The following is a 72,089-nucleotide window of genomic DNA, read 5'->3' as shown; positions in this document are numbered from 1 at the left end:
CACGACGTACCCGCCCGATCAAGGTCTGGGCAATGGGTATTCGACTTACGACATGCCGACTCGGTTACGACTGGTCAAAGGATATCCGGCTTGCCACCGTTTATCATTCACCGTGACGTACCCGCCCGATCAAATTCGGACAACGGGTATTCGACTTACGACAAACCGACTTGGTCACGACCGGTCGAAGGATATTCGACTTGCCACCGTTTATCATACGTCCCGACATGCATGTCCGACCAAGGGCCGGACAACGGATATTCAACTTATCATCGTTATCCTGTCCAACGAGCTACATTCGGTGATCGGCCGACACTCGGCCTGACGTATACGCCCGACCAAGGTCCGGGCGGTGGACACTCGACCTACAATCGGTACGGCTCTCGACCATCGGATCCTACGCTATCTGTATGACGGTCGGGATGCTGGCCTGCGATTGGGGCTTGTGCTGACCTTGGCACGACGCACGCTACTGACTACCTTGATCGGTTACGCTAGACCCTACCGAACGTCCTAGTGAGGTATGTCGGAGCTACGACCTATGCACTCGGAGATGGCTCGGACGATCAAACACATTCAACGCATGCGGGAAAAAGTGTGAAAAGTCTTTGATTTTGCTAAGTTAAAATGACTTACAAAATTGGGCCGAAGTCCGATTACAAAATTGGGTCGAAGTCCGATTACAAAATTGGATCGAAGTTCGATTACAAAATTGGGATGAAGCTCGATTATAGATATCAAAGACTAAATAGAAAATAGAAATACAAAGATAACGGGCAGATACTCCGACTATTCGTCGGAGTCGACTTCTTGCACCGGGTGGAGTTCGGGAGCAACCGGCGTGCCCGCTCGGGTCGGGGAGGGATCGGGGGTTGGAGCCGCCTCATCCTCGGCAACTCGTTCCGTCGGTAGTGGGTCGGCCTCTTCCCTGCGGCTTGGTCCTCCGATCCTGGAGGGACGATGCCGCTCAAGTCAAGCTCCGGGTGCAGACTCTGAATTGCGTCCCGGACGTCCTCGTACCCCACCCGATAGGAGGCGAAGCCGCTCTCGAGGAGCTCCTCCCGGTACTCGTCCGAGCTACGAAAGTCCTCCACCGCCTGACTCGGTGCCTCCTTGGCCGACTCCGCCTTCGCCTTCGCTATGTCGGCATCGGCTTGGGCGGAGGACAAGTTCTCCTTGGCCTTAGCCAGGTTCTCCAGGCTAACGCGAAGCTGTTGGCGCTCGGCCTCGAGCTCCCTGACACAGTCGTCCCGCTCTCGCCGCAGTCGGTGGACGGAGCGGGTCTTGTGCTGGATCTGCTCGCGAGCCGACTGAAGTTCGGCCTCCGAGGCGGCTAGGCCGTTGGTGAGTCGGAAGATCTCCTCCTCGAGCCTAGCCTCACGGTCGACCGACAACTTCAGTTGGTCCACCAACATTGCCTTCTCAGCTTCGACGGTCTCGACCCTGTTCTTCCAGGCCTCCGGACGTCGTCGAACCTCCGGTATCCGACCTCCAGCTCAGACATATTGTAGATCAGCTGCAAATAGAAGGCCGGTCGTCAGAAAGATGAAACGACAAAAATAACAATGAAGAGGAAAGAAAAAGAAAAAGAGCTCACCTGGATCATGGTCAAATAAAAGGAAGAAAGCATGTCGGACACCGGCCGACCCCTCAAGAGCTCCCGGTCGGCCGGAGAGAACGGTTGCCTGACACAACCTCCTGGCCAAGTCGTGGTTGGCCAGGGCCGACGCACCCTCGGGGATCCGAATGTCGGACGATGCGATGCGGCCCGCCGACCTCGAGTCGTCCGCCGGCGCCATCGGAGCCTTCCCCCGACCTGTCGCCAGGCCCGAAGATCGGAGAGGGATGAGAAACTTGAACTCGACTGAGTTCCTCCCGAAGGAGCGACGGGAGCCGCCGCAAGTCGTTCGGGCTCACGTGCTTTGGTCCGAACCTTTTCAGTGGGTGGGGGAGCCGACGCTCCTTCGGCTGCCCCCTCAACCGCCCCTTCTTCGGACGGCACCTCAGGTGGCACGCCGGCGTCGACAGAGCAATGACCGGCTCGTAGCCCGACGCACGTTCGGTGTCGGGCTGCGCTGTCGCCGTCGCAATGTGGGCGACGATGATATATGAGGCCTTTTGGGAGGCCGTGAAGGTCCGGTCCCGGACACCGGTCTCTTCCTCGCCGCATGTTGCCGAATGTCGGCATCTATCTGCCTCACTCTCGGCGGCATGCCTGCAATTTCAACAAAGGATCAGCACAAGTCCAAAAACAAATAAGGACAAAAGAACGACCGACAGACCGAATTGTACCTAAATGGAGAACCGAACTCAGCCGACGTCGTACAGAGCTTGCTCGGTGACGAGCTCCCTCTGCTTCGGCACCGACACATCCTTCAATCGGTGAAAATCCTCTCGGTCTCCAGTCTCCACCTGACTGTTTTCGTTCGGCTGAGTCCGAGGGTCGCCCCAACGGAAGGGAACCCCCAAGGTAGCGAAGAGGAAGCAAAAAAAAATTGGTTCTTCTACTCGTGGATCGACGAGGAAGATCGATGATGAACGAAAGACCCTTCCGGGGATTGAAGAACCACCACCCTCGGCTTTCGAGTGGGGTCGGAGGACGAAAAACGCCTGGAAGAGAGAAATACGAGGAAAGATCGGTAAAAGCCGACACAACAATGCAAAACTGATTATCAACCGGATTGAGTTCGGCGTCAGTTGCGCCGGACAAAGCCTGTAGTAATCCAAGACGTTCCAGACGAACTCCAGAATCGGAAAACGAAGACTGCCCAAAGGTCCTCGACATAAAAGGCCACCTGGTCCGGAGGCGGGTTGTTAACCCGACCCTCAGCTCCAGGGGCGAAGAACTCGAACTGCTCCGGGATACTGTACTGCTTCCTGAGCCATTCGACGTTTGCCCCCGAAAGTGAAGAAACCTCCACCTCCGGGGTCGACCGGGAGTCGTCGGTCGGGTTCCCCGACTAACTTCCTCAAGGAGAGGTTCTAGCCATGATGCTAGCCCCAGAAAGGAGAACAAAAAGAAAATGGCAAAGGAGGAAGGGTGCAAGAAGACAAGAACAGGCAAAACTTCGAGAAGAGCTTTCGAAGGGAGAGCACGAAGACAACTACCTAGAACTAAGGGACAATTCGACAAGGCCTCAGCGTCAGAAATGGATTTGCAGCAAAAAGTGAAGTTTTGGATGTAAGTGGCCGCATATATATAAGGTCCTTCAACGGTCGAGATGAAAGCACACCGAACGAGGGCTTTCCGAATGCCGACACGTGGCAGTGCCTGAGCCCTTCCTCGGTCTGATGGTTTGACGCACCTGCCCCCAGATCGAGCCACGTCGCCTCCATCCGCGTGAACGGTTCCAGCCCAATAGCCCCCTGACACGTGGCGGAAAAACCGCATCTCGGGATTCATTAACCGACGGCGGTTCGTGTTCCCAAGGAGACGGCGGTTCGTGTTTCCAAGGAGACGGCGGTTCGGTTTCCAAGGAGACGGCGGTTCATGTTCCCAAGGAGACAGCAGTTCACGTTCCCAATGGGACGTCTAACAGCGGATCGTTCGTTGGTACGGTCGCCAGAGTCGGAGCATGACGTGATGGATAACCACTCTTTCGTCCGAAGCCGTCGCCCACGTGGAAACGCTGGCCAACACGACATCCGACTCAAGAGTGGGGAGCAACTGTTGGGATATACCGATCGATCCCTCTACGTCGACTTACCCTCGAATCTGTCCGACCGACGTCGACTCTACCGACGGACCGACCGACGGCTCCGACAATGGCTGCCGACAATATGCGGCCGAAGGTATGTCGGCCGAACAGACCCATACTGTTTCCGACCGGCCGAGCGATCGAGCCCAAATCACCGACTCACTGTCGGGGGTGGCAGCCGATGTCCGACTTTCGCAAGGCACCAGACCAGCCGACGGTGTCTCCGGGTCATCACCCGATGTCCCGGCAGCCGAATATCGACATATAGTCGGCCAGCCCACCCAAACGCCGTACGACCGCTATGGACAGTTGTCCTGTCAAGGACATGCGGCACGGCCGCCCTGGGGCATTGTCCTGCCAAGGACATAGATTGATCTCAGTGACTTGACAGCCCACGGCGATTTGACAGTCCCGGCGATTTGACAACTCCCTAGTTGTCTGCACCATTAATGGTGGGACCATACCGCGTTCTACTATAAAACGGGGCAAGGCAACAGTATTGGTAAGTTCTAAGTTTCGAGAAGCGCCTCTAAGCTCTTGAACTCTCTTTCTCTCTCTCCCGCTGAGCTTCTGATTTTCCACTGTTGCCTAGTCTCCTCTTTGACTTGATCGTCGGAGGGTCCCATCGGAGGCATCTCCGGTCTATGAGGATTTTTCTTGTAGGTGCGCGACACCGGCGATCGGCGATGGGGGGATTGGCTGCAACAAGACTGTATTTCGTATCAGTGACGTTTTCCCAACTTATTTTTGACAAACTGGTCAACCAGATCACTCAAATAGGGTGTTCTCTTGGGGACGACGGTATATTCCTTAACTGTGTAGGCTTTTGTCTGCAATTGATGTCTAAAATGCACACTTGAAATAAAATGGCCTGCATTGCATGGGCGAATACTACTCATGTTGGAGTAAGATTTATGCACCCCTATTTCTTTTCCTGATTTTTATGTTGCATGGAACAGAATCAATATAGTCCATAATGGTATGATTCATTAATGAGGAATAACTGCATTTGGGCCATGGAAAATTGGAATTTATGGTCCTTTCAATGTTTTGGAAAAATAGTTTGTCAATTTGCAGAAGCAGTCAAAAATGCTGAAGAAAAAAAACCAGAATAAGGAGATTTCTAGACTTGTTACTTTTGAAGGTATCCTGAAGTGATTGATTAGGATTGAGAGAAAAAGAGATGCACATCAGGGCCTGTTAATGGAGTTCTGTGAGAAATTATGTATATCTGGGAGCAAAGCTGGTACAGGATTGTACTTTGAAAGGAAAAATTTAGAAGACATAGGAATTGAGAAAGGAGAATAAGAAAAGAGGTAAAGAACGTAGAAGTTAAGAGTGAAGAAAGGAGAGAAGTATGATAAATGAACCTTTCAATTACATGGTAGCCTGCTTTCCTCCTCTTTGCCAGATAGAGAATTAGACAACTTATATGGTAGGGCTTCTAAAGTTAAAGAATATAAATATAAAAAGATCTCATCAATGTGTCTTTCAAATCCCTCCAAAATGAAAAGGGGAAAAGATCACAATATATCTTTCAAAATCAGCTAAATCCAAAGGAGCTAGACTTGGAGTGATCATCTAATTATTGTCCTAAAATATGCTAAGATCACTGGTTGTTAGCAGTCTCACGTGAAGCCATAAATATCTCTCTGTAGTGACTCGCATTAAAAATATTGTGAAGTCTTGAATCTCAGGCATGATTTGCATCTCGAGGATGCTATTCTTTAGCACATTTTTAATACTTCTTTGTGGAAAAGAAACATCCTGCATCCATATTTAGATATCGGTCCATTTTCAGGGATGGCACCTCTTGTCCTTGAATGTTTTCTTTTCTCATCTTGTTCCTCATTTTCATTAGAACCTGTGCAATCCGTAAGTAATTTTCCTTAGCGTTCTTGCTGTATACAATTTTTTAATGTAAATATGCCCCCCATTGTTGTTGCTTTTCAGTGAGGTGCAGGTGTGATTTATACTCATTGCTCTGCAGTTTGAAGTACCTGCTCTGCACCAGTAAAGCAGCAATCCATGGATGAATTGGTTAAGGCTGCTTGTTGTTAGCTTTAGATGAACATTGCTAAGGTTGTGGGCAGCCCCTTCATTTTCACCTCATGTAGCAAGTCTGACATGTTCCAAAAACAATATCATGTGAATCACCTAAGGATTCTTCTGAATTATCAAAATAACATAAAAGAATGAAACTTTTATGGAAGGGATGGCTGATTTTGTGGTTTTTCCTGAGTTATGTCACAGATATGCTTTAAGACTTGATAGAAGCATTACTCCAGGATATGCATTTGTTCTGTTTTAAAGAGTTTGGTGGAGAGCACATTGCAAAAAATTGGTCCCATTCAATTTTCAGAAAAGTTTACACTATGAAGAGCATCGTAGAAGCACATGGAAACCCTAGGGAGATAGGTGGAGAATATATACTTAAATGCTTCTACATGAAACATTAGTGGACAGTCTTTTATAGGTACTTTGATGCATTCATTTATGCTACAAAAATTTGCCCACTTTCTAATAATGGCCACTATCAAAGTCAGTCACTTAATCTTCGCATTGATCTTGTTTAGCTTCTTACACCTTCCTAATATGGTAATTATTTTCCAAATGACTATGAGCTGATTATTTGGACAGCTAATGATAGCATGACAATCAAGATGGACTAGTTCATATATTTTTTCCTTTTCTATAGATATAAAAAGATGAACCTATAACTCATGAACTGGATGCTCATTATACAGTTAGGTGCTGGATTTTATCTAATGCCCCAACATACAATTGATTTTATCATATTGTGATGCCTTCTCTAATCTTTGTTATAATATACTGAAGGAACCATATTCTTAGCTAACAAAACTTTTTCCTGACAAAACATTAATGGACTAGCACTGAATCAATTGATTAAGCTGATTTTTGGGAAAAAAAATGCCTTCGTTCTAATGAAAGGCTACCTCCATTAATGGAGCCTAACCATGGTGTTTAATTGCAGCATATCATTAACGTGCAACCTCTACCATCTCTTGCCTTCCTCTGGCTACGATCGGTTTAATTATGGGATCCTGCTTATAAAGACACCTCAGTGGTATTAGCAATCGATAAGCAAAAGCAGGGTTCCTTCCCTTTTTTCTTTCTTTTATTTACACAACTAGCTGTTGATCTTGTGGCAATCCTTCACTTTTCTCATTCGGTCTTGGGAATGACATTGGCTGTCTATTATTTATTGCATGATAGTATGGGGGTTAAACTGTTTTTTTATTTAAACATCAACAGTATCAATGGTCATATTTTCCCCTAACTAATCTGCTTGAACTTTCTCTGTTTAACAGGTCTCAATAGAATATGGATTATGCGAAATGTTAAATACACGAGCCATAGGTGAAGAATTTACTCCTAAAGATGGCATCTGGTTTCCTGAAGTTTCAAAACTCGAAGCTTTGCTGCCAGCCGAACTATAGATCATTCTGTGGAGCGTATTTACCAAGAGGTTTAGACTAATTCATTATTCATCATGAATATCTTGTTTAATTCATATGATCATTTAATTTGTGAAGAAAATGCTCATTTAAGTTTGTCTTATTAGCAAATAATGTACATTGATTGCTGCAGATGCCGCATTGGGACGAGTCTGTTCTTGATGCAAGAAGTAGATATGCGAATATCATTCGGGCTCTTGCTGACAAGTATCCCCATGAAAACTTGCTGCTGGTCACACATGGTCAGTGTGTCTTTGTAAATCAGATTATAGTGTTTCTATATGTAACTTGGTTATAAATTGCTTTCAACATGGGCTTACTCTCTTTTTCCAAAACAATCTAAAAAAAAGCATTCATATCTGTCGAGGCTTTTAATATGTTTCACTTTACATATTTAGTGCTTAAATTAACATTGTTTTTCATAGTTTTGTAGAAGGTGATGCTTTGATTTCTTCTTCTTTTTTCTCCCTTTCGTCGCGGCCCACGTGTGTGCATATGCATGTGTTATTATATGGTGTCCTTGCTGCAAGATTGCCTGAACGTCTTGCTTTTTTTGATAATAATAAAAAAAATCTCCTTACAAAGGAAAAAAGGAGGATTTTTTTAGTAATTGGCATATTCTTGAAAATCAGTCATGTTTATGATCTGCACATGCATTTTCTGAGAGCTGTTTGATTGCAAATATCTCATTCTTCTTCCCTGTATGGCAGGAGAGGGAGTTGGTGTTTCGGTCGCTTCATTCCAAAAGGATGCGGAAGTTTTTGAAGTGGAATATTGTGCATTTTCGCATCTGCAAAGGCACATATCATTTGAGCCTTCACAGGCCCCTGTTGCTGAAAACTTAAAGTTGCTAACTACGAGTGGCCAGACGGGCATCTCTTTTCTCTTACAGCTCAAAATGCCAGATGGTTTCTAACAACGTGAGCCTGACTCGTTCATTGCCCCTTCAGTGGGAGAGCTCATGCTGTGTCAACATAGCCCTTTTTTGTTTTCCATTTTCTTTTAAATCGACATAGCAGTGCCTCCCCAAGTTACCTTTAGTTTTGTTGTGATCGTACATTAGAAATTCTTCATACAAAATTGCAAGACAATCACTCTTTTGGTGATTTTATCGAAGAGTCAACCAGTTCTACGAGGACCTAAAAATTCTGCTGTTTTCCTTTGCTGGATGTGATTTGAATAACTCTCCAGGAGCTTCTGGTTGGTTGATTATTGCACATCAAAATTCCAGATATTTGCATGATACATTGTAGCTCTTGGTTACCTGCACTATGGTGGGGGAAAATGACCTTACTCACCGTCAGCTCCATTTTGCTGAAAAATAGAACAGGTTCATATTTTATCTTCCCAGGAATCTGAATAAAAGATGGATACGGTAAACTATATATGGAAGAAAATTTCTATTCTCTCTGTAAATGACATGAAGAGTTTCCCTTTGTGGAAGCTACGCTAGGTTTTAATATATATATATATATATATATATATGTTTCAGCTGATCTATTTGACACTGAAATTTACTCGAGATCCTGTCTGCGACTGAATATTGTATTCAAAGCCATGTGAGGTAAAAATCATAAGATTCTCCTCCGAACTGCAGACCCGTGCGATGGAAGACCAGAAATTCGTCTGGACCTTCTTGATCTTTTCCATAGTGATATTTCTGTATCACCCATTTATATATATATATTACTGTGTGACAGAAACCGAGAGTGGAGTATGGGAAGCTCCATGTGCTTTACTCAATTAAGACAGTCATACAACAGAGTAGAAATAGAGACAGAGAAGAAAGAAAAGAGGGTCATCCCTTGTAGGATATAAATTCTCCTGCGCAAGGGATGCAAACTGGTTCTTCGAAGTACACCAGAGGGACATCCTAAAATCTAAGATTTGCTCCGTCTTCCACAGTGATCTTAAAGCTGCAGGAGAAGCCATCTGAGCAGTGAAGAACAGCATTCCAAAAGGACGATTCTCTACATATAATTGGAAGGGACCTCAAACTGCAGGAGAATCTACCTGAGCAATCCAGAACAGCATTCTGAGATACTGGTTCTACTTCATTTGGGAGGTCTATGTTCCAAAATGTCTAATGCTATCCTAGCTATTAAGCTTCCTCTCATAAGCAAGTTCCCATACTAATATGTGCGTATAGTTGCATATCTTTCGAAAAACAAATTGTAAATGGTGATCAAAACTCTAACTCAACAAATCATCTGTCTCCATCAAATTCTCTTCTTCTAAGGTACATTTCAATCGTTTGTTCATACTATCTTGTCGCTCTAGACTGACTCACGACTATCCATCCAAAATTTCTCTTAAAAAAGAAAAGGAAAAGAACAAGAAACAACCGCTCACGCCCGTATGCACATCCGCAAAAAAAGAAACTAAAACTCACAGATAATCTCACTTTGAATGGTCGGTTGGGGTTGTCCATCTTAATAATATTTAAGGTTGTATTTGGTAGCTGGCAATCTATCCAGATTGCTGGCAATTTAATGTGATAATCTGGATTACTGCATTTGATATACTTTTTGGATGGTAACCCAGATTGCCTCATAGAAAGCAATTTAGATTGTCTTGGGAAGAGGTGGCTATCCAAATTACCCCCCCTCCCACCCTCCTCCGCATGCGCTCTTGACCTATGGCTCTTCTATCTCGCTTTGCGTGCCCACGACTCCTCCGCCTTTATCCCCCACCACCCCTCCATGGCTCCTTCATGCCCATCCCCACATCTCACTGCTCCACACGCAGCTGCCCCCTCCCCACACCCTAGTGCTCATCGTTCCTCACATCCCTAGGCCTGCCACTTCTTCGCACCACCACCACATCTATATTGCTCCCATTATTTTTCATCAGAAAAAAAGAAAAACGTCAAGATAAAATTATTAATATATTTTAAAATTTAATTTCATATTATCGAAAATCTGATTGTCATACTCAACATATCAATTAAAATTTTCAATAATTTTGCTGCAACGTTACCTGTATACCAAATACAGTAATCAATATTATTGACAATTTAATGATAGCAAACTATCCTGAAGGCAATCCACATTATCTTTCAAGATTGTCTATGTACCAAACACAATCTAATTATTTATGACATGATTGTACTTTCTCCTCCACCTGATTCTAATCATCCATGCAACAATTTGAAATTGTAGGTGGGTGACCACGAGCCTATTTTCCACTTCAACTCAGTCATTCATATACTTTATCCTATCATCAGTTGCATATGCCTTCTCTACTTTTCATCTGACGCCTAGAAAATACAGTATAACTCAAAAGGACTTCCTATTGTATCAGATTACCTAAAAGCAGTACTGTAAGAGCCCACCATATCATATATCAAAACACAAACAAAAGTACATGAATCTGAATCAACTGCATCATGCCTTCTCTAACTCCTAGTTTCCGGAAAACATGTAGAGGAACATGCATTTACCATCTGTATACTTGTTGAACAGAAGCTGGCTGTTCAGAATCATGGATATAATCATTTTAGGGTTGGCTAAACATTATAGCATAAGTTGGTGAACTGGGACTTGCTTAGGATATGAGTTCTCACTCAGCAGTCATTTCTTCCACTTGTAAACAGCAGGTCTTGGGTTCAAGTCCTGAGAAGTGCGTCCTTCAATGTGCAGGCCACCTTCTCAAAAAACTTTATAGCTTCAGCTAGCCAGTTTCAGCATTCTTCCCACATCAACAATTTGAAGCCCCATAAATCTTGTCATGATAATGTCAAGATGATCCAAGAAAACATAACAAATTGGATGAAGCTTGCAATAGAATCATCAATAAAGGACTCAAACATCAAAACTGAAACAGTGTTGACTAGTTATGATAAACTCAGTACCATAACCACAGTCATCAAGCTTTGTCAGAACTATATGGGTCAGCTAAAAAATGTCAATACAGCAGATACATAAAAGAAAAAGGTAATATTGATCAAATGATGAATAAATTTCTTTCAAGCCTAAGAGAGCTGAGCAAGACTTTGCTACCATACAACAAGTTGAAGCTCCTTTTCTTGTCAAATCCTTCAATGATTTTTATCAGATGCCAAACTGTGCGAGTACCTAAAAGTAAAATCCAAAGCTGCAGGGCTTCCTCCTCTTTAGTAGTTCCATAAAATGCAGGTGTGAATAATACCTACTTCAGCTATTCTCTGATGTTTCAAAGACGAAGAGAAAATTGTCGTCAGGAAGTCAACATTTATTGTGTTTCAAATATTCAGATTCTTGTTCCTGAATCAATATTTGACTTCATGTACCATTAGACTTTGGATTTCCTTTGATATATTCTTTGTGGAAACAGAGATGAGCACTTTTCTTAAATGTGGGATATATCCAGCTGCAACAATGAAAGGTACAATTGATCTACAATTTGCAGACATTATTCCTTCTCATCACTTCTATGCTTTCTGCTATCGTTGATCCAGCAGTCCCTACGAATCCCAAGGAAGCACAGCTGCAAACAGCTTCCTCTATGTATAATAGAATTTCTGGTAACGTCACTGGGTCACAAGCATTGTTCTTATCCATTCCATCTAGATTCCTTGGAAGAAAACCAGACCTTAGCCCATGCTCTGCTGCCATAAGTTTCTTAGCAGCCTGCACTACCAATTCATCACTTTCTAGTAGTGTATAGAGTCTGTAAGAGCTTGCATCTTTTGCAAGGTCTGCCAAATAAGTTCCAGTCCAATTCACCATAGGAAGGTCCGTCATGACAAAAATATGGATAGGACCGCTAACCTTGTTTGCCTTAAGTTCCAGATTCAAGGTTTTAAGCTTCTGGTCTACTGCTGAAAATGTAGCCCTCCAGTGATTCTTAAACTGCCCATCTAGCAACCTAAGTTGGGCACAGAGAAAAGGCTCCTTTATCTTGTTTACAGCAAAATCCTTTCCTGCAGCCATAATTTCTGGGACAAAGGGAAGGAATTCAATTTCCTTTAGCAATGACTGTATCCGTGTGTCTCTTGGAGCTTCATGTATATCGATATAAAGCTCAGAACTTTTATATGGCGATGTGAATAGGCTTCCAAAAGCCAAAATTGTGGCTGTTTCAGCTTTTGACTCAGGTCCAAAAGCCTTGTATACATCTCTACGCTTCCTAATGTATGAAGTTTTCTTCTTCTTCTGCAATTCTTTGTCAGGCTGAAACGAGTCCAGAATCCCTTCATTCTCTTGTTGGTATGTCCATACTGTTGTCCTACAGTCATCTTGTATAGCATATATACACTGATCAATGTTACCTTGCAAGCCAGATAGCAAGGACCTGCATTGGTCAAAGTTACCTGATAAAGATCCAACCTTAGACACAGCACAACATAAGCTAGCAAAGCAAGCACGCTCCAAGTTTAAGCCACACCATGTTGAAGCAAAGACTCTAAAATCAATTATCTTGACCATAGATGATGCTAGAAGAGACAAGTCAACTATGTCCGCCATTGAAACATACCTGAAAAGACCGGAAAAACCATGTGTTATTTTTTTTAAGAATAATTGCTGCTACAAGTACTAAGACAATCTGTTGTTTATTATTAAACAGATTAGTGTTTCCCTTTGGACATAACAAGCAATAAATTTAGCAGGCATTGAGACAACAAACTTCAGCTCTAGCTATCAGCCATTTTCATCATACTTAGCAGTCTCAGTGAGATCCACTTATCACTAAACATCTAAAAAAACAAACATCATATGTTTATTTTTTAGAGATCAACCTCAACAGGTACACACCAATCATGAACTTCTGGTGTCCTCATTCCAGCTGGCCTTGAAATCACTAAAAACCCAATGCTCCTAGCGAGAAAACAGATAGCTTTTGTAGCAGTAACAATCAGATGCAGGAACTGGACATCCCTTTGCAGAGGTCTTCAAGCTTTGAAAATGATTTTCCTGAGATTATTGATAACCACCACAAGATTGAGCAGAAGAAATAAATAATCACTTAGATCAAAATTATCTTCCATGAAAGGATTCGTAAAATTTACTCCATGCTATCAAGTCTTTTTAAAGTCAATTTAAAAACTACACCATTCCTTCAAATCAGTGCACTTGAGATCAGTCTCCATCTTCCTCAACCATGTGTCATAATCACTCAACTAATTATGTATATAATAAAATACTTTATATCAGATCTTTGTCAATCCTTCACTTCTTCATAGAAATTAGATGAAGCTAGCACTCATCTAAGTGCGGTTGTTCCTGTTGATATAACAAAAGCATTTCATGTATGTGAAATAAGAATGCAGACAATAGTTTCTCCTCTTACATGACTAACGAAATGGGCCACACATCTACCTCTGTAAACTGTCTCCAAAAGATTCATCCACAATCTTGAGCAAATTGTTAGAAGATTGAATCCTTATTGAAATCATCACCAATGTGACAGTTTCTTTATAATTCAGCATTTGCTCCTTTTGACCAAGCTGTTTTACAACTGCTGGAACCTCTCTATGCAAGGACAAAGGCATCGCCCGTTGGAGTTTACCAGAGACACCAGAGATACAGCATTACTCTTAATTCCAACAACTAAGCTAGAAAGGAAAGAAACATAACACTTAAAAGATAAAAAAAAATACTTTCAAAGGTTAAGCTCAATTTCTACTTCTGCAATTCCAACTTAAGCAGGCACTATGATGACCAATAAATCCCAAGAGCATGCTTATGCAAGAGGCTACTTAGCCATGAGTGAACAGAGCTTGGTGCACTTGACAAAAATTAGAACTAAATTGGCTGAAAGGCACCCAAATATTTCTGTTGCACCAACTAGCAATTTACAGAGGCTAGAGTCACCAAACTACACAGCCATGCTGAGACTGCATGCAAGTATGTGAATCATCAATGCTAGGGTGATCATTGCCCACTAGAGCATTAGACACAAGTATAAGCCATGTAAAACAGGGGCTTCCACTGATTAGCTCCTTGATTAGGAAATATTATAGATATGAGAATCACGAGAAAGTAACATCAATAAATTTAAACCAGAAGGACTAGAAATAAGAAAAACTAAGAGGGAAATATACCTCCACCTCCTACATCTGTCCCTTCCCAGCAGGCATCCTCTTGCCATTCCTTATCTTTTTAATTTGCATTGGCATTGCTTCTCTTTCTTATTTTTCATTACATTCTACATTAACATCCATCTCTTCTATCTCAAGTTGTCCTACTGACTCGCACCCTCTGCTTTCTCTCTCTTACCTTCTACAGCTCTTCGATCCACCATTCTATTGATGCCTAATTAAGTTTTCCAGATTTTTTGTAAAAAAACCTTGTTTTATATAAAATACACAATGCTCTCTCTCTTTCTGCCTGCACAGTGACCGACATCTCTCTCACAATAATAGATTTGTGCTATAAGTCTGATGAAATGACATAAAAACTCCAAAGAAGCATCTATGAGGCAACAAATAAAGCCAATATTTTGGTGGATAAACCAGTGATATTGGGGATAAGCAACTAACTTTCATTAATTCAAGAAAAAAGAGCACATTTTTTTTTTTTACTTGCAACACCCAATGTCTATGCAGTAATTGTGTCCCACTATATACTTAATCTTCACATGTTCCAAGTCAGTCATCAAATTTCAATTAGAAGAAGTACAAAATGTCTTGCATTCATTATCTTAGGTATGCAAAAATCTTTCCAAATCTGTAATCCTTTTTAAATAAAGTAGCGAAGAAGGCATTTTTCAATCATCTGTACATGCCAGATGGAAGAATGGAAACAGGTGGAAGATAAATGTAAGCCTACAAGTGATTTGATATAAAGGTGATAGGCTATTCTAGAGGCACCCAAGAAAAAAACAATGGCGAATCTAAGTCTTTCAGAAGCCATGAGAAGAAAATCTACTGCTTATAAGAAACACAGAGTAGCTGCTTTGAAAAAATATTTTAGCAAACCCATGAGCACTGCTCCAAGGAAGAGATCCCTCCAAAGCATACCGAATTTGCTCAGAACTCCATAAATTTCTCTATGTAGAGATGCAAGCACCTGAAATTATTATATATTCAACTAGTTCACAAAGAAAACCATCAAATTGGGAAGGGTTGAACAAGCCAAATAACAATGTCTCCAATGACCGACCAAAGAAACTATTATCCTAGTTTGTGTGGTACTGTAGGCTAAACCAAGCCTCCTGCTTCCACTATATCTCCACCACTTCCAATAACTTAATCCTGAACAATAATTTCGCTAATTTTATCTTAATTCCAGCCATTAAAACTTGTCACTGATTCTCGACCCAGTGAATTTCCTTATAGTTATCTGGCCCAATTTCTGGTTTGCAGAACAAACAGCTATTCCATAAAATCATAGTTCAAGTGACTCCTAATAGTGATATATATGCTTCTTCCATCGTGGCACCCAATTTGTACCAATTTGAAACCGTGTTAGGACATTATAATGCTTTCCAATTAATCAAAAGCCCATACAATCATCTATCAGTTTAGTCTAAGCCAAGTTTCATGGCCGATGGCTTGAAAAAGAATTTGATAATATTTACGAAAAATCCGAATCAAAGGCACACACCTCCGAGCTCTAACGAGCTCCATGATATGATCCCACACCGCGGTGCGGAGCTCGGTGGGGCTGGCGACCCTGAACTTAGGGCAGCTCCCCAGGGCGACGGCATGGTGGTCGAGCACGGGGGGCACGATGAGGGTGCGGTTGAGGATGGCAGCCATAAGAATGGCGTTCTTGAGCTCGGAGAGCTGGTTGCTGAAGCCGCTGTGGGGGGCGTACCACAGGAATCTCTCGCCGGCGAGGTCCGGGGCTCCGCCGGCCCCGCATTGTGGGGATCGAGCGTCTAGGGTTTTGGTGGGGAAGGGGAGGAGAGATCGAAAGATCTCGGCGTAGGAGGAGAGGAAGACGGCAAGGAAGAAGATGAGGAGCAGCGAGAGAGAGAGGAGGAAGAGGGGTTTGTTTCGTTGGCTTCGCTTCCTCCAACGGCTACGGCTCACCGGCCAATCCATCGCTCCCTCTTCGGTTACCCTCCTGCAAGACTGCTGGAAATTATGGTATGGGGAGGAGGCGTTTCATGAGGGCGGTGGGTGGTGGGCGCGGGGCTGGCCGATCCGCATAGCAACTCCCTCCAGATGCGACCATAAGGATCTCCGTCCATCCAGAAATGTTTGATTCGAATGATTTTTGCTCTATAGTCGGCTCATCTGAGTCGCAAAACTCCACCACAAGACATTCAAAATGACCGATTCTTTCCATCCGAGTCGAGGAGATTCTTTTTTCTACGTAACCACGATGTCAGACGGCCATCAAGTGGATCAGATAATATTTTCGTATGACGATCAAAAAATGGGACATCCACTCCTTCATTTAATCGACACGTGCACATTTCGAATCCGGATCCATTGCATGAAAATAAAGCCCTCTTTTTTTTTTCTTTCTTTCTTTGAGGTCCATTCATGTATAACATTCGTAGGTTGGGCTGTTCATTCATGCATGGCTCTACCAGAAAGACAGCTCCCAGCCTAAATCCTAAGAGATAGGCCAACTGATCCGAGTCTTGTAGGATTTTTAGTCTAATCATGTTGGAATTTTCCAACAAACCTATCAAATAAATATAGATATATATAAATACATTTATAAGAGCACGATATACAATTCTAAAAAAACTAGAAGAGAAAATTAGGATTCCATATAGGATGCAGCGTCTGGTTTGCAACACCGTTTACCTCACTACTTATAAATTGTTTCCTTCATAAAAGTTAGAGATGATTTTATTAAATCAGTAAACTCTTGCGATAATGATAAGGGAGATTTGCATTAGGGTCCAGTCAAAATTAGAGATGGTAATTATGGCGATCCATCTAATATTCATCCCGTGCCAACTCCAATAGGGTTCGTTTTGCACAACTCGTTTAAATCTAATGATGGATATGGATTTTAGATAAAATATTTAAGTTTAGTTCATATTGGATGTGGGCATGGTATACCTTATCGGAACACAATATACTATAATCTTAATCTAAATCCTCTTTCAAAGTTATCACTTTCCAAATGTTCGCATGATTAGTTTCTTATTTGATTCAACTCAATTTTTTTGTCTACTCGTTCGACCCACATCATCTATTTATCTAACTAATATAGATATATTTATATAAATATGAATTTTTAATTATGTGATAGATACAAATATTGATCAATCCAATCCATATTTGGTTAGTTGTCATCCCTAACCAAGGCGTACATGGAGTCCAACGAGAGTGGTAAAACATCTCTATATTATTAACATCACCTCTCTCTCTCTCCTCTCTCTCTCTCTCTCTCTACATATTAAATGAGCAGGGAGGGAAATTTCTATCGTCTACAAATTCACAAAAATATAAATAATTATTAAAGAATTTAACGTGTCATATCATAAATTTCAAATTAACTAGACTCACTCTGATTAAAAAGATTAATTGATCAAAAAAATAAGTTCCAATACGTGGAATCGAAGTCAAACTGAGGGTTTACCTAAAAAAAAGGGGTCAAATTAACCCAGATTTAAGCTGTCACTGTTGTTTTTACGTTGCATCCAGTTGTCACTACTTGGAAGATTGGCCGTGGACTATCTAACGAAGACGGGAGGGATGGATGAGCACCAAGTTTTAAAATCGATGAGCTCAAAGTTTTAAAATTATTTCTAGCAGCATGTGAAACTAGAGCAAGGCAAGCCAACAGTCCTGTTATAAATATCTATTTATGCTTCTGATCAAACACAGTATCATGCAAGAACCTACATTGACTGTGAAACCTTTCTTTTTCCAACCATCTTTTGAACATGTTTGGTAAGTTAGTTATTTTGACATGGCATCTTTGAACCATTATGTGACGAAACTGAAATATGCTTTTTATTCTTTATATCAGATTTAAAAATTGATTTGGTTACTCTGTAATTTCTCACAGTTAGATCATACACATTGTCTTGCCTATTAATGCTTCATTTGATCATACTCCAAAAGCATTGTTGCCAAAAAAAAAACTGCCATTTATTTATTTTTTCCTGCAACAAAGAAAATTTCATAAGCCGCAACTGTCAAGAACTAAGTATAGCTGATGGAAAGCGAAGATGAAGATGAGAAGTTGAGATTGCAATTATCAAATTACATTTATAATAAAAATATTTATTTTGATGAAAATCTCAGCCATCTATACTTCATTCATATGCATCTATGTGTCAACCATAGAATGAGTTTAGATTCGCCATTGGCATCCCCTACTAACTTATACTCTGCCACTTTCCTCTTGGTTAGGTGAAGTGTGTGAGATTAACTTGTCAAAGGCCTCTAGTAATCAAATTAAAGTTTACAAGGCAAATTAGCAAGTCTTTCTTAGGATCCTTAGCTACAAGATTTCTTGGAGGTTATGGAAAGTTTCATGATTGAGATTTTAGAAAAATTAAGATCAATGCATATAGTTTTCTTTTAATCATTTTAAGTTGAGATTGTATTAATTTTAACCTAATACTGCAAACGTTGTGCATGAAGAAGTAACCTTGGGAGCAATATACATGGTCATTTGTCGGATATGTAAAGAAACGGACAAAGTAAAATTGTTGACATAATTGATTGCAAGACACTAAGACATATCTTCATTGAAGTTCAAAACTTGGTTCTAGGCAATTTTGCATTTGCATATATGTTGCAAAAATATGATATTTAGATATTATTTGAAGCTTGGTATGATAAAATTTGGGTTTGAGTTGGTAAAATGGCAAACTTGAACCAACTGGTGGGTGTGCTTGAAGCCAACCACGGCCAATTCAAACATGATTGGGGTTGAAAATATAAATGGTGAGGACGTTTTTGGATTACGCTTTGGACCTAGTCCACGAATCTAACAATCATCAAGGAGTCTGCAATGCAAGGTCCATTCAAGCTGAATCTTGGAAAAAAATTTTCAATTGTGAGCCCGGCTCATAGCATTAAAATTGCTTTCCAATCTGGTTTGGTTCAGTTCCAACTCAAAATATGGTATATATTTGTATAGTGATGTATAAATGTATGTATGCATGTACGTGTATATATGAATTATAATATAACAAGAATATGGCCAAAATATGACCAATTTACTAAAAATAGTAAATAATTACAATTGTGGAAGAAAACCTTTCCTGATAATTATATCGGTTGACCTGAAATTAAACTAATGTGGCTCAGCTTTGTTCCATTGCTTCTTCTCTGATAAAAAATGTACTAAAAAAAGGGGTTTCTGGTGCTAACCTCTGTTGTTAATGATCTACTGGCTCTTTCTTGTTCATTTTATATTATCTTTCTTGCTTCTTTCTTAGCATCAGTTAATGCTAGTAGAGAAAGCCTACTGTTGGTCTGAATTTTCTGCAATTTGAATGGATCTTCATCTGTTGGATTATATTACTCAATTTTTGCTTGAACAACTAAACTTATTACCTCCTCTAAATGCATTTGTTGGGATGGGAGATAATGATGGAAGTGCTCTGCAGCCTGATGATTTCTACAACATCTATTGCTGCGATGGTTTAAATAGTTCTTACTCTTTAAGTCTCTTCTTCTTGAATTTCTTAGTTTTCTTGCTTTCAGATAGAATCAACCAAGTCTCCTTGTCATCTCAAGCTACATTATTGATGAAAGATTTTGCTATCCCATAAGATATGACCATAGTAAACATGGTATATCCTTGTCACTGAGAATCCATTCTATTTAAAATTTATTTTGCCCAGTTCTGTCCTCTTATAATCTGGGAGAGAATGAAATAATCTTAAAACCTAAATGCAGAAAATAGGACTTTTTTCCCCCTTGAGTCTAGATCCTCTTAGATTTGGTATTGAACATGAAATAACCAAATCGATATGAATCATCCTATAGAACTCCATCTTGATTGATCAAATGGTTTGGATCTGAACTTTGCTTTCTGAAGTGGCGAGCGCACCTAGTAAAATGGTAAATGAGTTAACATGGGTCCACTAACAGCCTTTGCTGGCACCTAGTAAACAGAAGTGGCCAAAAGTAGAATTGAGCGGAATGGTGAGAAATCACGGGCCAAACTTTGGAAGAATTTGAACTAGTTCTTTTAGATGCCACGATCCCTCTCCTACCTAATAACAAAATTATGTACGACATAAGAGGAACTGACTTATGCTATATATATATATATATATTATATATATATATATATATATATATATGACTAACTTTATTAATTTATTTAGAGGATGCTCCGGCTTTCATTGGAGATGGAAGGTATCCATTTCTACCGTTGGAGAGTGATACGATCACTATATCTATTGAGGTTCCGTATACTTTATATGGTTTTTTGTTTAGTTTTATAATATTTTATTTTTTTGATTTACAATTTTATATTTTTAATTAATTTAATTTATAATTTTTTTAAAAATAATTTAATTATATGAAAAATCTTAAATTTTTTATAGATTTTTAATTTTATTCTAAATTTTTATTTAATACAATCAAGTCATCGAATTTTTAAATTATTTTAATTTATATCGTGGCCTCCTTTGGTTGATCTGGAAAAATTTTAAAAATTTTTTTCTTCTCTTTTTTTTTTATCTTTTTCCATCTAGGATTTCTATCAATGGAAACCTAAAAAATCCTCTACCTTCGGATCTCTATCCTCTCTCTTTTATGTCTTCTTAGAATAAAATAAAAAAAATTTATTTTTAGATTAGTAGATATTAAAGTTAATGCAACTCTATCTCCTTCAATCCTCTCTCATCCCAACTTCACTATTCTACTTGCCTCTCATTAATAGGAGAAATCCTCTCTTTCATTGGTTTAAGACCCCCTTCCTCCTTTTTTTGATTAGCAATCCCGTCCTTCTTAAAGGTATTTTCTTTCCCATAGCCAAAATAAGAAGGTCACATCCTCTCTAATTGAAAGCCTAGTATTCTAGATTTGTAGGTTTTGCATCTTTTATGCGCTCTTCAAGATTAGTCTTACAAGCTTTCAATCCAATCCATTTATCTCTTCAGATTTTGAATCCTTCATTTTCTTTATTTTTTTTGTGTTTAGTTTAGTCTTTGGCAGTCTTTTGTTGGCCTCTTTTCTATACATTATCCCATAATTTATGTTATTTTGTATTTGTTTGGTAGATAAGAAGAATAATATTGCTGATTTGAGATTTTTCAAGTGGTTTGAAAGTTTGTAAAGAAGATTAGGGTTTGTAAATCCTCATCTTCTTTTTTTCTATTAATCATTTTTCTCATGATTTGTTTGACATGAAATTTTAATTGTTTAAACCGGTTGATTTTATATCAAGTTTTTTTTGTCATATAAGCAATCTAATGCTAAGTAAGCAAGCCACATAATAATTTTGTTGTGGTAGGATGTCAAGAATTGGAGTTAAGATTCAAATTGAAATAATATAAAAATTTGATAATACGATTATACTGAATAAAAATTTAGATTAGAATTAAAAATTTTTATAAAATTTAAAATTGGTTGCATTGAATCCGAGAAAATCAGAGAGGAACCGTGATTTCGAAGCCACCCGTCCCATCGGACCTTAAGCCCTGGGCGCGAATCACGGGTGGGCTTCCACAATCGAATCAACTCCCGTCACCGAAAGAATAAAAAAAAGGGTGGGGGGCAGAAAAGCCGAAACGATGCTCGAATGTGAAAGGGGGCCGGGGGCATCCGCTCCTACCCAAATGAAAACAACAGGAGGCGGTCCGTTCGAAAGAGCGCAACCCCACCACCATCCATGGTTTGCATGCCATTGTTAGGCCTACACCCATTTGCTTCTTCTCCCACCGACTGCCAACAGCATTCACACAACGACAGCCCAAAGGTATTTGCCCCATGTGCCTCACGTCGCATTCCCTCGTCGTTTAGCGGATATCCACAGTATCATTGTTTCGGGTATCAATCTCTTATCTCATTTACAAAAATGCCGAATGGAATCCCAATCATAAAGAAAACCCACGGTAACTACAGTAGTATCATAACACAAAAATATAATTATGGTTGCGAAGGAAGGTAATCAAAAATATTCTCAGCCATAATTCTTTACCGCGAATAGAACGTTATGTGTTTGGAAGATCACCAAACTCGTTTCCAGCAATACCACTTTCCTAAAAATAAATAATTAAAATAAGAAAGGAGTGGGGTGGCAGACACTGTGACACATTTGTTGACCGGATGCCCAAACTGGGCTAATAAAGCGGATAACGCCCGCTTTCCAAGCCCCAAACTGGATCCCAATCCAGAAGTAAACCCCCGGCCGAAACCAGGCCTTCTCTCTCTCCCTCTGCCGCTTTTCTTCTCCGGCGACGAAATTTATGGGGTTCGCGAGCGAAATGGGCGGTGGCTACAACGGGAGGGTGACGGTCTTCGTCGTCCTCTCCTGTATGGTTGCGGCCAGCGGAGGACTCCTCTTCGGCTACGACCTCGGCATCTCAGGTTTTGCATCCCCGCTCCCTTTCCTCCCTCATCACCCCTCCCATTTGTGTTCTTGGGGAACGGGAAACGGGGAAACGATTTCCAAGACCGAGCTGGAGAACGCATCTCACACATATCCCAGCAGTTTACATGGGAAGTTGGGAATCGCGTTTCCCTCCGGCTCTGATTTTGTTCTTGAGCTCACTCGGGCTTATTGCGTGTTGATGTAGGTGGAGTGAGTACCATGGAGGGGTTCTTGGAGAAGTTCTTTCCCGAGGTATACACTCAGATGAAGGAGGACACCAAGATCAGCAACTACTGCAGGTTTAACAGCGAGCTCCTGACGACCTTCACGTCTTCGCTCTACATTGCTGGGCTTGTGGCGTCCTTGTTTGCTTCGCCGATCACGCGGGCGTTCGGCCGAAGGGCGTCCATGCTCATCGGAGGGGCCATGTTCTTGGCTGGCGCCGCATTGGGCGGGGCGGCTACGAACGTTTACATGGTTATCTTTGGCCGCATCTTGCTTGGTGCGGGCATTGGGTTCACTAACCAGGTGATCGGATTGCTTTGCCTTTGAGATATTTTAGATTCAAAATTATGTTTTTGTGCTTTCTTTTGATGATCTAAAATATCGAAATTTAATTGTTACGACAATTATAAAGTACTATGATTTTTTCAGGACATCAACATACAAGCTAAGACATTATAAGAATTGGCGAATTGATAGGCATACATACGAGACCATCAAAAGGAATTAGAATGAACACATGATTTCACAATTTAATGTCTTGCGTATGCCCACAAGACTGGGCTACGATTAGCCCCATTCTGAGAATATATGTATAGACATCAGTTAATTGCTGGAAAATGTAGTCCGAAACAAATGGGTTAAATCACTAATAGTGGAGTAGTTTTGTTTAACGTTATATGGATCAAGTGGGAAAAATTTGGGAGGGGGGTTTCAACTTTAAAGATGTCTATTTTATGCCTGAAAAAAAAAATAGGCTGCAGAATGATGCTTGACATGGATGATTTTAATTATTATATGAGTTGGTTGTTAGAGATGAAAATGGGTCAAGTCTAGTTAGGAATGCTTGAATGAAGTTAGAATGATAATCAATCTTGATCTCTATGTAGTCCCATAAAACATTTAGTTGAGACATTTCACCCATATCCATCAAGCGATCTACTCCCATCATGAAGGAAATCTAATCGACTCATAAACTACAATATTGTACATTGCCTAAATCCCAACCAACCTAACTTTTATGGTACAAAAATAAGGATTCAAACCCTATCCTTATTTCAAATAATTTAAGGGATCTCTTATTGTTCACCAATTAGGAAAAAAAAAAAGGAGAGGGGGGGGGGGGTGCGCGAGATAGGCCTCTCTTAAAATATTTTTCTATGGTCATTATGTGGCCTGAGTCCTGACCTAGATAAATTATTTCCTCATGAATCTTAGTTGGTCAGGGCTATGACTATATCCATTCTTAGTTGAAAATGCTTTTACCTAAACTTGGTCCAAATAGGATTACATCAAGTCATATACTGTCACTTTTGAATTCAGGACTCGAAATTGGTCAGGCTAAGGTACTCCCTTGCTCGAGCCTAGCTTGGATACTATTCGGGCTTCGACTTGGGCCTAGCTAGGCTACAAAATTCTATGTATAACTCGGCTTGAGCCCATCTAGAACCTAAGATCGAGTCCAACCTGAAGCCTGTGCTTGCTTGACCTGGATGGAACACAAGTATGCTCACACAAATCAAGCCACATTCGACCTGACCTAAAAAAGGAAGGAAAGAAAAGGGGATCCAGTGCCTGTTGCAGCACTCCTTCCCCCTATTGACTTTAGGTTAGGAAGCAATGAGAGGGAGGGATGGAAGGATGGGGGAGCGAGAGACCTAATTGTGTGTCACGCCATCTGCTACAACCATTGCCCATCATGGAGAGGAGAGAAGGGGACTGAAATGCGAGAAGAGAGAAGTGGGAGTGGTGTTTTGTGCTATCCACCATAGTCCACTTGGGAGAGGAGAAAAGGGGGTAGAAATGAGAGAGGAGAGGTGGAGTAGAGTGCTCAATCCACGTAGTTGAGCCCTGTTGTGTCTAATTTCCTCTTCCTAGCTATGAATTCAATTCAATCTAAATCTAAGAATGACAGCTTAATAATTGTGATGAAACACTGGAGGATAAATAAATAGGGACATAAAAAAAGGCCTGTTGTGTTGGGCTTGGGCCTGAAATTTGAGCCTAAAAAATTGGGCCAGGTTTAGATTGTCCTGGCTAGGACCAGACCTGACTTTTAGCCCGACCTCTCATGACTTGGGCGAAGCCCAGAGTCCAACTCAAAGCTGACCTAGCCTGTGCCCATTTCTGGCCCTACTTTTAATGTGTGTAAAAAGGCTTCCTTAGTGCACAACCTTCAGGTCCTAACTCCTAAGAAAGGACCATGCAATCCCTTAGGGCTTATATAATCTTTATACAAGAGCTATATTATTGTCAATATTTCCTTTGAAGCTATTCCAATACAAAGTTTACAGTGCCCACACTCAATGAAAATGATCAAAAGCATGGCAAAGGGAAATGCTGGAAAAAATATTAAAAAATCCATGAAATTTTATGTGAGTGTTCTGAAGAAATAACATTTTCTTGAGAAATCAAGCTTATTTTTAGGACTCAAAAGAAATTAAAACATTCAAACAATTATTCGAATTTGTGCTTTGTAGGGATAGATGATGCTCTCCTTAGCCTCTTTCTATCCATGGAAGGTAAATATTGCAAGAATTTTAAGTTATTTTCAAGGACAGAGATATGGGGTATGAGTGCAGTTGCTTAGAGATCTACCACTTGGAAAGTATACTTAGGTATTAGTGGGGGGCATTTGCACATGCTCCCCTTAGAATTCCATAGTTTATATATTTATTGTAAAAAATAGATATTGTATATATTCCTTTTTAAAGCTTATAATGCACACATACTCTCTACATTGTTTTGATTTTATTCCTGATATTCTAATCAAGTTAATTCAGTTAGCTTGTCCATCAACTATTTTACCCTAAAATTTCATATTACTTTCTAAAATTCATAGCAAACATCTAAAATTCTGTGCTAATTTTTTATGTGTACTGTTACTTTTTGATGTGGAACTTAATTAATTAGACACTTTTTGAAGAGTTTATGTATATATATTCTTAAATGAATAAAATGGTACTACTTAGTATATCATCTGATTGCAAGGATATGAATGCATTTTCAGATCTTGGAGAGCCATACAAACTTTCAAGAGAACGTGTTTGTTTGCATGTGTGCTCTCCTTTGCAGATCTTTCCATTTGACATCAATCTCGCCTTATGGATTTTTAAGATATATAGCAAATCGCATAGTGGAGTGCCCTTGGCATAGCGTTAACAGTAGAATTATTAGTATAATTTTGTTCTTGGCTGCATGGACTTATTTGTAAGCAACAATCTCAGCAAAGCTCATAATTTTGTTCCAGTCAATTCCATTGTACCTATCAGAAATGGCTCCACCACAGCACCGCGGAGCAATGAATAATGGTTTTGAGGTTTGTGTTAGCATTGGAATTCTTGTAGCTAACTTCATCAACTATGGAATTAACCAGACTCATATCAGATGGGGTTGGAGAATCTCTTTAGCCTTGGCTTCAGTTCCAGCTTCCTTTCTAACTGTTGGTACCTTTTTCCTCCCTGAGACACCCAACAATATTATTCAGCGCAATGGTGACCTCCATAAGGCAGAGCAGCTGCTTCAAAAGATCCGAGGCACCACTGATGTTAAAAAAGAGCTCGATGATTTGATTTCTGCTGGCATTATCGCAAAAGGCATTCGTCACCCTTTTCGAAAGATCATTCAACAGAAGTACCGCCCTCAGCTTGTGATGGCAATCTTAATCCCCTTTTTCCAACAAGTTACTGGCATTAATGTGATTAACTTCTATGCGCCAATTATGTTTCGAACCATCGGGCTAAAAGAGAGTGCTTCTCTCATGCAGCAATATGCACAAGGCTAGTTGCTTTAAGTTGCAACATCCTAGCAATGGTGTTAGCTGATAGATGGGGCCGGCGAACTCTGTTTATAACTGGGGGAATTCAGATGTTTTTGTCACAGATAATAGTTGGTGGAATATTGGCAGCTGAGTTCAAAGACCATGGAGAAATGATCAGAGGCATCGCTTATTTGGTATTGGTCATCATATGTTTCTTTGTAGCAGGTTTCTCATGGTCTTGGGGGCCTTTGGGATGGTTAGTCCCAAGCGAGATTTTCCCACTGGAGATTAGATCAGCAGGGCAAAGCATTGTGGTAGCAGTGAACTTTTTGGCGACTTTTCTTGTTGCTCATTCCTTCCTTCCGATGCTTTGTCATATGAAGTCTGGAACTTTCTTCTTCTTTGGCGGATGGGTTGCTGCCATGACCTTTTTTATATATATGTTCTTACCAGAGACCAGGAATGTGCCAGTTGAGCAAATGGATCAAGTTTGGAAGAAGCATTGGTTTTGGAAGAAGATGGTCTGGGATGGGAAAGAGGAAAGCAAGGTGGATCCAACGAGCACGGCAGACTCACATCTGTAAGAATTGTTCATTGTATGCTAAAATCTAAATGATTTTATCTTATATAATTGGTCAAAAAAAAATATGTCAGAGCTAGAATTCGTTCTGGTAATCAATTTTTTTTTCTCTCCATGTAATAGGTAAATTTCCTCTTTTTCCGCCAGTTAGAGACATGCAGACTGACAGAAAGTTATTGGTAGTAATTTACCTGAAGTTGATAAAGATGAATAGTTTACTGAGGGGTGGTCGGGATTTTAATGCACATTTCATGATTTCCTTGGTGAGGTCAGTTTGTAGATTATCTAGCATGCATGGTATTACATCTCATGAACATATTGAGAGCGAAATTAGTTGATCTCTAGAAAGCCTTGTCAGAATTCTTTAGATTAATTTGATGCCCTTATAGGAGATCATGATAATTTAACATAGGAAGGTGGTGGTGGTTTTTGTTGTTGTTGTGGTCGTCATTGTCATCTTCTTTATCATCAAGATACAAGTGGGAATGCCTCCATTCATTTTGGAACTTGAAACCTCTCCTAAAAGCAAAGCATTGAGGGGAGAGGAAAGTCTTTCTGGCACTTTCATGAGGTTCGGTGTGTTTTGTCATTGGCCATGATCATCCTATGGGTTTTTGTTAGATAATAAACATGCAAGGATTGACACGATCACCTGACAAATTAAATATTTAAAGTTAATTTCTTAGTCATATCCTAAGTAGTCAAGTGCTTCCTGATACATAATAAACATGTTAGGAAGGATCAGCAAGATAACCTTGACCAATCAAATTAACAATAAGTAAATGCGACCTCGTAAGTAATACACTTTCCTATGCATCAAACAAGAGGAATGTTTGATTTGCATGCATGCAGATGCCAAGCCCCTTTAGAGCTTGTGCTGATGCTCAGCTAGTATAATACCTCTTAAGCAAGTTGGAGGGTATAAAGAAACAACATGAAAGGATTAAAACATGTCCCAGGAGATAGAAGAGTTTATGATAGATTAATTAATCCAACCTCCCCATAATCTTGTCTGATCAAGTAAAAATGGAAACCATTCTATACTTTTTCTTAATTAGGATAATATAAATATTGTACTTTGTGTATATGTTACCATGGATAACATAGAATAACAACTATTTTCCACATATTTGTTTGCTTTTGGGATCTAATTGTTGTCATGTTGACATAGCTAGTGACACTTCATCCCATTTGTTGGCACCTCTCTCCCCAGTGCTTGCACTGGAATAAAGGTTTTAAGTTTGATCATATAGGAGGTAGATCTCCCAGCATAATTCTTAGAAAAGGAAAATTAATACATATATGATCAGGTGTTGCTGGTGCATGTGCTAAATTAAAACATCCTAAAATGCAACAATATTTTAATTTGATAATTAATAGTATTGTATATCTAGAACAAGGGGAATTCGAGCATGTGTATGTTATATGCATGCATGTTGCTAGAGCAATATTCCGCATGTAGTCTTGTACTGAATGATATCTGTGATCTAATAGCTGCTTTAATTATGTAGTGCTTCACATACACACGGTCATAGTCTCATTGGAGATGTGTAGAGGCAATGAAGTTCCACAAAAATAGCTGAATTTGGAAAGAAAATCCTTTAGATGTTTGTTCTTCCCCCTAAATTCATGAATAAAAAAAAAATTCTAGGAATAAATACAATTTTAAACATCACTTTGTGCTTCAAAAAATGCCAATTTTGATTGGACAAGTCCACTTATGTGTAAAATGCATGTACAATGTGTATCTAGTGGAGTACAATTTTATTGTATGAGCAAGATCAGCTTAGACTAATAGTACATTATGACAAAAATAGTCTTTTTACGGGCAATTAAAAGTACCGCTAAAGAAAATACACTAATGATTATGGTGGCTGTCATATCATTGCCACCGTCACCAATTATTGCCAATAGCATTATTGGTTTTATGTTGAAATGTTATAGCTAATAAAATTGGATAATTATCTATACGCATGGCATACATTAGGGATATATGAAAACAACATTCCCTCTGCTCAAAACATTGAAACCCAGAAGCATAAATGATCAATAATATGGAGTTAGTTGCATGTGATCCAGATAGAATGTTGTGAAGCTCGGTTGCATATGAAGCAGATATACCATCAAAAAATAGTATTAGACAAGCATCAGTGGATTGTGATCAACTGGATGTGTTTGCTATAATAAGCAAATGATAGATCTCCTGCTGGAAATATGCAATGATAAATGGAACCGACAAATACATAGCTGTAGTTCATTTATCTAGGGTTAGCAGGATTGCACTAGAAGCACTATGTTGGGTCCCTACTAACAATAGTTCAATAAAATAGAGGATATTAAAAGTAGCAAATATAATTTTTGATAATAAAATATACTCCATACATGCTATCCAGCGCCAATTGAATTCATCTTATTGGGACCCACTTGTGCTACGACGTACCGAGCGCCAAATTGGATGGTCACATGTTCTGGTCGTAAAAATGAGTCCCGGGAACTGTCTATGCGGTCCAAAACAATACGCAGCGCAATTCCTTCCAAAAGGCACTGCCACCCCAATTCCTACTTCAATAAATGGTACGTGTCCCCTCACCTGCTTCCCCCTCCTCCTCTCCCTTGTTCGCATTTGAGACCCAGGAGATACCCCCCTTTCTCTTTCGCCATTCTAAGGGAGAATCCACCACCCCCATCAATCTCCTCTCCTCCATCCCATTAATCTACTGCATTCCATGCCACCGCACTTGGCCATCAGGCCGCTCGAAACCAACCCATATAACGGCAGGATGACACCCTTCCTGGTCCTTACTTGCATGGTGGCCTCATTGGGAGGTGTGATATTCGGCTATGACATTGGAATCTCAGGTACCAACCTCTACCTGCACCGGTTCTCTGAAGTAAAATTTTTCCTACCGATCGATTTACGGAAAAGAGCTGCTAAGTTAGCGAAATTTTTTGACGACCCAGCAGGTGTAATGGCCACGAAGGAGGCAAGTCTTAAGGACATGTTTCCATGGCTGCATATGAGGATGGAAAAGAGCAGCAGCAGTTACTGCCGGTCGAGCAGCCAGTGGATGAGTGGTTACACGGCGTCGCTGTACGTGGCGGGGGCGATGGGGGCACTGGTGGCTGCGTGGGTCACGCGGGAATTCGGCCGCCGGCCCACCATGGTCGCCGGCGGTGCCGCTTCCTTGGCCGGGTCGATCCTGGCCGCGGCCGGGCCCACCGTGTGGACGCTTCTCCTCGGCCGTGTCCTTTTGGGCTTCGGCGTAGGCTTCGCCAACCAGGTAAGATTCTTACGGGTGTTAGAGTCGTCCGAGGTGCACGTGGCATTAGAGTTCAGGACAACAAATACTTTGCCTTTTCCTTTTTTTTTTTTTTTTTTCTTTTTTTGGTAAAAAAGGTGCTTTTTCTTGAACTAAATGAATTTTTTTTTTAAAAAAAGAGAAAAGTAGAGATGGGACAAAGCAAAATAGAATAATGTTTTACTGCTTGGTAGTAGAGATGCCAATAGGCTACAGGGCCTGCCAAGGTTTTGATTACGAATCCGACTTCATAAATTTTGCCCATTGGCTTCACCAATCGGTTCCTGCTTGTCAGTCTATTGCAGGACTAGGTTAACTATGATTGTAGTGACCGGCATTTTGGTTCTGCCAAGAATGATTGATTTAAGAGGCAAATCGTAGGTTAAATGCTGGCACATATCGCGTTCTGTTGTTTGAGAAATGACCTCTCCTTCTATCTATCATGAATCCGAGTCATGCAACTCGGGTGGTGGAGAATGAGAGATGGTTGATTGATCTAGGTCCACCAGCTCAATAGTGGATCAGTTCAAATCAGAAAGCTACACTCGTATACAAAGGGAGCTCGGCAACGTGTTGCTTTTTGATTGGACCGTTCTACTGCCGTGTTGGTGGCTTTTATCGAGCCAATAAATTCTTGTAGAGAATGGACAATGGATGTTTTATTTTCAGAATTTTCATTCCATGCTTTCCCCGTCCCTTGAAATCGAAGGGCTCATGAAAAAACAACTAGAATATTGCCCTTCAATTTGGGGATAGTATTTGAGAAGGATTTTTGAGCCCTTGGAGTGGCCGAATTCAGCCACGTAACATCAACTATGAATGTGAAAGGAAGATTAATTGCTCATAGAAGGATTTTAAATTGCTTATATCTATATATAAATGGTCAGGATTGATGCAGATAGTGGTAACACCAGTTTGCTAACCAAAGAAGTATAGAAACAGAACAATAGGCTAACTAAAGCAAGGTAGAGTAACACAAAAATTTCCCCAAGTGACTTTGTAACTCTCCTATCCCCATCTTTGTACGCGGGGTCGCATAAGTTGTCCGAATGGGGTGCTGCAGAGCAGCTGTGCAGCTTTTCGGGGTGAGACTCTTTCTGGAAAACGAATTGATGAATGTCCCTAAATACTAAATTGCAACCGACATGCCCAGAAAAAGGTGGCTCCATGCGCTAAGGATGCTAAAAAAGTTGGTGGTCCCATGAGTTGAGACTTGATGTAGACAATGTATAATAAGCGAACCTTCAAGGCAAAGGGAAACAAATGACACTAAAGCCTGCAGAGTGAATTTCTTCGATCTTTCACTGAACCCTTTATTTCCACTGCAGAGATGATGCACTGTTATCTCGTAATAGAGGCCATTAACCCAATTAAACTACAATCCTGAAACAAATGGACAGAGGGACTCCTGCATCCAGAGTGCATATAAGCAAGGTCACTGGACATAGAGTGGTTGGCGACTAAAATTGGAATTAGAATCGGAGTGGGATTCAAATATGATGAGAGAGTTAGAATTGAATTTTATAGATTGAGATGTTCCTATTCCTCTCTTGAAATTGAATGGAAATGGGACTCTCTCCTACCAAACAATTAAAATAAGGGCCACTGATTCTCATTTCCATTCCTATTTCCATTCCCATCCCAGAGTCTAAGGCCTCTGACCAAACATGCCCATAGGTTTTAGAGAGGAAAAAAAAAAAAAAAATTCACATGGTTATACAAAATCGACGACTACTAGTTACGCCAAATATATGACAAACGCGTTTTTGACAGCAAAAAAGGTATGTTTTATGTCTGCAGTCGGTGGGAAAGTAACCACACATCAGCGTACAATCCATTGTTGTTTTTGGAATTGGTGGTTGCTAAAGTTATCATGGAGCGCCTATAAATCTCAACATCTCCTATGGACCACAGGTGGATCCAAATAGGAGACTCATTTTCTACTCTGCAGTTAACCTTAGGTGAATTGAAACAGATAGTGTTAGTGTCTTCACAGGGGTAAAGAGCAGCGTGCGTTCAAGGTGAGCCCCTATAAATAAACTGTTAACCTTCTATTCTATGTTTATATGTTCGGCCTTATGTTAGTTTAGCACAGTCTTTTTCCCCCTTCCTCAAGTATCTTTCTGAAATCTTTTCCACAACCAAACACTTCCCATAATTATAATTCTTTACTTTATCTCTCAAACCCTATATTCACATCTTGCATTGATTTTGTTACAGGCAATTCCACTGTACTTATCAGAGATGGCCCCGCCGGCCAGCCGAGGAGCAATCAACAATGTCTTTCAGCTTAGTTATGACATTGGTTTATTCCTGGCTGATCTCATTATCTTCAGTGTTCAAAGATCAAGAGATAGCTGGGGATGGCGTATCTCTCTCGGTATGGCTGCAGCTCCATCGTTTTCTCTCACGCTCGGTGCTCTCTTCATCCCTGAGACAGCAAACAGCATCATCCAAAGGGACATCGACTTCCACAGGGCAGTGAAGACGCTCCAGACGATACGAGGCACCACCGATATCCTCGCAGAATTAAATGATATAATGACTGCTGGTGATGCTCAGGTGACCACTAACCAATCCTTCTATAGGATTACTCGATGCAAGTATCGGCCTCAACTCATCATGGCGATCACAATCCCATTCTTCCAACAAGTAATAGGATTCAACTTGGTAGCTTTCTACATCCCTATCTTGATTCAAAACATCGGTTTTGGCAAGAATTCATTCCTTATGTCAGCACTTGTGATAGGACTCACAGGCACCACCTCTACCATGGTGTTAATGACCATCGTCGATAGAATTGGTCGACGTGCTATGTTTACGATCGGAGGCATACAGATGCTCGTCTCACTGGTAGCCGTTGGTAGAGTGATGATGACCCAACTCAGCGAGGACAATGAGATTAGTAGAGGCTATGCATACTTGGCCTTGTTTTTGGTTTGTGTTTATCTTATGGGCTTTGGATGGTCTTGGGGACCTCTAGGATGGTTGGTCCCGAGTGAGATTTTCCCACTAGAGATCAGATCGGCAGGGCAAAGCATCGTGGTGGCAGTGTGGTTTCTGTCTGCATTTGTTGTAGCCGAGACCTTTCCAACTTTGATTTGCCAACTTAAGGCTACCAGCTTCTTCATCTTTGGGGGATGGGTTACTATGGTGATTATATTCATTCATTTATTTTTGCCGGAGACCAGAGGAATAGCAATGGAACGGATGGATCAGGTGTGGAAGAAACATTGGTTATGGAAGAAAACTATAGCAGTTGAAGAAACGCAGGATGACTGTTTTGATGATGTTACATAATTGTGTAATATAGCATCTAGAGTATAACAATGATGATATCCTCTCATCAACCAAAAACGGAGAGAACTAATTTTTATAATTAGATTATTTATATGTAGTCTCTAGCTTCCTTCGTGGTGTATCTCTTAATTTCTTTTAGTGGTTTAAAATATTTATTTTACATATTTTATTTACATACACACGTTATCTAAAAGTTGATGTTGATAGATTTCGTCGTCAAAAAAAGAGAAAGTTGTGTTGTTGTTCCCGATAATATTTTAAATTTTATGAGATGGAGATGTTTTAATTTTTCGATAGATTAGGATACCATACTGTCTCATCCCATCCTGATAGTGGTCTTCATTATACATCTCGATAGGCATTTTCTGTCTACCTCCTCTTTTTCTTTTATTTTTTTATTTTTTTTTATTTTTTTTATTTTCTTCCTTCTTTCTTTCTTTTAATTCATTAATTTTCTTCTTTCATTTTTTTTTTAATTTTTTTCTTCACCTTTCATTTTCTTCCTTCTTTCTTTTTATGAGAATGAATTTCGAAGTCCGGATCTCATTTTGATCCTATTTTTCACAGAGAATGGGACATAATAGTTTCATTCTGTCAAAACGTAAAATTTTGGTTCCTGGTGATGATTTTTTAATTATTTTTTGATTAAATCCTATAAGTAAATTTCTTGGTACTAAAATAACTTTTTAACTTAGATTCAAAAGGCCGAGGGATGAGTAAATTTCCTTCGTACAAATTTTATAGAGTGCAGTCGGCGGCCATCCCAGTCATTGGCTGTTCACAGGACCTGAACCAAGAAGTCCGTAGGCCCCACTGGTCCACCTGCAAGCTAGTGAATACAAATAGCTTTTTCTTCCTGAGATATGAGAACTTATAAGTGAATTATTCTTTAACCAGAGAATTATGTATAGTTTTCTTAGACATAGGCCATGAACTCAGCGCCATATTTCACAACTAGCTAGCTTGAAACCCGTGCAATGTGTGGAATATGATTTTTTTTATATATTTTATTTTATTTATCTATTCTATATATATTTTAAAAATAATTAAAATAATTAAAAAATATATTTTATATATAGCATGACTTTTAAAGTAGCTATTTTTTTTCTAAATGTGGAATACTCCTAAACTTGTTTCTTTTTCAAATCTTCGTCTTGTCATGTCTTGTCACGGCAATAGATGTTATTTTAATAACTATTATTTAAAAAAAAATAATATTTTTATATAGTATTGTTAGAAAGTTAGAGAGATACTCCAACTCAAATTATTTGTATTGCACTTATTCAGATTCGCATCTACTTATCAAATCAATAAAATTGTCGGTTAAACTGAAGCTTTTCCTATTTAAAGTTTTTCACTAAATTTAGATAATAATTATTTTTTAATAATAAATGGTGTGATAATTTTTATTGAATAATTTAAGATAAATGCAATAGAATAATTTTAATCAATAATTTTTTCCTCACAAGTGAATTTTTTTTTTTTTCAAATCATTTGGGGTGTGTTTGGTTGGGAACTTGGAAGAGTTGGGGCTTTGAATGAAAATGAAAAATGATAATTTTTAATTTAATTATTTGATTGAAAGGAGTACTATTTTAAATTTGATTTTAATGTAAAATAAAAATGTCCAATCTCTTTATATAAATTTCAATCCCAATTCCTCTGTAAAGATTTAAATCCCCCATTTCGGTTTAGACTCTGATTTCGATTTCACGACCCAAATATTTCGGGGGATATAATCATTCCGGTTCTCGTTCATTCCGATTCCAATTCCCATTCAATAAATGCGTACGCGCCCCTCCTTAACCTTCTCCTCCTCGTCCAAACCTAGGAAATTACTCCAACAAAGCCACCACCACCACATCACCTCCTCAATAGATCTTCTCCCTACCACCTCGACTCCCAGTCCCTCTCTCACCAAATCCTATGGCACCCTGCTTTCGCATCAAGCCCCTCGAAACCAGCCGACATATATAACGCCAGAATCACGTTCTTGCTCCTCGCAAGCTGCACGGTAGCCTCCTTCGGAGGTTTGCTCTTCGGCTACGCCATCGGGATCTCAGGTGGAAATATCGATCTACATGCACCATCTCTCTCTCTCTCGTTTCATTAATCCACAGTGTTGGGCTGAGCTGGTGGTGTTTTTAGGGATCTAGGTGGAATGGCCACCAAAAAGGGAGGTCTTAAGGATTGTCTCCGTGGGTGCAAGTGAGGATCGGGGCGAAATCGCAGCAGCTGGTTCCATCCTCGCCTCGACGGGGGCCGCCGCGTGGACCCTCGTCCTGGGTCGCCTTCTGCTCTGATCCGGCGTCGGCGTCGCTAACCAGGTGAGCTTTCTCATGTACACGTGGCATCATACACTCGAAAACTTTTTTTTATTATTTTTTTGGTACAAACAGGCTATCACATCATTTTAACGTGAGTATAACATAAAATATCTCACAAAATTCGAAGACAATTATCGCCTTCTTGCAACAAAAGAGATAGTTCAATCCGTGCATTGTTCATCTTTCGGAATACATATCGAACAAATAATGCGGTAACGTGACAAAAGAATCTTCAAATATTATGGAGCAGTGGATAAATTTTTAGATACTTCACCTCATTTCGAATTCAACCAACTATCGTAGTCGAGTCACCTTCAACGAAGAATCTTTTAGCTCGCAATTTATGTATGGCATAGATAATGTCTGCCGGCTTATGGAAGTATATGTCCAAGATCTGGCCCATAGCCGGACCATGACAATATTATCTATGGGTCGAATTTGGGCACACTATGAACAAAACTTGGAACGTGACGGACTAATAATCCAGCTAGAAACAAGATAAAATTTGGTCCATAGCTAGACCGATTGGCATCGAACTATGGCACTTGTTGTTTGTGATTTGGGCTCGGTCTTAGTCTATTGTAAGACCAGTTGGATATGGTTGTACCGGATAGCATTTCGTTACACCAAGGGTGGTGTTGGGGATTACCGACTGACTCTGCTCATGCCGACTCATAGTCAGGCATATCCGACCGATCGACTGACCGACCGACCAATCGATCGTCGGACGTCATTACCGACCGATTAACGGCTCTCTACCGACTGCACCAGGGAGTCCGATGGCCGACTCTCGCAACATGCCCGACTGATCGTCGGAGGGGTCCCAATCTCCACCCGATGCCACTCAGCCGGCCACCGACCTAAGATCGGTCGACTCCTCCGATCGTCGTACCACTGCCAGAGACTGTCAGTCTTGACAGCAGCATGCGGCACTGCCGCCTAAGGGCATCATCCCGCCTAGGGCATTGTCAACCCTAGTGATTTGACAGCCCCACGGTGATGTGACACTTTCACGTGACTCTGACAATCTATAGTGAGTTGACAACTCCTCAATTGTCCGTGCCATTAATGACGGCGCCATACTACGCTCCACTATATATATCGGGGAAGGCTACAGTGCTAGAGGCCTTCGAAACACACAAGCTTGCGCCCCTCTCTCTCGTTGAGTTCTTTCCTTTCTTCTCACTATTGCCTAGTCTCCTCTCTGACTTGACCGTCGGAGGGTCCCCGCCGGAGCCGCCTCCGGTCAGTGCGGGCTTTCTTTTGCAGCGCTCATTCCCGACGATCAGACGACGAGAGAATTGGCCGCAACAGATTGGCGCGCCAGGTAGGGGGGAGCAGAAGATACTAATGACAAAGACAAGAGCTAAACGATCGAGAGTCACCGGATCGACGAGGCGCTCTTCCTGCCGGGAAGAGGCCTCTCCGCCACCCTCCGCGGCGGAACCCAGCTCTCCGCACTCCGCGGTCACCATGGAGGCGCAGATCGCAGCAATCGTACGGCAGATGACCGTGCTGACGGACGCGGTCAAAAGCCTCTAGCAACAGCCGGTACGGCTGCCGCCATCACCGGTAGGGCAGCCGACGGCGCGTTCGATGCCCTCCAGGAGCAGCCACCAACGCCCGCGTCGATCCCCATCGTCTCCGCGGGAGCGCCCGCCACAGCGCTCCCACGGAGAGGAGGGGGCGGCCGCGGCGCGATGCTCATCGGTCCCAAAAGCTTTCTCCCTCCCAGTTGGAACGAGCGAGGAAGGAGAAGCGACCGCGAATGCCGTCCGCCTCCCTCTCGGAATCTTCCGGAGACTCTACTCCTGGGGTCTCCCAGCACCGATGGATCGACGACTACGAACGCAGGTTCGACGAGATCGATCGCCGGCTTGCCCAGTTGCAGGTGGACGGACAGAAGTCCTCGAACAATGTTGACTTCCAGACCGCCCAACCACTCTCCCGACTCATCCTCGACGAACCGATCTCCAGTCGGTTCAAGATGCCGTACGTGGAATCCTACGACGGCTCCACCGACCCAATCGACCACCTGGAGAGCTACAAAGCTCTCAAGACGATTCAGGGGGCAACCGACGCTCTCTTTTGCATCGGCTTCCCCACCACACTCCGTAAAGCCGCCAGAGCCTGGTACTCCGATCTTCGATCGGAAAGTATCCACTCCTTCGGGCAGCTCGAGCACTCTTTCGTGGCTCACTTCAGCACCAGTCGGAAGCCACCGCGAACGTCGGACAGCCTTTTCTCCCTCAAACAGGGAGAAAATGAGACGCTCCGATACTTCGTGGCGCGATTCAACACGACCACGCTTGAGGTCCGGGACCTCAACGAAGACATGGCTATCTCGGCCATGAAACGGGGGTTGAAGGCATCCCGGTTCACTTACTCCCTGGACAAGACCCTCCCCCAGACATATGCCAAATTGTTGGAGCGTGCGTACAAGTATATGCGCCGGACGAAGGAGCCTCCGACCGGCGCTCGACCGAGTTCAAAGGTCCGAAGCAAAAATGAAGGAAGGGTCGGGACCCCGCCGAACCTAGCAGACCCCCGACCGATGGTCAGGTCTCGCCTCCGTGATGAAACCAGAAGACACCCCGACGGCAGACTCCAAGGCCGACACGCCCCAGGTATGACTCCTACACTCCTCTCTCTGCTCCCCGTGCGCAGATTTTGATGGAGATCGAAGGAGAAGAATACCTGCGACGGCCTCCGCCTCTAAAGGCAAAAGGCCTCGACCGATGGAAGTACTGTCGATTCCACCGGGCCACGGCCACAATACCGAGCAATGCATCCAGCTTAAGGATGAGATCGAAGCTCTCATCCGTCAAGGGTATCTCGGTAAATTTTGGAGGAACCCGTCGACTCGACCAATGGACGACCGACGACCTCAGCCGACTGAGGAAGCAACCACTAATCAGCCGACGGTCGGGGTCATCAATATGATTTCCAAACGACTTGGCCGGGGACGTCTGCTGGAGGGGAGCCCACGAAGAAGCTGCGCCCGGACGACGTGATTACCTTTACGGAAGAAGACGTTCGGGGCATCCAAACTCCCCACGACGACGCTGTTGTTGTCTCGGCAACAATAGCAAACTATGATGTAAAGAGAATTTTTGTAGATAATGAAAGTTCAACAAACATTTTGTTTTACTCGACCTTCTCCCGGATGCAACTATCAACCGACCGACTCAAGAGGGCCCCTACGCCTTTGATAGGCTTTGCCGGGGACGCCATCGCGACGGAAGGTGAAATTATCCTGCCCGTGACGGTCGGTACCGAACCACGATGAAGCACGATTCATTTGACTTTCACGGTCGTCCAAATGCCTTCGACCTACAACGTCATACTTGGAAGACCCGGACTAAACGCCCTCAAGGCGATTGTCTCAACATACCATCTCTTGGTTCGGTTTCTGACCAGGAACGGAGTCGGGGAGGTGCGCGGAGACCAACAGCTCGCTCGCCGATGCTTCCAGATCTTCGCTCAAAGCGACGAGTCGAGGGGCTCCCTGACGATCGACAAACTAGACCAACGGGAGGAGGAAGAACGGGGCTCGCCGACCGAACAGCTCGTGTTGATCCCGATTGCGGAAAACCCCGATCAGAAGGTATGGGTCGGGTCTCAACTACCCGACCCAGAATGGCAACGGTTGACGGAGCTGCTGACGGCCAACGCCGACATATTTGCTTGATCGACAGCAGATATGTCGGGCATCCCCCTGGAGACAATAACCCACCGACTCAACATCGACCCGACGATGAGGCCGGTGAGGCGGAAGAAAAGGTTTTTTACTCCCGAAAGACAGAAGGTCATCGACGAAGAAGTGGACAAGCTGCTCGAGGCGGGCTTCATCAGAGAAGCCGCATATCCCGATTGGCTCGCCAATGTTGTCATGGTCAAGAAAGCCAACGGAAAGTGGAGGATTTGTATCGACTACACCGACCTGAATCGGGCCTGTCCAAAATATAGCTTTTCACTTCCAAAGATCGACCAGCTGGTGGATGCGACGTCCGGATTTCGACTGCTCAACTTCATGGACACCTTTGTCAGGTACAACCAGATCTAGATGGTGCCCGAAGACGAGGAGCACACTGTCTTCGTGACCCCCAAGGGCCTCCACTGCTATCGAGTAATGCCTTTCGGGCTGAAGAATGCCGGTGCCACCTACCAACGACTTGTCAATAAGGTCTTTAAAGACCAGATCGGGCGCAACATGGAAGTATACGTGGACGACATGCTGGTGAAAAGTGCGCAGATTTCGGATCATGTCCAGGATCTCGAAGAAACCTTCCGCACTCTACGACAACATCGAATGAAGCTGAATCCGACTAAGTGCGCTTTTGGGGTGACCTCGGGGAAGTTTCTCGGATTCCTCATTTCTCAACGAGAAATCGAGGCTAATCCTGAGAAAATAAAGGCAATCATCGACATGCGTCATCCGAACACCAAGAAGGAGGTCCAGCAACTGAACGGAAAGATCGTTGCCCTCAGTCGGTTCATCTCTCGATCGGCTGAAAGGTGCCTCCCGTTCTTCAAAACTCTGAGGCAGGTGAAGGGCTTCTCTTGGTCGGATGAGTGCCAACGGGCCTTCGAGGATCTGAAGAGGTACTTGGCTTCCCCACCGCTGCTTGTGAAGTCGGAGGTCGGGGAGACCTTGTATCTCTATTTGGCCACCTCTTCTGAGGCGGTCAGTTCGGTGCTCGTCCGAGAAAACGAGAGCCGAACCCATCAGCCTATCTACTATACCAGCAAAGTGCTCCGCAGCGCTGAAGCTCGATATTCAGAGACGGAAAAGATGATTTTCGCCCTGACCGTCTCCGCACAGCGACCCCGCCCATACTTCCAGGCGCATGCCATTGTGGTTCTCACCAACCAGCCCCTGAGGGCGATATTGCACCGATCGGATACATCAGGACGACTGGCGAAGTGGGCAATGAAGCTCAGCGAGTTCGACATACAGTACCGACCGCAACCTACCTTAAAGGCCCAGGTCCTGGCCGACTTCATCGTCGAATGCCCGACGGCCGACCAAGGGTCGGAAGGTGCGGACCCGGGATGAGACGCGGTCTCCGAGCCAGACCCGGTCTCCACCTGGGTACTGCACATCGACGGAGCTTCAAACGCTCGAGGGAGCGGGGCTGGGTTCCTGCTCACCAACTCGGATGGGGTAGTCACCGAGTACGCCCTCCGATTCGACTTCAAAGCCTCCAATAACCAAGCCGAATATGAAGCGCTCCTCGTCGGCTTGAGGATGGCGAGGAAACTTGGGATCGACAGCCTCCGGGCATTCTCCGATTCTCAGCTGATCGTGGGGCAGGTCAAAGGTGAATTCGAGGCGCGAGATCCAGCCATGGCCAAATATCTCCAAAAAGTGAAGGATCTCGTAACACGCCTCGGGTATTTTGAAATTTCTCACATCCCTAGGTCGGAGAACGTCCGGGCCGACGCACTCTCCAGACTGGCGACCTCCGCTTTCGACTCTTTGGGCCGGACGTTCGTGGAGAACCTCGAGCAGTCGAGTATCGACCGGGTCGATGAGGTGCTACAACTGACAGCTGAACCAAGCTGGATGGATCCGATTGTTCGGTTCTTGACCGACGGGATCAGCCTTGAAGATCCCACGGAGGCCAGGCGGCTCCGATGGTCGGCCTCCCAATATGTGATCCTAGAAGGCCGACTCTACAAAAGGTCGTTCTCCCTTTCCTTGCTCAGGTGCTTGGGACCGACCGACGCAGATTATGCTCTCCGAGAAGTGCACGAAGGAATCTGCGGGAGTCACTTGGGGGGCAAATCCCTAGCCTACAAAGTCCTGCGGCAGGGTTACTACTGGCCCACCATGAGGAGGGACGCGGCTGAGTTGGTCCGGAAGTGCGAACCATGCCAGAAGTACGCCAACGTACAGCACCGACCGGCCAGCCAAATTGCTCCTATCGTCGCTCCATGACCCTTCGCTCAGTGGGGGGTCGACATTCTCGATCCTTTCCCTCCAGCATCGGGCCAAAGAAAGTTCATAGTCGTCGCCATCGACTACTTCACCAAGTGGATGGAGGCCGAGCCCCTGGCGCAGATTACCGAACGGAAGATGGAGGACTTCGTTCAAAAATCCATCATCTTCAGGTTCGGATTGCCGCATACCATTATCACCGACAATGGGCGACAATTCGACAATCAAGACTTCAGAGACTTCTGTGCAAGGTTTCACATCACGCACCGACTGACTTCAGTCGGACACCCACAGTCCAATGGCGAGGTTGAGGTGACCAACCGGACCATACTACACAGGCTCAAAACCCGACTAAATGAAGCCAAAGGCCTTTGGGTCGATGAGCTAGGCTCCGTTCTGTGGGCTTACCGAATGACCCCCCGCGTTCCGACCGGAGAGTCGCCTTTCAGTTTGGCCTATGGGACGGAGGCGATGATTCCACTCGAGATTGGACTGCCATCTACCAAGGTCGAGCGGTATCAAGAGCCGGACAACTCTGATTGCCGGAGAGCCGACCTAGACCTCCTCCCCGAACTACGGAATGATGCTCAACTTCGCATGGCTTCATACCGACAGAAGGTAGTCCGATATTACAACGCCAAGGTCAGACCAAAGCTTTTCAGGCCTGGTGACTTAGTCCTAAGAAAGGCAGAAGTCTCGAAGCCCCTGGACTAAGGGAAGCTGGCTCCGAACTGGGAGGGGCCCAACATGGTAGCAGACACCAATGGGCTGAGGGCTTACCGACTGGAGACTCTGGAAGGGAAACCCATTCCCCGGACCTGGAACGCCGACAACCTGAAGTTGTATCACCAATGAACTTTGTACTTGTTCATTCGGAATACAAATTCAGTTTCAAATTTTGGAGTTTTAACTCTTCGACTGGCGATCGACGCTCACCAAGAAGGTTGAGTCCCGACGTCCCGACTCGGACTTAGTGTCCGCTTGAAAATGACGGCCCGACGGCCGACGACGTGTCAGGCGCTCGCAAGGGCCGAACCATCCACGACGACGGGAGTTGACACTCCTTCTACGGTCAAACTTTCGGGTCAGACTATCGGCTAACTTACCGATTGGGCTCCGACCAAAGAAAGGCGAAATGACTATGCGACCGCAGTCGCAACTTACCGACCGAGCTACGGCCGGTCGAAGGATATTTGGCTTGCCACCGTCTATCACACGATGCGACCACAGTTGCATTCATGACTCACCGACCGAGCTACGGTCGGTCGGAAGATATTCGGCTTACCACCGTAAATCAAGAGGTGCAGTATAAATACCCGACACAAGGGTATCGGGATCCGACTTATCATCGTTTCTCCGACTAAACGCGTCGGATGACAACCGACTGAACGCGTCAGAAGAGACCCGACTGCCAAGCTCTACCCGACAGTCGGTCAGCTTTTGACTCACCGGACGCGCCCGACTCACAGCCGGGCGAAGGACGCCCGACTTAGGTCCTCGACCATCGAAAGATCGATCTAAAGTCGGGACTTGTTCTACCTTCGTGGCTGCACGAATTGCCGAACGTCCTAACTGATCTGTATGGGTTAGCGACTTACGTGTTCGGATACATTCCACAACACATGAAAAGAGAAAGACAAGCGGAGGAAAAAAGTTTAAAGTCCAAGACTTTGATTTCATTGAAGATCAAAATAGGTTTTACAAAATTGGGCCGAAGCCCGAATACAAGCCGGAGCAAAAGCAAAAAAGAAAAACAAAAATCGACTAATCATCGGAGTCGGCCTCCTCCATTGGGTAGCGATGGGGGACGGTCGGCGAATCTGCTCTGGCTTCGACAGTCGGGGCCGCCTGATCTTCAGTAGCTCGCTCTACGTCTTCTTCAGCTTCCGCCCTGGTGGAAAGGCCTTCCGACGCTGGTTCGACCGTCTCCTCCATGGCTGGGGCCTTCGATTCTGGCAGAACTATGCTGCTGAGGTCAATTTTTGGGTACAGGCCTCGAACGGCTTCCCGAGCATCCTCGTACCCGACCCGGTACGAAAGGAAGCCGCTCTCCAGAAGCTCTTCTCGGTACTCTTCCGAGTCACGGAAGTCTTCGACGGCCCGACCCAAGGCCTCCTTCGCCGACTCTGCTTCGGCCTTCGCGATGTCTGCGTCGGCCTGGGCGATGGACAAGCCTTCTTCGGCCTTGGCAAGATTTTCGAGGCTTACTCGGAGCTGCTCGCGGTCCGGCCTCCAGCTCCTTGGCGAAGTTGTCTCGCTCGTGCCGAAGCCGGCGGACGGTTCGGGACTTCTTCTTTGCGTCGTCCCTGGCCGACTGTAGCTCCGACTCCGACGTCGCCTAGGCTCCCTTGAGTCGGGAGACCTCCTCCGTAAGTCGGGAGACCTCCCCCTCAAGTTGGCCCTCCCGGTCGACCGACTGTTGCAGCTGGTCGACCAGGATGACCTTGTCAGCTTCAAGGGCTGCGACCTTGTCCCTCCAAGCCGCACGCATGTCGCCGAACTTCCGATATCCGGCCTCTAGCTCGGATATATTGAAGACCAGCTGCACAAAACAAAGCCAACCGTTAAGGGACCGAACTTACGGAAACTGCATTGAAGGCAAAGAAAAGGGAAACTCACCCGGATCATCATCGGATAAAATGAAGACAGCATGTCGGAGACACGCTGGTTCTTCATCGCATCGATGTCGGCAGGAAGGAGGAGCGCCTGGCACAGTCTCCTGGCCAAGTCATGGTTGGCCAGGCCCGATGCACCCTCGGGGAGTGGGAAGTCGGTCGATCCTCCATCGACCGACCGTCCTTCATCGTCCGACGCCATAGGGGCCTTCCCTCGGTCGGACGCCCAGGCCCTGACGTCGGAGATCGACGGCAGGCTTGAGCCCGACCGAGTCTCGACCGACGGCGCGGCAGCAGCGGGCGCTGGTCGCTCGGATTCGTGAGCCTCCCCCCGATCCTCCTCTGCCTGCTGGGCGGCCGGCGCGCCATCTACCGACTCAGCCGCCCTTCTTTCGGGCGAAGCGGCGCCCTCGCCCGACGGTCCCTCGGACGGGACTTCGACAAGCACTGTCGGCGCCGACAGTGCGATGACGGGCTCCGCCCCCGACCCAGTCGGTTCGCTCAGTGGAGCTGCGTGGGGCCTCTTGGGAGGCCGCGACGGTCCGACCCCTTGCGCCGGCCTCTTTCGGACGGCGTACTAACGTACGTCAACTGCCGTCAATCGTGATCTCGGCGGTATATCTGCAAACAACGACGGACGGTCAGTACCATAAGGAAGAAACAAAAAGAAGAAAAAGGAGCAAGAAAAATGAAAAACCGACCTAGACGGGGGACCGGGCTGAGGCCAGCGTCGTACAGGGCTTGCTCGGTGATGAGCTCACTCTGCTTCGGCACCAAGATGTCCTTCAGCCGGTGGAAGTCCTCTCGGTCTTCAGCCTCCACCCGACTGTTCTCGTTCGGCTCAGTTCGGGGATTCTCCCAACGGATAGGGAACCCCCAAGGAGTGGAAGACGATGCAAAGAAGAACTGGTTCTTCCATCCGTGAATGGACGACGGAAGACCAGTAATGAAGGAGAGCCCCTTCCGAGGAATGAAGTACCACCACCCTCGGGCTTTAGGGTGGGGTCGGAGAATGAAGAAAGCTCGGAAGAGGGAGATCCGAGGATCGGTCGGCAAAAGCCGACACAGAAGCACGAAGCTGACTATTAGCCGAACTGAGTTCGGCGCGAGTTGTGCCGGGCACAGCCCGTAATAGTCAAGAATGTTTCGGACAAACTCCGAAATCGGAAAATGAAGGTCGACCCGGAGGTCCTCCAAGTAGAAGGCCACCTGGCCCTCGGACGGGCTGTTAACTCGACCGTCGGCACCAGGGGCGAACAGCCGAAACTGTCCCGGGATGCGGTATTGCTCTCGGAGCCGATCGACGTTCGGCCCCGAAAGTGAAGAGACCTCCACCTCCGGGGTCGATCGAGTGTCGTCAGTCGGCTCTCCCGACCGACCACCTCGTGGAGACGTTCTGGCCATGGACTGAAACAAATGGTAGGGAATAAAGAAGAAGAAGATGGTGAAAATGATGATGGCCCTCAGAAGAGGGAGAAGGAACTACTAAGAAAAACGAAAGCGGAGGAGAGTACCTGGGATGAGGAATTACGCGGGCAGAGTCTCGACAGCGAAATGAAGGGGGTAAAAAACTGAATAGAGGCGACCCTGTATATATAGTATCCCCCGACGGTCGAGATGAAGGCACGACCAACGAGGAGTCCCCAGATCTTGCCACGTGGCATCATCCGGATCGTCCGTCGGCCCGACGGTTCGACGCACCTACCTTCAGATCGAGCCACGTCACCTCCATCCGCTCCAACGAATCCGTCCCAATGGCCGCGCGCCATGTGGCATAAAGGCCGCGACGTTTCGTATCCCCGAAGGGACGGCGGGAATGGCGGTTCTCCTTCCCGATGGGACGAGACGTCTGACACCGACAGGACGTCTGACACCGACGGGACATCTGACGCCTGTAGGACGTCCGACGCCGACATGACACCTGGCGCCGACAGGACGTCTGACGCCGACGGGACATCTGACACCGACCGGACATCTGACGCCAGCGAATCGCTCGGCATTCATGAGACGCCTGACATCATATCGACCCCCGGTACGGTCGGAACTTGGCACACAGTGAATCTACTCCTTTTCGCCCGATGTTACTGCCCAAACGAAGACATCGGCCAGCGCGCCGTCCGACTGAGGAGTGGAGGGAGACAACTGTTGGGGATTACCGACCGACCCTGCTCATGCCGACTCATAGTCGGGCATACCCGACCGACCGACCGACCGATCGACCGACCGACCGATCGTCGGGCGCCATTACCGACCGATTAACGGCTCTCTACCGACTGCACCAGGGAGTCCGATGGCCGACTCTCGCAACATGCCCGACTGACCGTCGGAGGGGTCCCAATCTCCAGCCGATGCCACTCAGCTGGCCACCGACCTAAGGTCGGTCGACTCCTCCGATCGCCGTACCACTACCAGAGACTGTCAGTCTTGACAGCAGCATGCGGCACTGCCGCCTAAGGGCATCATCCCGCCTAGGACATTGTCAACCCTAGTGATTTGACAGCCCCACGGCGATGTGACACTTTCACGGCGACTCTGACAGTCTACAGTGAGTTGACAACTCCTCAATTGTCCGCGCCATTAATGACGGCGCCATACTATGCTCCACTATATATATCGGGGAAGGCTACAGTGCTAGAGGCCTCCGAAACACACAGGCTTGCGCCCCCTCTCTCTCGTTGAGTTCTTTGCTTTCTTCTCACTGTTGCCTAGTCTCCTCTCTGACTTGACCGTCGGAGGGTCTCCGCCGGAGCCGCCTCCGGTCAGTGCGGGCTTTCTTTTGCAGGCGCTTGTTCCCGGCGATCAGACGATGAGGGGATTGGCCGCAACAGGTGGCTAATTTAAGGCATGGATTGCAAGTTAAATACTGATATGTATGGCTCATTCCACCTATATATTAAAAACCACCATAAATCCAATTTTTGCAGCTTGGGCTCTAGAGAGTGGACGGTGATGGTGGCGACAATCGCATGCGAGTACATTGGACCACGTAGGCTCCTGAGCGCGTCCAGAGTACGTTGGACCAGACCACCTTCTCACATTGCAAACAGAAAAAAGGGACATGGCATGGTCAACCACTTCACCGGCCAGTTTGAGCATTGCCAGCTATACGAAGGGCAGAAGAGCAGCATGGTTCGCGTGGCAATATTTATGAACCCCATAGGCACGCTGGACTTGCAGGACAATGTGCGGTTAGTTTCAGTTGCCAGGCGAAAGCGAGTTTCTACTCCGCATCCCCTGCCGTACCATCCATGGTGGCTTTTGAGATGCGTACATACCATCATATGCTTCATGGTGCACTGGAAGTGGTCATGGAGTCCATGCGAATCTCAAAATTTGCCATGTCTCGCAGGTGACTTCGAATAGAGACACTTGTTTGTCTGCCCCATCAAATCTTTACTTTGAGGGGAAAAAAAATCTAAATGGCACCTCACAACAATTAACTGACTTATAGTTTATAATTATTTTTATTTTTATTTTTTTTATGAACCTGACATCCACTGAATGAGAAACAAGCAAAATTAAATTATAGAGATGACTAGAATGTGGAATTTATGTTTAGTCATCTTAAAATCTACCTTATATGCGAGTTCACCATAATTAATATAACCTTTTGAAAGTTCTTTCTTATAACTTCATCTCTTAAAGTTCATTCACTAAAAATATCAAACTATAAAAAGTTATTTTGCTATCGTTAATAGTATTAACGGTAAAATACCATCGCTAAAAATCTGACAAAAATAACCTCATCACTAATTATCATCATTAGCAATGGTAATTTTTCATCACTAATAATGATAATTAGCAATAGTATTAGTGACAAAAAGTACGTCACTACTACCAATGCATAGTTTTTTTATTTTTTTAATTAAAATTTAAAAAAAAACTATTAGCGATGGCTCTAATACCATTGCTAATAGTTTTTATTTTTTTAAAAAAAATTATAATTAAATATTTTAAATCTATTTTATAATTATTTTTAAATTTTATGGAGAGGGGGAGAGAAAGCTACTTTATTTGCTCTAAGCCTCTCATCCTATTAAGATGGATCTAAACTTTTCTATTCAGCTACTCCAAGCCTCCCATCCGATTGAGACTTCTACGAATGGAAAAGATAAAAAAAATTTAAAAAATATTAAAAAATTAATAAAAATAAAAAAATAAAAGATAAGATATTTTTCTGTATAGATTTAAAAATTATTTTTTTCACAAACCAAAAGCTATAAAAATAATAATATATTCTTAAAATATAATAAAAAAATTAATAATAAAAAAAATGACAATGAGATTCATAGTCTTACCTATTAAGTGCAATCGATAACTTCATTATATTGTATCAAATCTCAAGTTCATATTTTAAACCTCAATTTCGTTATGCTGTATTGAGCTCTCCTCCCAAAATCTAGAAATTGTCAGATTCGCATCGACATCATTCGATTAAGCTAATAAGGGAATACAAAGCATAATGAATGATCAAACAAACTAACAAAAAAGAAAAAGATATGCAACTCATCTTTTCTGACTCAATTCTTTGAATTTCTTCTCAAGCAAACTAATGAAACAACAAAAAAATAATAATTAAAAAAAGAAAAAAGAACAATCAGTAAGAAATAATACCACTCACCATACCTTGCTTTGAGCTCAGAAATTTGTAGCCAAAGCAGGATCAGATAATTTTTTTTATTCTCCATCAATATCATGTAGTTTTTAGCATCATATGAGAAATCTAATTCGATTTCTCATCAACTATATATAAGGGTTGCTGTTTTAGTAACAACAGCCTTCCGTTCCTTATTTTATAACATTATTTCGGAGGAGGGACAGTCAGAGAGTTCGAACACAGTTGCTGGTATGATGCAATAGCCTTACTATCTCAAAAAAAAATTTCGAAGCACGGTTGCCGTTGTGGTGCAGCAGCCTTTCAGTGCCCATGAACTTGGATAGAGATTGCTGTTAGAATGGGTCTCAGAGATGGATTAATAGGTTGGAGGGATGGGTTAATGGATTTCAGATGATTGAGTTTATAGATTGTGGTAGGTCTAGAGTTCGGTTAGTGGTAGAGTTGGGGTTAAGTTGGAATAGGGTTAATACTGGGTTTGATTAGGGTTAGTATCAGAATTGAGTTACGGGTCTAACCAAGGTGAGGGGTGGGGTTGAGTTAGGATTGGTTTAGGGTTAGGATTAGAATCATGTTAGAGTTTGGCTTGGGGCAAGGGTTAGAGAGGAATTAGGATTAGGGTTAGGTTAGGTCTAGGGTTCACAGGAGGGTTAGCAGTAGGATCCGATTGAGGGTTAGAGAGGAATTAGGGTTAGGATTTGGTTATGTTTAGGGTTTCGAAATGTATTAGCAGTGGGTTCAGTTCTTAAGGGTTAGAGTTAGGATGAGGTTAGTGTTAGGTTAGATCTAGGGTTAGGGTTAGGATGGAATTAGGTTTAGGGTTTGTTCGATTATCAGAGAACTCAGAGAGAAGAGGGAGATGGAAAAAAATGAAAAAAAAAAGGAGCTATGAAACATTACCTATGCAAGCTAAGAGGCAAGATCCGTGTTTGGTTAGCATCATCGATGGAGAACAGGCAAAGGAGGTCGGAGGATGGAAGAAAAAACATGAAATATGGAGAGAAATTAGAAGGGAATAGTCAAAAAAAATCCATAAAAAAAATATCTATTTGAGATGAGAGTGAGCTTTCCATGAAGGGAGCCACCGGAGGTGATCAATTTCTTGATGGGGTACAGAGATCCGGGAGGAGAGGAGAAAACATAGATTTAAATCGAATGTAGGAGGTTCTCGATGGATTTTGAGTGGACCGCTGGAGTGGAGAGAAAAGACAAATGGCGACCTACTCCGCTCTCCTTGCCGCCACCTCCAGCTGATCTCTGTCGTCGCCTTCCTCCCTACCATCATCGATGTTGCGCTTCCCCTCTGATGTCCCTCAAATGCTTTCCTTCTCATAGATCTTCAAAAAAGAGAGAAATGAAAAGAAAAAAAAGGCAAAAACTTACCCAGCACAAAGCTGTAGCCATCGTCTAAGCCTCCTTATTCGGCTGCTCCAAGCTTTCCACTCGCTTAGGACTTTTGAGGATGAAAGAAATAGAGAAAAAATGAAGAAAATATAGAAAAAATCAATGAAAACAAAAGGAAGCACTTGAGGGAGATTGTAGGGGGAAGCCCAATGTCGGTGGGGAGGAAGGCGATGGTGGAGACGGTGAGAGATAGTGAAGGTCGATGGCACTACAAGAAAATAGCATTTTTACGATGGAATTATTTACGACGTAAATATTTTCGTTGCCACTAATCGTATTCATGATGAAAAATAAAATTCATCATAAACAATAAAATATTTACGATGGAAAAGTTTTTTCATCGTAAATAGTTACCTATCAGCGATGGAAAAATTATTCCGATGTAAATACGTATTATTTGTGATGAATATTTTCATCATAAATAATATGATATTTATTTTAATTTTAAATTTTTAAATATTCATAATAAAAATATTTTTATCATAAATAATTTAAGTATTTATGACAGAAAATATTTTTTCATTAGAAATAAATTTATTTTTAATAAAAATACTTTCATCATCAATATTTTAAAAAAATAAAAAATTAAAAAAATTAAAAAATATATATTATTTGTGATGAAAATATTACATTATAAATAATTGAGTATTTACAATAAAAAAAATTTCATCATAAATACTTATTATTTATGATAAAAATATTTTCATCATAAATAGTTAAAAAAATTAAAATTTTAAAAAAATAAAAAATTACTCATTATTTATGATAAAAATTTTCTATCATAAATAAATTTTTTTATGATGAAAAAAATATTTTCATCATAAATTCATCATTATTTTTGATGAAAATATTTTTATTGTCAATAGTTAAAAAAATTAAAAATTACTTATTATTTACGATAAAAAATTTTCATCATAAATAAATAGTTTTTTGATAAAAATAAAATTTTTATCAAAAATAATAGATTATTTATGATGACACTATTTTTATCATAAATATTTAAAAAAAATTAATAATTTAAAAAAAATTAAAAGTTGCTTATTATTTACGATGAAATTTTTTATTATAAATAATCAAGTATTTACAATAAAAAATTTATTTTCATCATAAATACTATTATTTACGATCAAAATATTTTCATCACTAATATGTAAAAAATTTAAAAATTTAAAAAAATTAAAAAATTTAAATTTTTGATTTTGTATAAGACAACTGCATCTATTTTTTATAGTGATATCAATGAATCTTTCTGATAGAGTGTCTGCCTTAAGCTGTATGAAAGGAGTCTCCTTTCATGCAGAAATCATATAGTTAAGCAGCGCATTCTAGCATGATTTTCAAGATCTCGAAAGGTACCATGCTTTCCGCATCGATCGATGCTCAAATGTATCTTTGTAGGAGTTTCAATCATGAGAAGATAAATAATACGAGCACTCATTTTTCTAGCAATATAAAGCATATGAGCTTGTACTTTACAATACAACTTGTACTACCCACAAATCTGCTTTGATTCTGGTTAATTACTAAAATTTTGATGCTCACATAATTTCTCTTGAATTTCTCAAGCTCGATCCTCACATACATGCAATATACAAGCTTCTGGATCTTTAACTTTCTATCTCTATTCTATCCTTCAAATCTCATTCTTGATGGATTTTTCTTACGATCTCAAAATCACCGTGATATTTTTATACTCTGACCTCCGAAACGAAGACTTTAAGAAGAAAATGAGCTCTTTGGAGATCGAAGATCTCAAAACTATCGATCTCCCATAGCGCCCATTACATTGCGGAAGCCGAAGAGCTATTCTTATAACAATTATTAGCAACATAAATTAAACTTTTCATCATAATTATATTTTTTATATACGTTATTTTTTTAAAAAAAATCATAAATTAATTATTTATATAAATTTTTTTTGATTAATAAAAAATTAATTTTTTTGATTAAATTATTTTGAAAAATATTTTTAGACCAAAAATTTTTTGATTAAAGAAAATTAATTTTATCTTTCATCACAAATATTTTTTTAAGGTCATTTTTTTTGGTTAAATTTTTTGGATAAAATTTTTTTTTGATGAAAAAATCTAAAATTAATTTATTATAAAATTATTATTGGAAAGATATTTAATTATTAGCGACGTAAAATAAATTTTTATTGCAAATAGTCTTTAAATTTTTTTATAAATTTTTTTATAAAAATATATTTATGATGTAAATTTATTTTTCATCGGCAACCATATTTTAAAAATATTATTTTAATCAATTATTGTGAACAAAAAATTATTAGCAATGAAAAGATGTATTCATCAAAAAAATTATTTTAATTTTTTTTTTATTTTTTTGAAGGAAAAATTGTTAGAGAAAAAAAAATTTTGGATGGAATTTATTAATAACGGAAACTATATTTTCATCGCTAATAGTCTAATTAACAACAATATTTTTTTGTTACGTCGTCAATAATTTATTTTTGAGTGAAATTTTTTTAGAGAAAAATTTTTTTTAGTGGCAAAAATTTTTGATGAAATTTATTAGTGATGAAAATAATTTTTCATCATTAATAATGGTATTAGCGATAAAAATTTTTGTCGCTAATAGTTTTTTATTTAATTCAGATCATGTCGACGTCCCTTCCATCGTCGGTGACAATGAAACCCTCCTCTCCCTCTCTCATCTTGCTCTCCCCCCTTTTTTCTCGTGAAACCCTCCTCTCCCGTCGCTCTCTCCGAGCTCTCCCCCCTCTCCCTCTCCCTTTCCCTCTCTGGCTCTGCCGTCGCGTCCATCGGTCGTCACGGACGACGCCTCTCTGGCTTCGCCGTCGCTCACCATCGCTTGCCCTACAGGTATGATCCGTCATTTTTTTTTGGTTGATCGGGCCACCGTGGGGTGGAGGGGGTTGCGGGGGTGGGCAACCGAGGGCGACACGGGGGCCGAGGGTTCGGGGGGCGGAGGGCGTTGCTGGGTGAGGGTGGGCAGTCGGGGGCGACACCAGGATGGGGAGGGGGTCGAGGGGTGGCCAGGGGCAACATGGGGGCAAGGAGGGGGCCGTGGGCGGTCGGGGGTGACATGGGGGTGGAGAGAGGGTCGGCCGACAGAGGGACGTTGCACGGTGGGGGTGGGCGGTCAGGGGCGACACGGGGACGGGGATGGGGTCGGGGGGCAGTCGGGGGTGACATGTGGGCAGGGAGGGGGCCGTGGGCTGTTGGAGGCGACACGGGGTCAGGGAGGGGGTTGTAGGGGTGGGAGTGGGCGGTCGGGGGTGATACGGGGGTCGGAATGGGGTTTGGGGGCGGTTGGGGGAGACACGGGGTTGGGGAGGGGTCGGCAGGGGAGGGAGGAAGGGAAGGAAGAAAAGAAAAAAAAGTAAAAAAAATAAACGAGGAAAGGAAGGAAGGGAAGAAACAAAGAGGAGAAAAATAAAAAAATATCAATCAAATATTTTATTATTTAATTAATAAAAATGAAATATAGATCACGATTCGAATTAGATCAAGGTCAGGGTCTGAATCGAGATCCCAATTCAGATTGGGATCCAAATCAGGATCTGATCAGGATCCGAGTTGGGATCTGGATCACGGGGGGTTGGAGAGGGTGGCGGTGCCGTGGGGGGTGGATCGCAAGGGGTGGGTGATAGCAGCGGCACCATGGGAGCGGGGGTCGCGGGGGTCGAGTCTGGGCGGTGTGGGGTGGGTGATGGCTAAGGCTACAAATGAGTCAGATTGATCCATGATCCAACCCGATCCAACTTGGTTAGATCCGATCCGGACCTATTTAAAAGACCCATGGAGTCAGGTCGGGCTCAAAAATTGGACCCATTTTTTTTTTCTGGATCGAGTCTGGATTTTTTGAATTTGAACCTGACCCGACGTGACCCATAGAGACTTTTGGGTTAATTTAGATCTTAAGATACATGACCCGATTCGATCAGACCCAATCCGGACCCAAATATAGGATCCAAATCCAATTAGAGTGACTCACTCAAATAGGGGTTTGGGCTTGGATCAAAATTTTTCAAACCCTTCAGTCTTCTCTATTTGATTCTCAAACTAAAAATCTTCAAAACTAAAAATTTTTCAAACCTGTCAGTTTTTTTATTCTGACTGTTGTAACATTTATAACAATCCAAAGAAAAAGATTGGATGGATTCTTGATAATTTAAATGAAGGATATCCCGATTATTTCTTTTGGCTTCTTATTGGGCTCAGTTTTCTAAACCTTCTGATTTTTGTTTACCGTGCCATGAGGTACAAAAGTAAGAGGACTTCTTGAATTCTAATTCATTTTATTGATTTTAAAAAATTTCAGAGCATGCTTTAATATACACAGATATTGTGTCATCCACAATATATGCAGTTTCATTTTTAATCATGTATAAATATTCTTCTTATATGATGTTTTAGATTGAAATAATTATATCATTATATAAAATTCATTTTTTTTTTACTTTTCTTTTTTGTGTGGACTTCTAGAATCTTGACTTTTCTAAAAAATCACTTATTTTCCTCTGCTATCCAATACAATTAATTATTAGAAGTTACAGTTAGAGGATTAGAGAAAAAAAAAGAAAAGAGATCTTTCTTAGTTGTCATCCAGCATTAGTATTCACTGATGGTAGGTTACAAATAAATTAAACCCATGATCTGATCCGATCCGAATCGGATCTGAACCGGATCCGTATTTCATGGATTAGGATCAGGTTATATATGGACTCGATTCGATCCAAATGATCCAATGAGTCAATAAATTCGATCATAGATCCGACCCGACCCAATCCGATTTTTTATCGAAATGGGTATGGATCTAATATCAAGACCCGATTAAAAAATCAGATCGAATCGGGATCACTTAAGATCCAATCCGACCCGACCCATTTGCAGGCCTAGTGACAACGCCGACGCCACAAGAGGGGGGGCCATGGACGGTCGAGTCCGGAGCTCATTTAGAAAAAAAATATTTATTAAAAAAATATTTTTAGATAAAAAATATTTTTTAAAAAATAAAAAAAAATTATTTATTATTTTTAGACAAAAACTATTTTAGAAAAAAATAAAAAACCATCGAGGCCCTCGGGATTGGATTTCTTGTTATTATTTTGTATTAATATTATTTTGCATACTCAACTACTTATAGTTTATTTTATATTTATTGCATAAATTTTTTAGTGTTACTCTTGAAATTTATAAATTTTTTATTATTCTACTAACACAATGCATATTGCTTTTGCTTATTACAATTTAATTATTTTATGTACTATTTTGTATGCTTTTGCTTATTATAATTAAATATAAAAAATATTTTTATTTTAGAGAAAATTCTACTAAAATTTTTGATGAAAAAAATTTAATATAGAGTTACTTTTTTTTGATAAAATAGAAATCCATCTTTGAATGTATGTTCAGAGATGGTAGGTAAATTGCATTGAGCCGTAGATTTTCATTCAAGAGTCGATCTTGATCGAGATCCACTCTTACATATTTTATTTTCGAATTTTTAAAAAAAAAAATAATCTTATTATTGTTAATAGTTGATATTTTATTTCATTATGTGATACTCAGCAGTTATCTGTCCACTGTTCTCTGGGTATATAGTAGATAGGGTTTGTAGGTACCATATTTACGTCGTATATTTGGAGAACCATAGAGAGATGCTGTCAAAATTTTTATAATAATGAAACAGAATATTGACTAATAACAATAATAAGATTATTACTTTTCTGAAAGGGATAGGGCCATACCTATTAGTAATAATTTGAAATGTATAGGATCATGTATTTTTGCTTCATTAAATTGGTGGAAGAAGATTTTCTATGTTACTGTTTTATCTGTGTTCTTTAATGCGTACTGTTTTGTATAAAATGACCATGTCTGGATCCGGATCAGGATTTGATCTGAAATTCAGATCAGGATTCGATCCGAAATCTAGGTCGGGATCCAGTTCGGATGAATACTACTGAAATTTTTTTTATTTATAATGGTTTTTGTGTTTGTTATTAAATGGATGTTAACAAAAATTGGATGAATATTAGAAGTATTTTTTTACTTGAATATCGAAAAGATGTTCGAGATTTTATTGAGTTTGCATAGCATAAAGCTGATAGTGCAAGTCGGATAAAGTGTCCATGCAAGAGATATGTCAATATGGTATATCATCATATAACACTTGTTGAAGAGCATCTGCTATGTTGTCGTATGGATAAGAAGTATACTTGCTGGATATGGCTTGAAAAGGATGATCCAAATAAAGTTATGTGTGACGATGACGATACTGAAGATGATAGTGATGCTGCTGAACCTGTCGAATATGATAGCATAGGAGAATTATTAAATAATTTACATCAGGGTGTTTATTCAAATATATGCACGAGTACTGATGCATCTGAAGGTAATTCTGATCATGAACACAATATCCGACTTGAGGTAGAAGGGACTTCTGAACAGTTTGCAAAGCTTGTAAAGGATGCACGAGAGCCACTATACCCAAATTATGCAAAGTTCTCCAAATTAGAGTTTTTGATAAAATTATTTCATATTAAAATCATTAACCGATGGAGTCAGAAGTCATTTGATCAAAATTTGATATTGATTAAAGCAGCTCTTTCCAATGGAAAGAGACTTTTAAAATCATATTCTGAAGTAAAAATATACATATGAAAATTAAGACTTGACTATATTCCTATACATGCCTGCAAAAATGACTGTATATATTTTATAAGGATAACGAACAGGCAACTGAATGTCCAAAATATAGTGAGTCTCGGTACAAAATCGATAATAGGAAAGAAAAGAAGATATCTTAAAAGATTTTGAGATATTTTTCATTGATTCCAAGACTTCAAAGGTTGTATATGTCCACAAAAATAGCTGAAGAAATGAGATGGCATTATGAGCAGTGGGTTCTGGAGGAGAACACACTTAGCTATCCGACCGACTTCGTAGTGTGGAAAGACTTCGATGCAAAGCATCCACACTTTGTGAGTGACCAACGTAATATTCGGCTTGGTCCAGCGACAAATAGATTTAATCTCTTTGGCAATTTGAGTACTTCCTACAATACATAACCTATGATGCTAGTTGTATATAATGTGTCACCTTGAAAGTGCATGAAAGAATCATTTATTTTTATGTCACTGTTGATTTCAGGTCTGGAAGTACCAGATAATAAAATTGATGTATATTTACGGTTGTTAATCAACGATCTGAAGGAGCTATGAAAAAATGAAGTACAAACATATGATTCTGTGAGTTGAAAAAATTTTAAGTTGCATGCTTCGATTTTATGGACTATAAATGATTTTTTTACATAAGAAAACTTATCTGGGTGGAGCATCAAATGATATCTGGCATGTCTAATATGCAACAAGGATGTATCCTCCTTACAATTAAAGCATGGATGAAAAATATGCTTCATGGGTTATCGGTGGTTTCTACCTAGTAATTATTCTTGGAGGACCTATTACAATCAATACTTTGACAGTAAGTCCGACCAGCATCCGCCACCTAAGGAGTTAAGTGGAGCAAAAATTTTAGAACAACTTGAAGTCATTGAAAATGTCTAATTTGAGAAAACATCGGGTACTTGCAAGCAGAAGTGTACTAAAACTGAGCTGAATTGGACAAAACAAAGTATTTTTTTCGAACTATTGTATTGGAAACAACTATTACTTCATCATAATCTGGATGTAATACATATTGAAAAGAATATTTGTGATAATATCATCAGTAAAAGATAGTATAAAAGCTTGTCTTGATTTGCAAAAAATAAAAATCCGATCGGAGTTGTATTTAGTTCATCGAGGTGATAGATTTTTTGTACCATCTATATGTTATTAGCTGTTTGGTGAGAAAAAAGAAGAGTTTCTGTAGATGGTTCAAAGCCATAAAATTTTCTGACGCATACACTTCAAATGTATCGCGATGTGTTGGGAACAACGACGGCAATATCTCTGGCATGAAAAGTCATGACACCCATGTGATAATGCAAAACTTGCTTCCTGTAGTCATGCGTGGCTATTTGGATGGTGATGTTCAAACTGCATTGATTGAGTTGGGAGTGTTTTTTTGAGAACTGTGTTGTCGAAAATTGAAGATTAACTTATTTGAGAAGTTTGAGAAAGATATCATACTCGTTCTTTGTAAGTTAGAAAAAAATTTTACCATTATTTTTTGATGTTATGGTGCACCTGGCTATTCATTTTTCAAAGAAAGCTCTTTTGGTTGGACCGGTATATTATCGATGGATGTATCCTATTGAAAGATAAAAAAAATTATACGTACTTTATCATATCAGTTATAAGATATAAATATATTTTTAAAATTTAAATTTATTTAAATTTATAAATTTTTGTATATCTTAAAAAAGTATGTACGTAATAAAGCACGGCCTGAAGGGTCTATAGCGGAAGCATACGTAGCTATGAAGTGTGTCATATTTTTTTTGATATATTTTGATGATATCAAAATAAGATTCAATCATACAGATCATAACGCAGACCATAAATAGGGTGACAATGAACTGATGCTGTCTATATTTAAACAAATGATTCGATCCATTGGTGGAAAGAGATATGAATTTATGGACGTGAATGAGCTATCCAAGATATATTTCTATGTTCTAAATAATTGTGATGAAATTGAAGATTTCATTGAGTAAGTACCATCTTAGCATACTATTTAATGTTCTAAGCAATTTTTTTATATCGATGTAAAATTAAAAATTATGACTTATTGCAGTGAGTACAAGAGTATACTATGTAGAAAGAATAATACAGATACTGATGATCGATATTGGAGGAAATTTATAAAATAATTTAGTAATCTTGTAAGTTGCACTAGTAATACATTATTTTTAATAATTATAAAAATAATTATTTGAATCAATATAATTTTTTATATTATGGTGTAGATGAAATATAAGTATTTCAATAAAGAAGAGGATGCGACCAATGAGTTGTACGATTTAGCATGTGGTCCCGATCGAAGGATTAACCACTACGTATCCTGTATCATTTGAGGAATAAGATTTCAAACAAGGGAGCTTGAGATGCAATGACGGATCCAGAATAGTGGGATTGCTACGATAGGATATAAAAGAGAAAAAAATATCGAATATTATAATATACTGATAGATATCATAGAACTGAAGTATGAATCTAATAATTCTGTATTCTTATTTCAGTATGAATGGTGGAATATTAGTAATAAAAAAATTAGTATTCATATTGATCCACATTTTATCAATGTAAACTTTGCATGAATATGGTACCAGAATGAGCCGTATATATTAGCAACTCAAGCAAAACAAGTAATATATTTGAAGGATCTAAAGTATCGTGGTAATTGGTATACCATACAAAAAATAATATCTAGAGGCGTATATGACATATCAACCCGATTAGAGATGGATAAAAATTCAGATTTACATGAAGAAAAAGCTTTTCAAGAAGAAGAACAAATATTAACCGAGCTTCTTATTGATGAAGAACTTGTAACAACTCCTTTGAATGAGGCTGATCTGTTGTCCAACGAAGTTGAAGCTGATTTTGTATTTAATCTTGATGAGTCAGAGGGCAACGATCAGTTCATAAATGATGATGAGATAGAATATGATACATATGTCGATTATTATGATTCGGAGGAGGACCTACATATCAAGAAAGATACGAATATTGATGAGTAGATCTATATTCTTTGTTCAATCTTCTTTTGCAATAATGATATGCGATATAATTCTATTCATTAGAATATAATTTATTTATTATTATTATTATTTAATATTATATTTATTTATATGTCAAAATTGCAGGTATGGCACCAGGAGATAAACAACGATATTCGCGTTCGCAATCCACCCCGAAGACTGAGGCGCCTTCATCGATTTTCACTGCTGCACTAGCTCCGTCGCTAGAGGATCCTGCACTAACAGATCTCAGTGAGACGGGTTCGAGTGAGGTGGATCCGAGTGATATTATTATACTTTTTATATAATAAAATTTATTTTTTTATTTGGATAGCTATCATATTAATGATTTATTTATTATTGTTTCAAGCCAGTCTCCATCAGTGATGAGGTGAGGGCGAGGTCCATCGAAAAATCTCACTCTAGAGCATTGAAGATGTGAGTACCCGAGACAGCATCTTCATATTGAGATACCATCCGGCTACACCAGACCCATTAGGGGATGGTGCGAGCCGTAACAGACCGAGCTAGGCATCATATGCCGCAGCTATGCCTCCGTGATGCTTTTTGATTGGCGTCACGTTGTACGGGCTCAGAGAGAGATTTTCTATATCCAATTATAGGTAAAATAAATTATATTATAAATATTTAATTAGCATAATATTTTTTTAATATTTGTTATTGGCAGGATGTATTTGATATTATTGATTTTGAGAAGGATCGCGTGTGGCGAGCTATGAATGCTCATTTATGTTTGTATTTCAAGAAGTATCACCACCGCATCCATTAGTATTGGTACCATATAATACAGGATCATGAAGTGAAGGCAACATGGTAGCGGCCCTATGACGACATGACTATGGATGATTGGGCTCTCATATGCTTGCATTATGAGGATCCGGCATATCATGTTACACATCCAAACTTTTTTTTTAGAGTTTAATGATTGAATTATTTATTCTTAAATTTAATTTATTACCTATTAATTTGACTGTTAACTGTATAGAGATGATGTGTCCAGAATGCCACGAATCGAGCGAAACAGACCGTATCGCATTGTGAAGGTTCGAGGTCATTCACTCGTCATATGAAGCAGACGGTAAGTAATTTTTAATTAATATATTTTAATTCTCTAACTATTTAAAAAATTTTTAATTAATTATTTTCAATTTGTAGAGAGATGCAGAGAGTGACGAGCTTTCTAGTAGGATCAATATCTACCAGCAGACTGACAAACGACTGTTAAAGGAGTGGATGACGGGGAGCCAAGAGTTTTTTATAAGTTTTTTTAATTATTTTTTTATTCACAGCTTGATTTTCAGTATGAAATTAAAATAGCTATAACTTTAATTTTCAGGACCATATGATAGACATGAGATCCCAGCCTATCTCTGAGGGCTCAACCGTACACACATATGACGAGATCTATGATCAGATGCTTGGCACGAGATCCTATTATGTTAGGAGTCTAGAGCATGGGATCAGTGCTCCCTCATTCTCACGCTCGTCTAGGATTGACATCTATGCTGCCTGCGATCATTGATTGACGGAGGTGCAGAGGCAAGCTGAGCAGCGAGCTGATGAGTTGACTGCATGCATCAACTGAAGCGAAAATTTAGTGCAGGGGCAAAATGGTAATTTTAAAACTTTTTCAAAATTACTATTTTACAGTGAAATTATTAATTAATCTCATTAATTAATACTAATTAATCCTACACTAGGATCTAAATATGATACAACAGCATGCATTTAAATTTGAAATTCAAATTTGAATCAGTAAACATTTTACAGTACTGTGTTCAGAACATATCACCTTTTGCGGGTAGTCGATCACCGCAATCTGATCATCGTCGGAGGGCTCTGATCGTCACGTCGCAGCCACCCAACTGTCTGGCCTCTGCGGATCGTCCACACGAAGCTCCCGTCTGATCAGCTCCTCACGAATGCTAGTTCGTGATTTCACCCTTTTGATGGCAGATGTTGATCGAACTCCTTCGATCGATGTGTGCCGACTTCTCGGATACTCTGGATCATCTGCACAGTTACTTGAGAGGCTGATGGATCTCTCTCTAAAATTTGGTGGACTCACGACACTCGTGACACACCAATCTCACTTCCCGAACCCTAGGTAGAAACCCTAGGGTACACACCAAAAACCCTGCGCCCAATTTTCTCTCTTTTCTTTCTTTTTCTCTCGGAAGGTTTTGGACCTTCACCTTGCGCAGAAGCCTTCCTCACGCCCCAAAGTTTCTCTCCTAATTTTTCTACGCACGTCCCACCTTTCTCCTCTTTTTAAAACAACGTCGAACGTGTCTTATCCGCGTGAGAGGATAAAGACAAGAGGTTACACATTTGAATTCAAATCAAATTTGAATTCAAACGAAAACCAACTTATCCCTATCCTTTTGGGCGTGAGAAGAGAAGGGGCGTGGCTATTTGTGCGTGAAAAAAGTTTCACGAGAAACCTTTTCTCGTGTAAGTAATGTGGCGCACAAAATTGTCCAACAAATATTGTAACACCATTCAAAATGATATTGCAAATATTTCCTTTTATTAAAGAATCATAACCGTACATGGCCAAAAGGCCTACAGAAATAATGTTTAATAAAAAACTTGGACAATAGTGACATTCACTCAGAATTACATTACGAGAATTGATTACAAGACTCATGATTCCTAAAGCTAGAACTGGAACTTTGCTTCCATCTCCAACATTCAGGAACCTCTCGCCTTCATCAAATCTCCTACTGACCTGCAGACCCTGCATCGAATTACAAATATGATAAGGGCTTCCGGTATCCAATACCCAGGCAGTAGTATCACAAATCGAAAAGTTGCAAGGAGTTATCATATAATTACCTTGCTTCTTCTTTGGCCTGTTCGGATCCAGTGAGGCAATGTATTGAGGACAGTTCCTCTTCCAATGCCCGTGCTTCTTGCAAAAGAAGCACTCCGCCTGGCTCTGGTCATTCTTGCACTTCTTGGTCTGACCCCGTGCAACTGTCCCAGCATGAGATTGCACCTTCTTATTTTTCTTCTTCTTGTTCTTCTTCCCCTTCCCAAAGGGTTGACGACGAGAAGAAGACCCTCCCACTACATTCACCGACTCCTTATGGAGTTGGTGATCCTTCTCAAAGTTCTGCAGCAACCCCAACAATCCGTGGTAGTTTACTGCAGGCTTTGTCATTCGAAAATGAGTAAGGAATGGGAGGAAGGACTTGGGCAAGGAATTAAGGATCGCATCCTTACCGAGCTGCTCGTGCAGAGGAAAGCCCAATTTGCTTAGGCGCTCAATCATCTCGATCATATACAGTACATGATCAGTGACTGAGGCCCCATCCCTCATCCGAGCATTGAAAATAGCACAACTAGTTTTGTGCCTTTCAACATCGTCAGGCGTGCCAAAGGAGTCATTCAACATTTGAAGCATCTCCTGTGGCTGGGCGTTCTCAAACCTTCGGCTGAACTCGTCATTCATTGCTGCCAGCATAATACATCGAACGGTGGTGCGGTCATTGAGCCACTTCAAGTAAGTGTCTCGGATCACTTTACTAGCGTTCGGAGCTGGCTCCTCAAGTGCTGGATCCGTTACTACATAAAGGATCCGTTCATGCTCAAGGACGATTTTCAATTTTCGATACCAGCTATCGAAATTGGGCCCCATGAGCTTGTCATTATCTAATAATGACCGGAGCGACAGGGTAGTGGCCATAGCTGCTTAAAGAAAAACGAGACCTTTATTAGTACATAAATTAATACTAAAGACTTGGACTTTAGTCTAAAGTTTTTCTCAATATTTTTACGAACTAGTAGCCTCATCCTCCAATTCGAGAAATTACTTTAATTCCTTAATGGGTACTAGAATCCACACAGACTACACACGAGCCCAACTTTGGTTGGTCAACCCATGTGCATCATGGGTAGGTTCTTAACCAGTTGTTTCTCTAAACAACTTCTAGTAATTTATTTTGCCCCAGAACCTAATCAGTAGGCTTTGGCCTCCACTGAAAAGATCTGGTTAGGTCCAACCATTAACATGACTTAATTTAGTGAATCGGACCAATAAATGATCAGGCCCGACTTTGGCCGGCCAACCTAACCACCATCAGAAAGACTCAATTAAATTATCATATTATGAATAATAATTTCATTAGCCAATGAGCACCAGGCCTTTGGGCCTCCAATGATCATTGAACTAATGGACTCATTATCATTCACTTAATGGGAGGCTATGACTTAGTTATCATTATAACTTAATCATTTTAGGGACCTAATAATTTTTGAGGATTTTATTAAAGAATAGTAGAGAAGAAATCATCCAGCCAATTTCAATCCTCCCACTGACTTCACCAAGTCAGATTAAAAAGGATTTAATTAAAGCTGACATTAGGAGCACCTAAATCAGTCATACTGATTTACCTAATGACATGGGTGAGCTCTAATCACTAAGTGATCTAATCAAAATCTAACTTACCAGATTGGCCAGGTAAGTGAGATCAGTGGTGGAGATTTGCCATTAACTCGTCAATGATCGAATCAATGCGAGTAGCTCCCGCTTAAGAACCACTGGTCAAAACTGCCGAACTTACCTTAGACACCAATCGGTTCATTAGTTTTAATTTTGATCAACTTAGTAAATAGAGCTCCACCGCGTAGCCATGAATTAAGTCCATCTTGGTCTAGTTAAAGACATGGACCCATTCAACTACAACTATTGAAGTTGAGTCTAGAGTATCCTTGACCTAATCTAATTCAACTTTTGATTAGATTTGACCAATTACTCCAATTCGTCCATTTTTTAAACTAACCTTAGGTCTAACCCAATTATGGACCTAATTCATCTAACCCATTGACCCAAAAGTTTATGCAATTGTCTTAGGTCTTAATTCACAATTCTAGACCTACTAGACAACACTTAATTCTTTTAATTAAGTACTTGGGCTGATGGGTCAGAGTTTGGCATTTCGAAAACAATTTTCAAATTTGAAAGATTTTATTTTCTGTTCATCAAATGTGTTAACTCATTTCACAAACGGGTCAGCACATTTCATAAACAACAATTCTATTGCTCATTTCATAACAGAAAATAACTCAAAATAAATCATAAATTTTTTTTTAGATCTAATCTAACACATTCATGATAAATTTCTTAATTAAGTCCTTTCGCTGCTTCATCGGCATGGGATATAATTGCATCGGCACCCCTACCGCCATAGGAGACCCCATCGAATGGGAAGAGAGGGCCTTTAAACCCTACTTTTCTCCTATGACCGGACGGCCATGGCAACCAACCCAATTAGATTACTTGCTACTTGGATCATGTATATCTAAATATACAAATTTCAAAATTTAAATTTTGAATTTCAAATTTCAAATTTCAAATTTCAAATTTTAAATTTCAAATTTAAGATTTCAACCAAATTTCAAATTTCGAATTTTCAATCTTTGAATTTTAAATTTTGAATTTTGAATTTCAAATTTCAAATTTCAAATTTCAAATTTCGAATTTCAAATTTCAAATTTCAAATTTGAGATTTCAACCAAATTTCAAATTTCAAATTTTGAATTTCAAATTTCGAATTTCAAATTTCAAATTTCAAATTTGAGATTTCAACCAAATTTTAAATTTTAAATTTTGAATTTCAAATTTGAAACTTCTAACAAATTTCAAATTTCAAATTTCAAATCTTTTTGAATTTCGAATTTTGAATTTCAAATTTAAACTTATAGATTATACCTTAATCTACGCATGCATATGTATATCATATTCTAGAACCTGCTCTGATACCAATTGAAGCGAAAATTTAGTGCAGGGGCAAAATGGTAATTTTAAAACTTTTCAAAATTATTATTTTACAGCAGAATTATTAATTAATCTCATTAATTAATACTAATTAACCCTACACTAGGATCTAAATATGATACAACAGCATGCATTTAAATTTGAAATTCAAATTTGAATCAGTAAACGTTTTACAGTACTGTGTTCAGAATACATCACCTTTTGCGGGTAGTCGATCACCGCAATCTGATCACCGTCAGAGGACTCTGATCGTCACGTCACAGCCACCCAACTGTCTGGCCTCTGCGGATCGTCCACACGAAGCTCCCGTCTGATCAGCTCCTCACGAATGCTAGTTCGTGATTTCACCCTTTTGATGGCAGATGTTGATCGAACTCCTTCGATCGATGTGTGCCGACTTCTCAGATGCTCTGGATCGTCTGCACAATTACTTGAGAGGCTGATGGATCTCTCTCTGAAATTTGATGGACTCACGACACTCGTGACACACCAATCTCACTTCCCGAACCCTAGGTAGAAACCCTAGGGTACACACCAAAAATCCTGCGCCCAATTTTCTCTCTTTTCTTTCTTTTTCTCTCGGAAGGTTTTGGACCTTCACCTTATGCAGAAGCCTTCCTCACGCCCCAAAGTTTTTCTCCAAATTTTTCTACGCACGTCCCACCTTTCTCCTCTTTTTAAAACAACGTCGAACGTGTCTTATCCGCGTGAGAGGATAAAGACAAGAGGTTACACATTTGAATTCAAATCAAATTTGAATTCAAACGAAAACCAACTTATCCCTATCCTTTTGGGCGTGAGAAGAGAAGGGGCGTGGCTATTTGTGCGTGGAAAAAGTTTCACGAGAAACCTTTTCTCGTGTAAGTAATGTGGCGCACAAAATGGATAAGGATGAAAGGGCAAGTGATAAGTTATCCATTCAAATTCAAACATGCTTTGAATTTGAATGGCTAATTAATTATTTTATCCATCCATATGGTGCACAAATGAGGACGTGGGGAAGGGTTTTGCGTGAGAAAAATTTCACGAGAAGTTTCTTCTCGTGAATTCAAATGGGTGCAAGGAAGTTGGGTGACGCAGGGAATTTAAAACAAGGTGGTTTGATTCAAATTGAGCCAACCTAGTTTAAAATAGGTTGAGCACAATTAGACCAAATTAAACCCAACATAATTAGACTTAATTAGGCTTAATAAAATCCTAATCAAATCAGAAATTAACTAAACCTAACCCCTGATCAAATCAGGGACTAAACCACCTTAGCGATTAGGTCAACATTTAACCTAATCGGGTCAATCCAAACTGAATCCAATTCAATTGGACTTGATCCAAAAATAATTACTCAATCAAATTGAGTTAATTAGTGATTAAATCACTAATTAAACCTCTCATAAATGTTGAGTCCAAATCCGATGGGCAATCAGGCATCAGAGACCATCGATATGAAACCCTGATCAAAGAGTTCAAATTTCAAATTCAAAATTCGAAATTCAAAATTTTGACCCCGGTACCCAAAATGTGTGGAACTCATGATTAGAGAATCCTAATTCTCAATCATAGAGTTCCAGATAGATAAGACTCATAATCAGCCATCAGATCAGAAAGGAACCTCCAATGTGTGTGACCCCGCAGGTTCGAACCTAAGCCGGTAGCACAGGAACCAATTTCTGTACTAATCGAAGTGACCATCTAGCAATGGTACCCGACGACCGGATAGGTCGAATAATCGCAATCGCAACATTCAGAACCTACGTGAATATGGTTACCGTATAATTCATCCCTTTTGACCCCTGTGTTTAGGATGACTCAGGGTTAAACTGTCAACCCTGATGATATCATCCGAATCGTGCTCAACTCAATTAGTCCTGTGACTCCTCACTAGGACTACCCTGGCCAAGGTTTTGCTAAATTGAAACACGACTGTACACAGCTCCTAAACTGGAGTGGTCAATCCCATCTTGACACACGCACCGACAAGTCAAGTACTTGACTACACCCAGCAACTTTCCGTCACTGAATTAGAAATTCAGGTAGTCCAGTGCCTAAGTGCAGTGAGTTGCTTGCAAGTCACCGTGGCGGTCTCAGGTCGGAGGGACATTTATACCCATATCCTATCGGAGCAAATCTTGACAGCAGAAATAGCTCCGGAGTTGGTCACGTTCAGTGCAGATGTACCATTACATCTCACCTGTATGCCATACCAGTGTCTCCACACTCTTTGGTTATGAGGACAACCAACCCATATGGCACACAACGACCTATGCTCGATAAATATTGTCGTCCTTGGTAACAACGTATCATTTGGTCGCGAACATGTTTAAGGACTAAACGACAAATCCTCCTTTGTCGAGTCTAAATAGTCCTAAGGACTTCACCACAACACAGGAGTTCATTAGAAGATGAAACATTTGTGATGAAAAAATATCAAAATAACTTTTATTTATTTATAATTCATGTACTAATACAAAAGGAGCACAACCGTCAACAGGCTGACGATTGGCTTTGGGATACTATTTCCAACATCAACGAGTACCAACGACTCCAGATCCAAATGATGGAGCAGATAGTACAGATAGAGCAGATAATGCAGCTGATGAGGCAGCAGCAGACCGGTCCGAGCTCTTCCGAGCGCTCTCTTTCCCAGCCCATTCTCTTTTTGCAGATGCCGATACTTGACGATCTATTTATGTAGCTTTTTATTTTTATTTTAAACCTCTTATAATTTTAATTTAATGTAATAAAATGATAAAATTTATTTATAAATTTTTTATGTAAATTTTTTATTTTTATTTTTTATTTTTAATTTATAAAAAATATTATAAATATAAATTAAATATTTATATTCATAAATTAATTTTTAAAAAAAATATGTGTAAATTTTTAGCGATGGAATTATTTTCGACGTAATATTGGTCATCAAAAAATATATTAACGATGAAAAATTGGTCGTAAATAAATTTTTTAATAAATTTAAAAATATTAAAATTTTATATTAAATTAATAGCGATAAAAATATTTTCATCGTAAATAATTAATAATTTATTAGTGATAAAAATTTACGTCAAAAATTATCATATTTACGATGAAAAATTTATGTCGCTAATATTTTTTTAAATTTAATTTTTTATAAAATTTTTTAATTAAATTAATAGCAATGAATACGTTTTATCGTAAATAATTATTTTTTTATTAGAGACATAATATTTCATCATAAATTATCTTTTTTTATGATTAAAATTTTTCATCATAAATAGTTTTCGAAAAAAAAATTTCTACTGATGAAAATTTATGTCGAAAATTATCATATTTGCGATGAAAAATTTACTTCGTTAATATTTTTTTAAATTTTATTTTCATAAAAATTTTTAGTTAAATTAATAGTGACGAATATGATTCATTGCAAATAATTATTTTTTTGTTAGTGATATAATTTTTCATCACAAATTATCTTTTTTTACAACTAATATTTTTCATCGTAAATAGTTTTCGAAAAAAAAATTTTAACAACGAAAATTTTTTTCATCATAAAAAATTATCAACAATGCTATTATTTGCGACAAACTATTAGCGACGATAATTTCGTCACTAATAACTATTACTGATAAAAATTCATTATTAGCGATGAATTTTTTACATCGTTAATATCCTATTCTGTTGTAGTATGGAAAGTAACCGTGAGGCGAGCGGAGTGGAGGTGAGGATCTGTAAGAGGTCGGAAAGATTTCAGAGGGCTCGGGAATGGTTTGGAGCAAAAAAGAGAAAAAAAATGCTACCCGGAAAGAAAAAAAGTACATAAAGGAGATCAAAGGGGAAGGCCGACGTCGGGGATGATGGAGATGAAAGCGACAACACACATCGACGGGAGGTGGTGGCGAGGAGAGCAAAGAGGAGGTCAACTTCGATCTGTGGAAAGGAAAGTACTTGGGGAGATCGGAGGGGAAGGCTGGGAGGAAAGTGACGGCAGAGATTGGCGGTAGGTGGCAATGTGGAGAGCGGGGCGGGGAGGAGGTTGGGTGGGGCTCGGGGAGGCGGGAGGCGGTCGAGGGGCTCGGGATCCGATGGACAGGGGCTCGGGGAGGAGGTCGGGGATTCGGAGAAGTCCGATCCGATGGCGGGGAAAAAAGGAGAACCGGAAGCAGCCGGGACTTTGGGAGGTGGGAGGCAGTCGAGGGACACGGGATTCGACGGACGGGGGCTCGAAGAAGCAGGATCCGACGGTCGGTCGGCCTGCTGATGGGGAAAAATAGGATTCGGAGGCTTGGGGAGAGGGTTGGTCACTGGCGGGAGAAGAGGAGAGGAGAGTGGGAGAAAACGAGGGCACGCAATTAGATAAAAACTGTAAAAACCGAGGAGGAGAGGAATTTAGGGTTATTAGTAACGGCAAAATACCGTCACTAATAAGATAACTCTGCCACTAATAATTTTAAAACCAAATTATAAAAAATATTTTTTTTTATCAATGACGCAACTATCATCGTTAAAAGTCAAAAATACCATTGTTATTTTTTTTTGTGATGGTAAATTTATTAATCATTATTTGTGGTTAGTAAAAAATATTATTAGTGACGGTAAAATTACCATCACTAATAGTCGTCAGTAAAAAATTTTTTTTTTATAGTGATTACAACTAGTGCAGGCGATTTCACTGTACCTATCAGAAATCGCTCCCCCAAATTCTCGAGGGGCAACCAACCAAGGTTTTCTACTCCGCCTTCGCGTGGGTATTTTTGCAGCTAATCTTATCTACTATGGCACTCAAAGAACTAGAGAAGGTTGGGGTTCATGGATCCGTTCTGCAGTTGCTATAGCTCCAGCTTTTGGTCTCATGCTTGGTGCTCTTCTGATCCCTGAGACAGCTAGTAGTCTTATCCAACGAGACAAAAACTTCCATGAACACTGTGGAAACCCTCCAGAAGATTCGAGGCACCCCCGATATCCTTGCACAAATTAACGATATAATGGCTGCCGGTTGCACTCCAATAACCTTCAGCCAATCCTTAAGAAAGATGATTCAACGTAAATATGGGCCTTAACTGATAACTGCTACAACGATCCCATTCATTCAGCAAGTCATGCATAGGATTTAGCATCGTAGCCATCTACACGAAGCTTGGTTCGAAACATGCATATTGGCTTCGTTGGGAATTCTTTACTTATGTCGACATTGGTCATAGGGTTAACAAGCACCATCCCTACTGTTGTTTTGATGACGGCGTGTTATGTTTATGGTCGGAGGCATCCAGATGCTGGTCTCGTTGGTGACGGTTGGCAAAGTAATGGAGACACAACTCGGCAGTGATGATGAGATTAGCAAGAGCCATGCATATATACTTGGTCTTGAAGGCCTCTATAGGATGGTTGGATCGAAATGAGCCTTTCTAACTAGTGATGAAATCAGCAAGGGAAAGGTTCATGGTGACAATTGTGGTTTGAGTTTGCATTAGTTGTTATGGTCCTTATGGAGATCTTTCCAGCTGTGCTCCACCAGTTTATTCATCGTTGAGGGGTGGATTGCTATCATCCTGATTATATTTATTCATTTATCCTTGCCATGGAATTAATGAATGGATGACTACGATGGGAGCGTCTGTTTTGGAGAAAATTTCCAAGGCTGCAGCAACACGGAATAGCTGTTTTGATGATAACTTGCACGCATGCAATATCGCCCATGTAAGGAAAGAAATAAGATTTGAGTACTCGTTGATATATGTATATGTTGTGTCCGTAAGTTAAGGGACATAGATTGTTGATCCTCACATAATTTTCTCAGCCACCAAACTGCTGATATGATTGAGACTTGCGTGGGTTCGGGTTGTATCCACTGATCTTGTTTCACAACGCTGACCGTTGGATCACGCTATGCATAACCGCAAAGCACTCCGAAGAGCTCATTCATCCACCTGCATTGATCTCCGAACGACCAGTGCACAATCGAACGGTGATTGGCGCCAAGGGAGGTGAATCCTTCTTTCG

General features: G+C 41.2%; 3 protein-coding genes, 1 non-coding gene and 1 pseudogene across 6 annotated transcripts in view; 4 read left to right on the top strand and 1 right to left on the bottom strand.

The window, feature by feature from the left end:
• Positions 1 to 8,323, top strand: part of LOC105043694 (uncharacterized) — a 15,913-nt gene extending 7,590 nt beyond the window's left edge. Inside the window, exons 2-4 of the transcript XR_012140673.1 lie at positions 7,031 to 7,188; positions 7,311 to 7,419; positions 7,888 to 8,323. This is a non-coding gene — a transcript (uncharacterized protein). The remainder of the gene's footprint in view (positions 1 to 7,030; positions 7,189 to 7,310; positions 7,420 to 7,887) is intronic.
• Positions 8,324 to 10,989: 2,666 nt separating this feature from the next.
• Positions 10,990 to 16,370, bottom strand: LOC105043695 (O-fucosyltransferase 30). 3 transcript variants are annotated; one of them, XM_010921354.4, is made up of 3 exons: positions 15,706 to 16,370; positions 12,545 to 12,634; positions 10,990 to 12,451 (listed from the first exon to the last, which is right to left on the bottom strand). In XM_010921354.4, the coding sequence occupies exons 1-3, from the start codon at positions 16,146 to 16,148 to the stop codon at positions 11,554 to 11,556; spliced, it is 1,431 nt and encodes a 476-aa protein (XP_010919656.1). In that variant the 5' UTR covers positions 16,149 to 16,370; the 3' UTR covers positions 10,990 to 11,553. The 3 variants fall into 3 exon arrangements, with proteins under 3 accessions (XP_010919656.1, XP_073111787.1, XP_010919655.1); XM_073255686.1 differs by lacking the exon at positions 12,545 to 12,634; XM_010921353.4 differs by having other exon boundaries at positions 10,990 to 12,634; positions 15,706 to 16,369.
• A 5,936-nt stretch (positions 16,371 to 22,306) lies between these two features.
• LOC105043696 (hexose carrier protein HEX6) lies at positions 22,307 to 33,051 on the top strand. The gene is given in 5 exon segments (XM_073255685.1): positions 22,307 to 22,571; positions 22,781 to 23,103; positions 26,048 to 26,558; positions 26,561 to 27,137; positions 32,657 to 33,051. Coding segments are annotated over 5 exon segments (1,797 nt in total). The 5' UTR covers positions 22,307 to 22,450; the 3' UTR covers positions 32,922 to 33,051.
• On the top strand, positions 32,978 to 33,736 carry LOC105043697 (hexose carrier protein HEX6). The gene has a single exon (XM_029264142.2). It carries the CDS (start codon positions 32,978 to 32,980, stop codon positions 33,734 to 33,736), a length of 759 nt encoding a protein of 252 aa, XP_029119975.2.
• Positions 33,737 to 43,807: 10,071 nt separating this feature from the next.
• LOC140857258 (hexose carrier protein HEX6-like) lies at positions 43,808 to 71,804 on the top strand (annotated as a pseudogene).
• The last annotated feature ends 285 nt before the right edge of the window (positions 71,805 to 72,089 follow it).

This window comes from Elaeis guineensis, chromosome 4 (genome assembly GCF_000442705.2).
Source record: "Elaeis guineensis isolate ETL-2024a chromosome 4, EG11, whole genome shotgun sequence".
Classification (NCBI taxonomy): Eukaryota; Viridiplantae; Streptophyta; class Magnoliopsida; order Arecales; family Arecaceae; genus Elaeis; species Elaeis guineensis.
Note: the sequence above shows the minus strand (reverse complement) of the source record. Positions and strands in the feature narration are given on the sequence as shown.

What these genes read in the sequence shown, in the direction of transcription:
- LOC105043695 (XM_010921353.4), bottom strand. Translation starts at nt 16,148, where the DNA reads ATGGATTGGCCGGTGAGCCGTAGCCGTTGGAGGAAGCGAAGCCAACGA. An exon ending in GAGCTCGTTAGAGCTCGGAG is followed by an intron (nt 12,635 to 15,705) that starts GTGTGTGCCTTT and finishes CGGTCTTTTCAG; the next exon opens with GTATGTTTCAATGGCGGACA.
- LOC105043697 (XM_029264142.2), top strand. Translation starts at nt 32,978, where the DNA reads ATGACTGCTGGTGATGCTCAGGTGACCACTAACCAATCCTTCTATAGG.